Source organism: Crocodylus siamensis, chromosome 6, assembly GCF_052110815.1.
Source record: "Crocodylus siamensis isolate JL-2025a chromosome 6, ASM5211081v1, whole genome shotgun sequence".
Taxonomy (NCBI): domain Eukaryota; kingdom Metazoa; phylum Chordata; order Crocodylia; family Crocodylidae; genus Crocodylus; species Crocodylus siamensis.
This window is the reverse complement of record NC_143400.1, coordinates 16,369,425-16,434,943: the sequence shown is the minus strand read 5'-3', so window position 1 is coordinate 16,434,943 and position 65,519 is coordinate 16,369,425. Positions and strand designations below refer to the sequence as shown.

The window sequence follows — 65,519 nt, the reverse complement described above, 5'->3', positions numbered from 1 at the left end:
GATTGCAGATTGGCTAAAGGGTTACACTCAGAGGGTGGTGGTGGATGGGTCGTATTCGACCTGGGGGGGAAGTGGGCAGCGGAGTCCCCCAGGGCTCAGTCCTGGGTCCCGCGCTGTTCAATTTCTTTATCAGCGATTTGGATGATGGGGCGAAAAGCACCCTGTTTAAATTCACTGATGATACCAAAATTTGGGGTGAGGTGAGCACGCTAGTAGGGAGGGAAAGACTGCAACAAGACCTGGATAGGTTACAGGAGTGGGCTAGCAAAAACAGGATGCGGTTCAACCCGGACAAGTGCAGGGTGCTGCACGTGGGCAGTAGAAACCAGCAGCACACTTACAGAATGGGAAACTCCCTTCTTGAGAGCACGGAGGCAGAAAGGGATCTTGGAGTCATTATTGACTCCAGGATGAACATGGGCGGACAATGCGAGGTCACGGTCGGCAGGGCTAACCGCACCTTGTCGTGCATCCACAGGTGCATCTCAAGTAGGGCCAAGGAGGTGATCCTCCCCCTCTACACGACACTGGTCAGGCCACAGCTGGAGTACTGTGTCCAGTTCTGTGCGCCCCATTTCAGGAGGGATGTGGACAACATTGAGAGGGTCCAGAGGAGGCCACCCGCATGATCCGGGGACAACAAGGCAGACCCTACAATGAGAGACCTGAACCTGTTCAGTCTTCACAAGAGAAGGCTGAGGGGGGACCTGGTGACCATCTATAAACTCACTGGGGGGGACCAGAACGGTTTGGGAGAGACCTTGTTTCCCTTAGCGCCCCCCGGCATAACAAAGAATAACGGCCACAAATTGTTGGAGAGGAGGTTTAAATTAGACATCCGTAAGAACTGCTTCACAGTCAGGGCGGCTAGGATCTGGAACCAACTTCCAAGGGAAGTGGTGCTGGCTCCTACCCTGGGGGTCTTTAAGAAGAGGCTTGATGCCTACCTAGCTGGAGTCATTTGAGCCCAGTTTTTCTCCTGCCCAGGCGGGGGGTCAGACTTGAAGATCTACAAGGTCACTTTTGACCCGACTTCTACGATTCTATGATTCAAAAAAAACCAAAACTTGGATGTAATTCCTCTCATTCTTATTCATAATTTGTGAATAGTAATCAATGGGAGCTCTGTGTCCATCATTCTGCAGGTGATGGAAGACAACCTTCACTCCATACAGTGAAGCATTGCAAGTAAGTAGACGTGGCTTCTCCGGGTCATAATGGACTAGCACGCTATCAGACTATAACAGTTGCTTCACATAATTGAAAGCCTTGTTATGCAGTTTAGTTCTTTTCTATGTGGCATCCGTATCCAATAGACAAGGCAGAGTTTTGGTGAGTGTAGCCTCATCTTTTAGGAAAGAATGGTAGGAATTAAGCAGACCCAGGAACGCTTGCAGTTCCTGCTTATTCTTTGGTGCTGGGACTTTTACATTTGCTGGATGAATTCTGGTGGCATCTACTCAGAACCCCAAGAACTTCACTTTGGTTACACCAAAAGCACATTTCTCTTTTTTGAGTTTCAGGCCAGCATTGGAGATGTGGCATAACACTTTTCTCAGTCAGATAGCTAATGCTGGCACGGACCCTGTTCCAGTGATGACCTCAGCAAAATATGGTATGATTCCCACAAGAGAAGGCTGAGAGGGGATCTTATGGCCATTTACAAATTCATCGGGGGGACAGCAAGATTTAGGAGATGCTCTGTTTACCAGGGCACCCCTTGGAATAACCAAGAACAACAGCCACAGACTGATGGAGAGCAGATTTAGGTTGGACATCAGGAAGAGCTACTTTATGGTAAGGGTTGCTAGAATCTGGAATGGGCTTCCAAGGGAGGTGGTGCTCTCTCCTGTCTTGGGTCTCTTTAGGAGGAGACTGGACAAGATGTCCTAAGGGATTTCAGTGAGGTTTTCAGTGAACAGCTTGATGCCTATAAGGCTAGTATGAGTTGTTGCACTGGATCCAAATGTGTCTCTAATTTGAATAACGCTTCATCATGTTGCCTTCACCCTTCATCCAGAAATAGTTGCATAGTTGTTAGGGTCAGAAGGGACATCAATAGATCATCGGGTCCGACCCTCTGCCCTGGGCAGGAAAGAGTGCTGGGGGCATACTGGCCTTATAGGCATCAAGCTGTTTACCGAAAACCTCGCTGAAATCCCTCAGGACATCTTGCAAAGTCTCCATCATGAGGCTGTGCATTTCTGTTAATTTGATACCCAGTGGCTCAAACCATTCTCTTAACAAGCTTGCTCTTCAACCCTTGGCAGTTATTGGGCAGAGGACCCCTCGGTCCTGCTCATAGCGGACATTGACATAACATGCACCCTTCAAACCTACTGTTTGTTGTAATCCACAAGCCTGGCTGTGCATGGCACAATAGGCTGACAACTCCTAGGCCACAGTGAGTTGTACGTCTCTTCTAAAATTAAGGTAAACTCAGATCCTGAATCAACCTCCATAGCTTAAGGAGCACCTTGGAGAGTAACTGTTGTGAAGGTGCTCTTCTATGGGGTTGGCGTTTCCACATTACTAACAACTGTGGTAATGTAGGCATCAGGGGATAACTCGCATGCTGAAATTTCATTTGAATCAGCAACAGTATTAGTGGTAACTGGAGACACAGGCCCCTTGGGTGCCTTCTTCCCAAATGTCTTGAACTTCGGGCAACACATGCATTCAATGTGATGCTTGCACTGGCAATAGCAGCAGTCAGCATCATAGATGCGGAATATATTGTGTCCGATTTCCCCAAAAACAATAGCAGCTTCTTTGGGAAGAAGAAATTGTATTCCTATGTGTGTGTGGAAATCTCCTTGGAGATTTCTCCCTTAAATGCACTTGGTATGCCTTGAGTGGGTTTTGCTGATGATGCTCAGATATCCCTTGAGTGGAGCGAAGCAGCTTCATATGCCAGGGCTTCTTCTACACAATTCAGACTTATTTCAATGCATTAGGGCTTCCTCTCAAACCCTACACAGAAGACCATCCCTAAGAAGAGACTCCAGACTGGTGCTGAAATTACAGTTCTCAGACAATTGATGCAAGTCTGGTATGTATGCAGCAATATCTGGCACCTGATGTTGGTTTAAATTGGTGAATGGTTTTGGACAGGGTTGGTGCAACCTGGGTTTTTTCATGGTATGACTTGTTTTAGGGTTTGACTAGGAGTAAAAGGAGCAAATAATCTCAAATGTCTTTGAGCCAATGAGGCTGTATAGCACTGCACATTTCTGGTTATCATCAGAAATATTATTAGAATCATAGAAAATTTGGACTGGAAGGGACCTCAGGAGGACATCTAATCCAATGCCCCGCTCAAAGTGGGACCGGCCCCAACTAGATCATCCTGACCAAAGCTTTGTCCAACTGGGTCTTAAAAACCACAAAGGATAAAGACTCCACCACCTCTCTGGGTAACCTGTTCCAGTGTTTTAATACCCTCTTAGTGAGAAAATTCTTCCTAATATCTAACCTAAACTTCCCTTGCTGCAACTGGAGACCATTGCTCCTTTTTCTGTCATCAGCCACCTCTGTGAATAGTCCTGCTGCATCCTCTTTCAAACCCCACTTCAGGTTTGAAAGACGATGGAGGCTGCCATTAAATCTACCCTCAGTCTTCTCTTCTCCAGACTAAAACCTAGTTCTCTCAGCCTCTGGTCATAAGTCATGTTCCCCAGGCCCTGAACCATTTTTGTTGCCTCCTCTGGACTTTCTCCAATTTGTCTACATCCTCCTCTGGACAAAACTGAACACAGGACTCCAGATGTGGCCTCACCAGTGCTAAATAGAGAGGAAGAATCACTTCCCTGGACCTGCTGGCAACACCCCTACCAATGCAGCCCAGGATGCCATTGGCCTTCTTGGCAACAAGTGCACACTGCTGGCTCAAATCCAGCTTATTGTTCAATGTAACCCCAGGTCCTTTTCTGCAAAGCTGCTGCCCAGCCAGTCAGCCCCCACTCTATTGTGGTGCATGGGCTTGTTTCGTTGTAAGTGCAGGACTTTGCACTTGTCCTTGTTGAACCTTATGAGATTCCCTTTGGCCTAATTTTTGAATTTGTCTAGGTGACTCTGAATCCTACCTCTACCCTCCAGCCTATCTACTACTCCCCTAAGCTTAGTGGCACCTGCAAACTTGCTGAGTGTGCTCTCTATGCCATCTTTCAGATCATTGATAAAGATCTTGAACAAAACTGGCCCCAGGACCACCTCCTGGGGCACTCCACTTGATACTATCTGCCAACTGGACATTGAGCCATTGACTACTACCCTTTGAGCCCGATGCTTCAGCCAATTTTCTATCCAACTTACAGTCCACTCATCCAGCCCATACTTTCTTAGTTTGCCTGCAAGAGAATGTTGTGAATGAGAGAGACCATATCAAAAGCTTTGCTAAAATCAAGGTATACCACATCCACTGGTCTCCCTGCATCTACAGAGCCATTCCTCTCATGACAGAAAGCAATTAGGTTGTTCAGGTATGACTTGCTCTTGGTGAATCCATGCTGACTGTTCCTAATCACCTTCTTCTCCTCCAAGTGTTTCACAATGAATTCCTTAAGGATCTGCTCCATGTTTTTTCCACAGACTGAGGTAAATGAAAAAAAACCTTAGCTTCCAGAAAGAAACCTAGCTAATCAGTATAAGAGGCCCAGGGAAATAGACCGGCCACATCAAATTCTTCAGTGTGGCCCAAACTAGCCATGTTAGCAACTGCACTGGCCAACACATAGGAGGAAGAGAGCCCTGGCCTCTTCTAACCTGCAGCACAGGTCTCCACAAGCTTTTTTCTTTTGTTCTTTTGACTGAAGCACTAGAAACATCCTATGCACTGGGATCCCATCCTCGTCACCAACTTTATGTATCTGTGGGGTTGTTATGCAGAGAGATCATGCAGGCAGGAACACAGAAACCATATTTATTATCAACAGTTAACACCTCCATAATGCTGTATGGTAAATTCAGAACCACAATTCAGACTGTTCCAGACCTTGGGGGCTTGGACAGTAAAGAAATTCTTCCTTATGTCCAGCCTGAAACGGTCTTGCAGGAGTTTGTGACCGTTCGACCTCGTCATCCCTTGGGGCGCTCTGGTGAACAGGCGTTCCCCCAGATCCTGGTGGTCACCCCTGATAAACTTATAGGTGGCCATGAGATCACCCCTGAGCCTACGCTTTTCCAGGCTAAAGAGTCCCATGGTTCTCAGCCTGTCATCGTAAGATCTGTTTTCCTGACCTCTGATCATGCGCGTGGCTCTCCTCTGGACTCTCTCAAGCTTCTCCACATCCTTGTTGAATTGTGGAGCCCAAAACTGGACGCAGTACTCCAGCTGCGGCCTCACCAAGGCCGAGTACAAGGGGAGAATGACGTCCCGGGATTTGCTCGAGAAGCATCTATGGATGCATGCCAGCATTTTGGTCGCTTTACTAGCCGCAGCATCGTATTGGAGGCTCATGTTCATCTTGTGGTCAATGATGACCCCCAAGTCTCTTTCTTCTGTAGTGCTAACCAACGTAGCACTGCCGAGCCTATAAGGGTGCTGCAGGTTTTTCCTCCCAAGGTGGAGAACCTTGCATTTATCGGTGTTAAACACCATGAGGTTCTCGTCTGCCCATTTTCTGAGCTTGTCCAGGTCAGCCTGGATCACTCACCTATCTTCTGGCGTGGATGCTTTGCCCCAAAGTTTGGTGTCATTGGCGAACTTGGCCAGTCCACTCCTGACTCCAATGTCCACATCGTTAATGAAGATGTTGAACAGTATGGGTCCCAGGACAGAGCCTTGAGGGACCCCACTGGTCACAGGGCACCACGATGAGTGACTGCCATCAATCACAACCCCCTGGGTCCGACCACGAAGCCAGTTTCCCAGCCAGTGGATCGTGGTGGAGCCAAGGCCACAACTGGGTAGTTTGGCCAAGAGGTGATCATGGGATACCAGATCAAAAGCTTTTTTGAAGTCAAGATATATGACATCAATCTCTACTCCCTTGTCCAGGTGATAGGTCACCTGGTCATAGAAGGAAATGCGATTGGTCAAACAAGACCTACCCGCAACAAACCCGTGCTGGCTGTCCCTTAGGATGTTAGCCTGGGCCAGTCCATCAAGGATGGCCTCCTTAATAAACTTTTCTAAGATCTTCCCCAGGATAGAAGTCAGGCTAATGGGCCTGTAGTTAGCCAGATCCACTCTCCTCCCTTTCTTGAAGATCGGCACCACATTGGCCTTCTTTCAGTCTTTGGGCACTACACCTGAGCGCCAGGAGTTTTCAAAGATCCGTGCCAGGGGCTGGGCTATGATGCTCGCCAGCTCCTTGAGTACCCTGGGGTGCAGGTTGTCAGGGCCAGCTGACTTGAAGGTATCCAGCTTCTCAAGGTGTTCCTTCACAAGGTCAGCATTGATGGAGGGTAGGGGATCCCCCTCACCCAGATTTCCCTGTCCCATAGCAGGCATGGGTGTCCCGTGTGACTGATGAAAGACTGACGCAAAGTACCTATTTAATAGGTTGGCTTTTTCCTGGGCGTCAGTTGTCAGTTGCCCCATCTGGTTTAGCAGGGGTCCAACATTGCCCTTGCTTTTCCTCCGGCTCCCCACATATCTGAAAAAGGACTTTTTGTTGTCCTTGATGCCTGAAGCTAGTTGGAGTTCAGTTGCAGCCTTGGCTTTCCTGGTTTGGTCCCTGCAGGACCGGACCAGCGCGGAGTAATCCTCCTTGGAGGTGAATCCCATCCTCCATCCTTTGTAGGCTTTCCTTTTTAGCCACAGTAAGTCCGCTAGGTCTCTGGAGAGCCAGGGGGGCTGCTGTGCCTTCTTGCTGCCTTTCCTCCGTGTTGGAATAGATTTAGCTTGTGCACTGAGGATCGCTTCCTTGAGAAGCAACCACTCTTCTTGAACTCCCATCTCCCTGGGGTCATGGTCCCTGAGGGCCTGACCGACTAGCCTCTTGAGCTTATCAAAGTCGGCTTTTCTGAAGTCAAGGACTTCTGTGTTGCTGACTGACTTGCCAGCTTTACGGCGGATGGTGAAGGTGATCAGGTCATGGCCGCTGTCACCCAACTTCCCATCAATCACTAGGTCACCGATTAGGTCGTCCCCCGTAGCCAGTACCAGGTCAAGCAGCGCTTTGCCTCTCATTGGCCCATAGACTTCTTGAGTCAGGTAGAGGTCATCCACGCACGAGAGAAAGCTTTGCGCCCGCTCAGATTTAGCTGAGTGATCTTCCCACAAGATGTCCAGGTAATTGAAGTCACCCATGACAACCAAGGTCCTGGAGCAAGCGGCCTCAGTCAGTTCCCGGGCGAACTCCTGGTCAAGCTCGGGACTTTGAGTGGGAGGTCTGTAGTAGACTCCCACCGTTGTGTCCCCTGTGCCGAATTCCCCATGAATTTTTACCCAGAGGGTCTCTAGCTGTCCATGCCGGTCGCCAACATCAGCTTGCAGGGACATGTAGCTTTCCTTCACATAGAGAGCTACACCCCCGCCCCTTTTGTCAACACGATCCCTCCTGTATAGGGTATAGCCCTCTATACCTGTGGTCCAGTCATGGGTGGAGTCCCACCAGGTCTCCGTTATCCCAATGACATCATATTTCTTTGCACTGAGCAGGAGGACGAGCTCATCCTGCTTGTTGCCCAGGCTCCTGGCATTAGTGTACAGGCAGGCAAGTGTGCCCTTGGGGGCTCTCGCCTTGCCCACAGATTGTGCCAGGGCTGGGGCAGGGGTGGGCCCCCTTAAGTGCCCCCTTAAGTGCCTTGGTCCGCTGGCTTTGCAAGGGCCGTTCAGCAGGCCAGCAGGGGCAGTAGTCCCCCCATCCCCCAGCGGGCTTAGTTTAAAGCCCAGTGGAGCAGGTCAGCCAGCCTGCCTGAGAAGAGCCTCCTCGCCAGGGGAGAGAGGTGGAGGCCATCTCTTCCCAGCAGCTCGCTGCCTCTCTCTCCAAAGAGCGGGCTATGGTCATGGAAGCCAAAGCCTTCCCGATAACACCAGCGCCACAGTCTTTGGTTCACTGCGTGGATCCTCCTCTCCCTCCTCAGCCCATAGCCCGAGACTGGGAGGATCGACGAAAACACCACCTGAGCTGTCATAGAGTGTTGATGACATAAGAAGGATAGACTTTGACCTTGGTCTTTACAGTCAGTTTGTTGTTCTTCCACTCATTTGTTCAGCAGTGAACAAATCCATACAGCCCCCATGCAGGGGTTCATTCATCGCACAGCAAACTGGTGGACATCCAACTGTATCCTTCGATGTGTCTTGTGTCAGGGACATTGCACCCTACTCCACTCCCATGGTTACCAGTCCTCAGTAACATTGCTTCCCCTCATCTCCATCGCACAAATGCTGAAGTAAACTTACTAGCCAGACTCCATGATAATACTATGCTGCCAGTGCACAGGGACGTATTCCACCCACTAATAGCTTGGCTCCTCTCAAGGTGCCCAATATGGTCCACCTTTCAAAATCCTCTGATTTTTCCTTACTTACTCATTGGCACAAAGAATGGTCAGCACAAGCACCAATCAATCACCACATCATCCCTGACCCTACAGTCAGTCAACCACGATTTAACTGAACACACTGTTATTAGGCACTACTTAACTGTTTTAAAACGGGACAGGGTCACTGTGCCTCAAACCTATACAAATGGGGCCTTTGCAATGACAACAAATGCCCTTGTAGACAGGTTCAAACCATGTCCCACCTTGTTGACTCGTATCCACTTACAGTGCTACCTGGTGACCTTCAAGCTCTTCACACTGGTAGTGACATCGCTGAAGATGGCTGAAATAATATACTGAAACCACATGTGCTACATAAATTTGCTTAGCATGCTCATGACACCTGATACTTTGCCAATACAGTATTCAGTTCAACCCCAAGTGACAGTAAAATGGAGTCAAGTTACATAAATTAACATACAGTATCCAATACTTTTTCATCTATTGTGATCACTGGTGGAGAACAAATGTTCTGGCCCATAACATTGGTCTTCTTGATGCTGGTAGTAAGACAAAATTCTTAGCAGGCTTGAGCAAAGTGACTGATGAGGCTTTGAAGGTCAGTCTCTGTATGGGCCATAAGGACAGCATCATCAGCTGCTCATGACTCAGAACTTTTCACACTTCAGTATTCACCTTAAGGTGTGTGAGGTTGAATAATTTTCCATCTGAGCACCAGTGGTGGCCCCAAAAGTCTACATCAGGAGAAGAGAGAAGAAAATCCTGAACAGGGCTGGGGCAAGGACACAGCCCTGCTTGTCTCTTCTTTAAATCTCAAAAGCCTTAGACATTGATCCATCATAGCTGACTGTCCCCTGTATTCAATCATGGAAAGAATGGTTTATGCTGAGGAGTTTTGGTGGACAGCCAATCTTTTCCAATAATTTGAAGAGGCCTTTTCTCTGACAAGGTTGAAGGCCTTAGTCAGGTTAATACAGGTGATATAGAGGAATCTTTGTTGTTCCTTGCATTTTTCTTTGATTTGTTAGAATGAAAAGATCATATCTATGGTGTATCTATGAGCTCTGAAGCTGCATTGTGACTCAGGGTAAATGTGGTTAGCAAAAGTCTGAAGTCTTAACACCACTCAAGCTATGATCTTTCCAACAATGCTTGTTAGTGAAATGCCATCGTCACCCTGCCTTAAGAACCAGGAGGAAACTGTTTCTCTTCACACCTGGAGAGCAAGCAAGTAAGATGGATATTGCCTGAAGAATATGCTTTAAACTTTCTCCAAACAAGACTCTTTTTAATTTTTCCACACAAGAGTCCTTTAGTTTCTTAATAAATCAGTTTATTGAGCACTACAAAGTTTCAACTAGTGGTATCCATATAGATATAGTTTTAGCAAGCAAGCAATTCAATACAGGATCTGGAAGATTTTTTTCCCCTCTTTTCAAGGAAGTGATATTTATAGTGCTTTAGTCATATAGCCACTAATTAGATAAGTTTTTATTTTTAATCAAGTTTCTGGTTTTTATAAATGTAACAGGGCCCCGACTGAGACCCTGTTACTAGAGGGACATGGACAGCTGAAGACTATTACAACTCGGGGGGGAGGAGATGGGCCCTGCCCATGGACAACCAATGAGGCCCGGACCTGAAGGATAACAGGGAGAGAAGGCAAAGAAGAAATTGCCTTCGGGCACCACAGAGAAAGAGAGAGAGAGAGGAGCTGCAAGAGAGAGACTCTCCAGAGAGAAGGATCTGGGAAGAGGGATCTTGGAACACAGATGTCACCTTGACTTTCCTTGAGTCCATGGTAAGTGGTGAGTGCAGGGAGAAGCGGAACCACGCCATGGGCTGGAGCCGCAGCTGGCATTAAGAATCAGGGAGGCTACATTGAGCTGAAAGGGCAGCGGGAGGGACAACCCCTGCTCAGACCCCTAAAGAGTCCAGGTGAGTCGAGAGACGCCGAGGACCGAGAGGGCAAGCCTGATTGGGGGAGAGCCATGGAGCCTGCACACCGGCTCTGCCGGAGAAAGACGCAGGTGGCGGCAGTAACAAGCCACTAATAGGATAATTAATGGCAGCAAGCTCCCAGCGGGAGCAGAACCAAGGAAAACTTTTCTTTTTCTTTTCAGTTTCTTCTGTTGATTGAGATAAGCGGGCTAGGACTCGGACAAGACTGGACCCTGAGGAGGCCAGGATCTGGCACCCTGCACCTGAAGAGAAGGGGTCTCAGGGACAGGAGACCCCTAGCACGCGGCTGGCCCCAATCCAGGAAAGACGCAAAAAGAAAACGCTAAATGTGCCGCTAACGAGCCACTAATGAGATAATTAGCGGTGGATACTGGGACTTTTGTGCAGTACTTACCTGTTGTATTAGTAGACTGAGACCAGCCAGGAGACCTGGGGGGATCCCTAAGATCGGTCTATCGGACTGCTTCCTGCTCCAGAGGGGGTTCCTGTAAATAATGGAAAGGAAAGAGCTGAGTAAAAGCACCTGCATTATACCTGACCCAGCGTGGTACTTCTCGCAGGTACTTCCCCAAATAACAACCCCTTCCTCCCTATTTCTGTTAAGATCCAAGTCGTGGCAGGCGAGAATCAAGTCGCTTGAGGGGGGTACTGTGTGCAGACCTGCTGACAATAAACATATTGCTTTATGTCCTCTTCTACCTATACTCTTCTCCCCAGAAGTCTCCTGCTTCAGATAGGGCTGGAATATGTGCTAATGAGCTGTTTTCTTAAACTTTTTGCAGAAAAACAAGTCTCCAACTTGTCCACATCCTTTCTGTAGTGGGGGCCCAAAACTGAACACAGGACTCCAGATATGGCCTCACCAGTGCTGAATAGAGGGGAAGAAACACTGCCCTTGATCTGCTGGCAACACTCCTACCAATGCAGCCCAGGATGCCATTAGCCTTCTTGACAAGAAGAGCACGCTGTTGTGAAATGCAGTCTTCCCAATTGCATTTTTCAGGTCTCCCCTTGCAAAGCTGTTTTGACTCTCTCCTTTTCTGGGAGGGTTTATTATTCCATCAACACTTTAAGCACCTGGCTTTCCTTCTATAGACTTCATTCTAGTCTGGCTGGTCTCTGCTGCTTTGCACACCTGGGTTGCATTTTCTAGCCTGAGATCAGGATCCCTCCAGCAGTGTTTTCCTGAGCAGTATGTCTCTGATTCCATCACTATCTAATTTCTAATCATGGAGTCTGGGTGTTCTCCAGTATTACAGAATTGACTCAGCAATCTGAGACACTTTTCAAATTCCCTAAAGGATTCTACCTTTTTTGAGGCCTTCCCTGGAACTAGGATGTTTCAGAAGCCTCATTCCTTTTTTTAGAGTGCAGTATTTCTAATTCTTTTTGAGCATTGTCTCATAAATCAGCCTTTTTTGATTGGGTCAGTTCCAGACTGTTATATATCATACATCCAGGGCTTCCACACCTGCTATATTCAGAAAATCTTTCTGTCACTTGACTTCTCAGTCTCTCTTCTCACCCTTATATATGGATTGAATTGTTGCTCAAACATCTTCCAGTTCTCTGTCTCATGGCTGGAGAGTTTCAGTTGTGCTGGAGTCTGTAGTTTCTTTTTTTTTCTCCCCCAAAGCTCACTCCATGTAATGCAGTGACCTCTATTCAACTACTTCTGGTACCATGTTGTATTGTGGGTTCAGTTCACTGAGGCAGGAACTGCTTTAACAAAGAGGTTTCTTTATTCCTGCTAACACACAGAGACATCAGACCCTCTGTCCTACTCCACCTAACACTTAAAGCAGGGGTGGGCAAAATATAGCCTGCAGACCAGATCTGACTCACCAGGCCATTCTATCCAACCTGGCTGCCTGTCAAAGATGACAGCAGTCAGGAGCAGTAGGACGCAGGGGGAGCTGGAAGCAGGACCCAGCAGCCCATCCCCAGCCATTTCCCTGCTTTCCTGCCCACACTGCTTCGGCACCATGTGGCTCCTGGCTGCCTCATCAGACCGCAGAAGCATGGGGCCCTGAGGCCAGGAGCAGGAGTGTGTCTGTGTTTGTAGGGTGAGTCCCACATGCACACCCTGCTATATACATGCACCCACACCTCCCCTTGCACTGTTATACACATACACCCTCCCCCCACACGGCCCCCACAAACCCCATCCTACCCACACCCCGTATATCCACATACATGCCCACACACTTATAGCCCCCCACAAACCTATACCCACCTCCCCATGACCCCCAAAACATATAAGAGTAAGACTTCATTTTAAGCTATTGTGCAATCACATTTATGTACAGTACACAAACACGTAAATCAGGACAAGAAATATATTTTTAAAATCAAATTAATGCATGCTGTAGCTGGTTGAAGTGGCGGGCCAGTAGGGGGTGCTCCTACATTGAGCCACCCACCTCACTGCACCCAACCACCTTCCAGGCTCTGAATGCCTCCCTGCAGGTGCCTCACAGCTGGCCAATCCCCTTCCTGGAGTTCACCCACTAGTCTGGGGGTAACACTGCCACCACCCAGGGTCTAAACTGATCCTGGCCTTTTGCGCCCTGGGAAAGGCCTAGTAGTCCTTAAGGGTACTTGACTCACTGCAAGAGCTTGGGGTGCTTCCTTTAGTCTGAATCACAAAGTGGTTTCCCTTAGTCAGCCAAACCAAGGGGACCCCCGCCTCCCCCAAGGCATAATCTAGACCCTCTCCCAATAAGTTTCCCACACTAGATACAAAGGAGAACTTTATTGGTTACAAGGAGTAGGTTTGGAATAGGGTACAGAGTAGAGCAATATCAGAGAAATCCCATAGAGCAAACAGGGTGGCTGGGTAGCCTTTGATCACGCATCTGAGTTACCATAAGCTATATATCTAGTTAGATCTCAGGTAGCTTACTCATGAGTATCATCCACAGGCAGGTGGAGATTCCCTCTGGAGGCAGCAGCTCATTGATCATGAGTTTCAAGAGAGAGAGCAAGTTTCAGATGGCCCAGCGTCTCTATGATTTTTTGTTATGACTACTGCCCTTCCTCCTGGGCAATCCTTCACTTATATAGCCCTTATGACCTCATTTACCTGATCCAATGGAGGCCAACAACTGTTGGCTGCCAGCCAACCAATTTGAAATGCGTCACTGGTTGCCGGGTAGACTGGCAGGGTCTTTATCCCCCTCCCAGTCAGGTTGGCATTGCTTAAAACAATAGGGAGCTTAAGCCCCCACCCAGGTATGTGATGCCAGTCACATAGGCAGAGGGAGCAGGTTTCCCCCCTCCCTCAGGAATGTATTCAGCTCAGGTTAGAATTCAGGTTTACCTGGAGCCCATAGGATGTTTGCCCTCTGCAGTGGCCATGATAACCAAATTGTAACAGAACAGAGTTTGGGGAGAGATAGAGATAGTATTCTACCACAGTTGATTTCTAGAATATAATTTGGTATTTTTGTGGTTCCAAGAAGGCAAAACCCTATGCTGAAAGGAGTACTTCTAGGGGCAAGGGGAGGGACTTCTGATGGCAAAGGTCAGGGCTTAGGGGGCGGGACTTCTGGTCATAAGATGGTGACTGGAGAAGGGTCACCTATGCGGCTCTTGACAGCTTGCCAAAACTCGGTAAGCGGCCTTCCACCCAAAATAAATTGCCTGCAGATCCTCACAGATGCTGCACCCTTAGGACCCTTCACTCTGCCTTGAAATGCTGAAGGTGCATGGCACAGTCATTCCACAGCTGCTAAGCTACCAGTTGAAGAGCAGCTTCCAGGCATCAAGGTTTCTGCTGTAAGGTTTCATGAGCCACAGGAGTGGGTAGACTGGGTCCTGTATGGACCTCATCACTTCTTTCAGCTCTTAGCTAACAGTGCCACAGCCAAACACTCCCCAAAACATCAGGAGAGGAAGGCTTCCTTAAGTCCCTGGCATTATGGAGCTTGCCTGAGCCAGTCATTATAGGTCCACAATGCCTTGCAGCATGATGAAGTGCCCCTTGAAGTGTCTGTGTTCCATACCATGCCTTCCTGGGCACAGGATGGCAACATGCAAGGCATTGATGGTTTTAATCTCATCTGACAACCCCACAGGAACAAAAAACTGTCCATGACCTGCAGGTTCATGGATTTCATAAACATTAAGGGCTGGAAGGGACCTCAAAAAGATCATAGGCAGGAAGTCTGTGGGAATCAAATGATCCCAGCAAGCTAAACATACAAACACCTTTTGAATAAGTAGGTGCTTGCACCACCTGCAGAGGGAGTCTGTTCCAGACCCTGGACTCAGACTGTGAATTTTTTCCTTATGTTCAATCTAAATCTGCCTTCTAGGAGTTTGTGGCCATTGGACCTTGTTATTCCTTGGGGAGCTCCAGTGAACAACTGTTCTCCCAGGTCCTGATGCACTCCCTGTATGTGCATATAGGCTGCCACCAAGTTACCCTGAGCCTTCTTCAAGCTGAAGAGTCCCATGTCCCTCAGCCTCTTCTCATAAGGTTTGCTCTCTTGGCCTTTGATCATATGGGTGGCTGTCCTCTGCAGAAGGATGACAGGAGTTATGAGAAGCTGGCACTGGAGCAGCCAAAGGGAAATGAGAAGTGGCAGCATGTGACTCCTTGAAGAAGGAGACTCCCCAGAATTCAAGAGACGTGGACTGAAGTCAGTGTAAGGGAGCTGTGTCATGATGCCTGGAGCTGGCTTATGTCTTTTTTGTAACAGTAATGTTCTGTCCCTTAAAACTCACCTGCTATGCCTTTAATGGTTAGAGAGGTACCAAACACTTTGAGAGACAAAAAAAACCTGGTTAAAGGGTCAGGAAGTCCGCTTATTTTTGCAGGGCTTCACCATCCCCATCCCCTGCCCAAACCACACCAGATGTTCCAGGCTTGATGTTGTTTGCCTACTAGATGGAGAATCTGATCTTAGTCCTGCGGGCCCCCTAGGTGGGGTCTCCTGCCAAGTTAGCTGCTTGTCCCGTTCTTCCCTGCACAGGTCCCAAGACGGCCGCCTCTTAGTTCTAATCCCACCCTGACCTTTAGGGTCGGGATGGACTCACCTCTCCTGGAGGTGTAATCTCGTCTACGTCTCTTCTTGATTCCAGGGTCTCAGAGCAGTTTGCTTCACTCTTTGGGCCTGGACCCACTGACAGAGTGGCCTCCTCAGTCACTTCACCAACTCTCCTCTGGTAAGTCTGGGGACCAAGGCTTTCTTTGAAGCCTTGGGGTCCGGTCCTCTTCTCCTTGCCCCTCAGTGTCCTCTTTACCTGCATCCCACTCCCCTTTTCTTTGGGCCAACCCCAGACGCTCCTTCAGCACCTCTTTAAATTCCCTTTTGTCCCCACAGTGTCCCCCGTGGCAGTGTCTGATTCACTGTCTTCTGGACACAGCTGGTTTCCTTCTTTTTCGACACACCTCTTCTCTTTTCTGTCTGCCGTGCCATTCTCCTTCACCCAGCCTTGAACGCCAGCAGCTGGGTTTGCCACAGCAGTCTTTGAACTGCCATGGCCCAAGCTGGTTCCTTTGATTAATTGGCCCATAGTGTCTTTCCTTCCATGGCTTAGTGCAGTTGCTTCGGTGTCCTCCGGTAAGTTTTGTTTCTGTTCTCTACTGTGGTAGGGTGTCTGTCTTACCCACCCTGTTACAGTCAGCAACCACTTTCAAGCACTTTGCAGTGGAACAGCTGAGGAAAAAAGTCAAGGAGAGGACATATGCAGGCAGGAAGTAGAGGACTCAGCAGTCCAGAGATGAGGAAACTCAGGACCCCAGTGATGGGGGCTATAGGATAACTATACCAAGAAGGAAAAGAAAAGTGCTGGTGGTTAGTGACTCCCCTTTGTGAGGGACAGAGGCACCCACTTGTTGTCCAATATGGAGTCCCAGAAGGTGTTCTGTCTGCCTGCAGCCTGAATTCAGGACATCGCAGAGACACTACCAAAGCTCATCCATCCTTCAGACCACTACCCTTTCCTGCTTGTCCATGAAGGCACCAACAACAACACTAGGAATGACACTAACAGATCAGAAGTGGCTTTGAGGCTTTTGGCAGGAGAATTGAGGAGCGTGGAGCACAAGTGGTGTTTGCATTTATCCTCCCTGTGAAAGGCAAGGGTCCAGACAGGGGCCATCATATCCTGGAAGTAAAATACATGGCTGAGATGGTGGGGTTGACATGAAGGGTTCAGATTCTTTGACAATGGGCAGATGTTCTGGGGAAGAGGACTGCTAGCAAGCTAGCAAGAGATGGGATCCAGGTGACAAGAACTGGAAAGAGCATCTGGCCAACCAAGTAAGGAGGGCTTTAAGTTAGGTACCATGGGAAATGATTATCAAAACCCTTTAGCAATGGAGCACACAGCTCAGAGGGGAAAGGACTCTCGGAAACAATTTAAATCTGGAAAAAAGGGCCAGAGAGCCACCAGACAGCAGTAGATGGTACACAAGAGAAATGAGTAGGTTGAAGTACAAAAATATGTCTGATATATGTATACAAATGTGAGAAGTACAAAAGGAAAAAACAAAGCGAGCTGGAAGCTGCAGCCTATGATAAGAACTATGACCTGATTGGTATCACACAGAGCTGATGGGACAGCTTCTATGACTGGAAAGTCAATATTGAGGGTTATACTTTGTTTTGGAAGGACAGGGTTGGGAGAAAAGGTCGTGGTATCATCTTTTACGCACACATTTGTTCCTGGTTCAGGAGGAAGAAGACAGCAAAACAGAATGCATTTGGATAAAGATGAAAGGTGAAAGATGCAGCACAAATATAATGGTGGGGTTTTATTAAAAATTAAGAAGAGAAAATGGATGAGACACTCCTCAAGCAGGTGACTCATCTATCCAACACCTATGGGATAATAATGATGGGAGACTTCAATTTTTCTGGACATTGCCTGGCAGTACAAATATCAAATGTTAAGCCAGTTCTTAACTCATGTGGGTGACAACTTTATGTTGCATGCTGGAGAAGAAGGACAAGCTGCAACTAGATCTGGACAGGTTACAGGGGTGGGTGGATGAGAACAGGATGGGATTCAACACTGACAAGTGCAAGGTGCTGCACCTGGGGAGGAAGAACCAGCACCAGACCTACAGGATGGGGAGCTCCCTTCTCATCCGTGCAGAGCCAGAAAAGGATCTTGGAGTCGTTATTGATTCCAAAATGAACATGGACCACTGATGTGGAGACATGGTCAAAAAGGCCAACCGGACCTTGTCATGCGTCCAGGGGGAAATCCCCACTGCCCCCCATTGCTCCACACCATGTAGGGGGCTCTGCATGAGCCCTCCAAAGCCCCAAGTCTGTGGCAGGAGCAGTGAGTCCTGGGGCTTTTCTTGGGTTTTTTTTCTTAAAAGGCTGGAGCTGGCCGAGGTGAGGCACCCATGCAGGGGCTGGGGAAGCAGAGGTGGGGTCAGGGGGCTCATGGCAGAGCCCCTGGGCAGCAAGGATCGCCCCCCTGCCCCGCAGCACCCAGTAGCACTGGGGCTTTTCTTTAAAGTACTAAGCTGGGACAGTGGGGGCAGCCATGGTGGGGCTGGAGGAGTGGGGGGGTCAGGAGGGCTGGCACCCCCACTGTCTCCTTCCCCCTCTCCCAGCCCCTCCTCCCCCACCCCTAGTACTTACTTGGCCTGTGCGAGTAGGCAGCTATTTGATCCGGCTTTGGATCTGACCACTTCGGATGCCAGAGATCTGATCCAGAGCTCCGGACCGGGTTCCCACTTCAATCCAGCCAAAGTGGCTCTGAAGCTTTGGAGCCACCTTGGAGATCCAGCCATAGGGTATAATGGGGAATCAATGAAATATCTATAACTTGGTTGTTTTTTGTCTGATTTGTATAAAACTTGCAGGAATGGTAGCCTACGCTGAGAGCATGAAGTTTGCCAAGTTATTGGTGCAGGGGTTCAGGGGAACTGCACCCCAAATTCTTGAAAGCAAAATTCATGTCATGTGTATGTGTTACACCACAGGGGGGTGAAAACTGCAGGGATGGTAGCCCCTCGTGAGGCCACAAAGCCTAGAAAATTTCAAGGAGATACGTGCAGGGGTTTGGGGAAACTGCACTCAAGCTGCGGACAAGCAAAACTCGTGATGTGGGTGACACTGTGTGCGTTAAAGTGCAGCAAGGCGAAACCTGCAGGGATGGTAGCCCCTGCTGTGGCCATGAAGCCTGTCAGCTGTTGAGGAGATCAGTGCAGGGGGGTTCTGGGGCCCTGCACCTCTAGCTGCTGAGAGGCAAAACTCATGTCATGGGTGCTTGTGTAATTGTGTCCCTCTTCTTTGCTCTCTTCTCTATCCTTTGTCACAGACACCCATGCGCTGAGCATGCTGCCTTTTTATCCTCCTCTGAGGCTCCGTCCCCAGATTGTAAATGGACCAATCAGAGAGAGAGGGGGTTAGTCCTTTCTCTGGTCCAGCTATTTACCTTGTCCCTTGCCTTTCCTGATTGGTGGGGAATGCCCCGCCAATCACTCTGAGCCCTTTCAAGGATGGCACACACTTGTGACAGAGGATGCAGAAAAGCCTGAAGTGTTTAATGCCTTCTTCGCCTCAGTCTTCACAGGCAAGGTAAGCTCCCAGGCTACTGCACCAGGCAGACTACTGTACACCCACCTTTGGGGAGGAGGTGAGCAGCGAACAGTGGTGAAAAAACAGATTAGGGACTACTTAGAAAGCAGTACAGGGACAGATACTGGGACGCCAAATATGCCTGCATGGGAAAGTAGAGGAGGCTCCATTGGCATGTAGGAATAGCCAATGCTCCTCTTAGCACTTTGGTGCACCTCCCAAGAAGGCTGTGAATATCCCTTGTTAGGAGGGGAACTAGGCAGTCCCCTCACCTTTGGTAGCGTCAGATGGACATCTAGTCTGAGACCAGGCCTTTGCACATCAGCTATCATTAGCAGCTCTGGGATTTTTGGGTACTTCAGGAGGCAGGGACATGGGGGGACATGGACCTGGGAGTAGGAAATAGGACCCTGAATCCCTTCTGAGGGGAAGAGACCTGGGACTCACAGAGGCGGGACTCAGGAATCATGACCTACTCATGTGGCTGCTCCATTTTTTTCTTTAGGGACCAGGGTGTGGGAGGTCAAGGAAAGTCACCAGATAATCAGGAAAGTCCAGGAATGGGATTCATGAGGAGCCAGGAGTCAAGGCCAGGGTCATGAAAAGCCAGGTTAAAATCATGGTCTAAAGTGTTAGACCAGTAGGACAAAATGATTGAGATGAACTGAAGCTGTGATACACCCACTGTATAATCATTTCATATTACACTAATGACTGATGTCACGGCCGGGACTTCTTCACCAGCACCAACCTCTCAATGCCATACCCAAGGAAACATGACTACAGACATGGAATAAGGGGCTGAAAAAAAAATATCTGACAGTGAAACAATGGGCAGTCCAGTGGATGAATCCTTACCACCAGGGGCTGATGAACCAGGGCAAAGGTGGTAATGTCTCAACCATCCACGCACCAGAGTCAGACACTCCAAGGAACTAATGAAGAAGTGGTGCTACACCATTGGTTCAATGACTACAGCCTCAGATTATACAACACCTGCTGCAGTGCCACTGCTTGAGGGCACATATACAATGAAAGACCTCACAGAGTACAAAAAATGAGCAAAAGCATGTGGAACAAAACAGTCAAATGTCATCTAGAGACATGAGAAGAAAAAGACAGAAAGCCAGGAGTTGAGACTGGAGTTACTTGCAGGCTGGATGCTTAAGCTGAAGACAGGGTGCACCAAACAGCAGAGCCAGGGTTTGCGAAGTGTCAGGAAACTGTAGAGAAATCAGGAGCAAGCACCAGAGCCTTTGTCCTGGGGCCAGCTTTTAAAGGTTGGAGCGGGTAGAGTCTGTTGCCTGTTGTCTCAGGAGACTACTCAGTTAGGAGCACCTGGACCCAGGGACATGATCTGGGGCTGGATTGCATCATTCAGTTGGGACCAGCTGGGTGCCGAACCAATATCTTAGCCCATTCATGTTTTATGGAGAAGACGAGTGGTGAAAATCAAGCGTCAGGAATTGGCATGGTGTTGAGTAAACAGGATGGTGACAGGTGACCATCCCCGCGCCTGTCTAACAGAGGCCTGACCCTCTGTCTCTGGGCTACCCGCCCACCCATCTCACCTGCCACACCTTGAGTGAACAATAATTATGATGTTACTCAGGTGGGAGTAATGCTGTCGTGATTCCTGAGTCCCGCCTCTGTGAGTCCCAGGTCTCTTCCCCTCAGAAGGGATTCAGGGTCCTATTTCCTACTCCCAGGTGCATGCTGTGCCTGCCTCTATTTAATAACCCAATGCTCCAAACCTCTCCTACATGGTGGGCCATGCCTCACAGATGGTATATAAATGTTGACCTGCACCTCCCCAGCGCTGGGGGTCCAGTCACCCCCCGCCCCTGCACACACCCCTCCCCCCCCCCGGCGCTGGAGTTTTGCATAGTAGTGTGCCTCAATGAGGCCTCCATCTCCCCAAATAGCCTCAGGCCAGTCCACCAGATAAACAATAACATAAATATGAGCCCCTGGGCTATAACATAATTGAAGTCCGATAAGCCACACTCTGGATTCTTAAAGACCCGACACTGCTCCTCGAGCATTGAGTACCGCCCCAGCTCTGGGTATCTTGTAGACTCCTGGAGCCTCATTAGCCACAGCGTTCCTGGGCATTCCTGCTGTTCAGAGGCTCTCTTTTCCTGGCCACTTGCCAGAGACCTTCTCCCTACCAGCCTCTACCCTGGGGTTTATATGTGCCCAGAGGCCTATCCCCTTCCTGTCAGCTGACTGACCCAGGTTTTTGGGTTATTAACCCCTACCCTCCTGGTGCTTGGTGTTCCTGTAGACCTGGCTCTTAAAGGGGCAGCCCTGCCTCTCAGTAACAGGGCTAGGGTTCCCTGTTACAAGGATATGTTCCCATTAGGAGGGGACTGGGCACTTTCAGGGCAAGGATATAGCCCAAACCACTGTCGTCATATCTGGCTTCTTGGCATCGCTGATCAGTGACCTTCCCTCACACAACACACCCATCCCAGGGTGGGAGCAGGTTAAATCCTGTGGGCTGGAGAAGAGGCTGCAGTGTCATTTACTAAAAAATACCAAAGTGATGGGACAGGTTGGAGGCACCTGGGCCTTCTCCTCACTTTGGGATGGGAGTGGGATCTGTTGGGCAAGGGAGAATAGAGTGTGTGTTTGGGAGGGAGCTGGGAGCTAGGATTCCTGGGCTCTTTCCAGTGCTGGGAGGAGAGTGGGGTCTGGGGATTTTGAACTGGGTTGCTTTGCTCTGCTGCCATGGTTCCTGCCTTCCTCCCCTCTCCTCTGCACTGTCTGATGCAGTAACTCTTCCCTGCTGTCATCTCTGTACATAACTCTGTCAACATCTGAATGAAGCCTGACCAGGGATCTCAGCAGTATTGGTCCCCAAGGAAGGCAATTAGCCAAGGTTTTTCTCTATCCAATTAAATCCAAATATAAGAACAAACACAGCAATTTCCATCTCCCCACACATAACCTTTGCCTTCACTTGCCTGGGGACCCCTCCCTGGAGACAGGTCCCCATGGATCACAGATGCTAAAAGACCCTTCTCTGCCCATGGAGCTGCGAGCATCATGAATCTAACCCAAAGGTAAGTGACACCTCTGCTGGGGAGCCTCAGCATCATCGCAACCCACATCAATCTCCAAGAGCCCAAAAGGTCTGGTCTTTATGAAGCTGGATGTTAGAAGGTCTCTGTTCTTCTGCTGGGAATTGGGAGGACATTTTTCCTCTACATCAGATAGGAAGGGGCTGTGTGGAGGGGAAGGTGTGGGAAGTGTTGCCTTGCTCTGTAGCTTGGGCCATGTCCTCTGAGTATCTCTGAACCAGCAGTTTCCTTGGCACTGCAGGGGCAAGGTCTAGGCAGTCTCCTCTGCTTTTATCTGTAGCCTTTTTGAGGGTGTTTCTGGTTCCCTTGTAGCCATGAATTAGAGTTCAAAGTGACCATTCTCAGACTCCCTGGGTCAATGGCAACCTGCATGCTCAAGGGACCAGGTCTTTAGCCCAGGTGACCTGTCCCACCATGGCCATTATTTATGTTTTTTCTTTCATGAGACCACAGGCAGAATACTCCATCTCTCTGTGTCTTGCTTTTGCATAAGCCTTCCAGCCATGGGGTGAACTTCCTAGGATTCATAGATTCATAGATGTAGGGTCGGAAGGGACCTAAGTAGATCATCAAGTCCGCCCCCCTGCCCTGGGCAGGAGAGAAACTAGGCTTATATGACCCCAGCTAGGTAAATGTCAAGCCTCCTCTTAAAGACCCCCAAGGAGAGAGCCAGCACCACTTCCCTTGGAAATTGGTTCCAGATCCTAGCCGCCCTGACAGTGAAGTAATGTCTTCTAATGTCCAGCCTGAACCTACTCTCTAACAACTTATGGCCATTATTCCTTGTTACTCTGGGAGGCGCTCGGGGGAACAGGGTCTCTCCCATTCCCTGCTGGTCCCCCCAGTAGGTTTGTAAATGGCCACCAGGTCCCCCCTCAGCCTTATCTTGTAAAGGCTGAACAGATTCAGGTCCTGTAGCCTCTCCTCATAGGACCTACCCTGCTGCCCCCTGATCATGTGAGTGGCCTCCTCTGGATCCTCTTGATACTGTCCACATCCTTCCTGAAGTGAGGCACCCAAAACTGGATGCAGTACTCCAACTGTGGCCTGACCAACAACATATAGAGGAGTAGGATCACCTCCTTGGCCCTGCTTGTGGTCCATCTGTCGATGCATGACAAGGTGTGGTTGGCCTTACTGACTGCATCCTCACATTGGCAGCTCATGTTCATTTTGGAATCAATAATGACTCCAAGATCCTTCTCTGCCTCTGTGCTGATGAGAAGGGAGTTCCCCAGCCTGTAGGTCTGGTGCTGGTTCTTCCTCCCCAGGTGCAGCACCCTTGTCAGTATTGAATCCCATCCTATTCTCATTTGCCCACCCCTGTAACCTGTCCAGATCCACCTGTATCCTGTCCCTCCCTTCTAGCATGCCCACCTTGAGCCAAATCTTGGTGTCATCAGCAAATTTGAACAGGGTGCTTTTCACCCCCTTGTCCAGGTCACTAATAAAGAGATTAAACAGTTCAGGCCTGAGGACTGAGCCTTGGGGAACCCCACTGCCCGTATCCCTCCAGGTCAAATATGACCCATCCACCACCACACTTTGGGTGCAGCCCCTCAGCCAATTTGCGACACATCTGACTGTCTAAGCACCAATGCCACAGTCGCTTAGCTTTTTAATGAGAATGGGGTGGGAGATGGTGTCAAAGGCCTTCCTAAAGTTCAGAAAGACTACATCCACCGCGACACCTGCGTCCAATGATTTTGTGACCTGATCGTAGAAGACAATCAGGTTGGTCTGACAGGACCTGCCCCTAATGAACCCATGCTGGTTGCCCTTGAACATCATCCCCCCTGCTGGTCCTTCCCAGATGTGCTCCTGGATAATCTTCTCAAAGAGCTTCCTCAGGATCGAAGTAAAATTAACGGGCCAATAGTTGCACAGGCCCTCCCTCCTTTTTTTTTTGAAAATGGGGACCACATTGGCCTTCTTCCAGTCATCTGGCACCTGGCCAGAGCACCACAAGTGCTTGTAAATCTGTGCCAGCGGCCCCTCAATGACCCTTGCCAATTCCCTCAGCGCCCTGGGGTGGAAAGCATCTGGACCTGCTGATTTGAATATGTCCAGCCCCTCCAGAAGTTCCCTAACTCGGTCTTCCCCACCCTAGGCCTGGCAGAGTCTCTCCTGCATCCATCCTGAATCTCAGTGGGGAAGTCCTGGTCCCTGCACAAAAAAATGGAGGCAAAGAAATTGTTTAAAAGGTCTGCCTTTTCCTCTGGTGCAACCACCAGACTGCCAAGCCTAACCCTCAGGGGCCTCACATTACCCGGTGCTTTCCCAATGTAATGGATGGTCCCAGTGTAAACTGGTTTCTTACTGAATGCAAATGCAGGCCTCACACTCTGGGCGAGGGACCTAAAAGTGACCCCATTACCTTGGCCCACACTTCATTCCCAAAGACAGGAAAGTCCCAGGGAGCCAGTTGAGTTGGATTTCTGTTTCTCACTGGGAAAATAGTTCCTAACCTAAGGCAGCTCATCCCCCAGCTGCCTGGCATTTCTGCTGGAAATTGTTTTCCACCCACAATTGAACAATTTCAGCCCAACCCCAGGGTTTCAGTTGGCAGCTGGGATAGAGACCGGCAGAGTTTGGCTGGAGTTGTGGTAGCTTGCGGGTCTATAGAGAAAGGCTCAGGAAAAATTAATTTTTACTCATCAGATTCATGTCCAGGAATATTTTCTGGTGTGAAAAACCAAGAGCAGAGCATCATTTCTTGGGGTACAACAGAGTCTTTTGGCTAAGGGTAGGCATTGTAAAGTGTGGAGGCTGTTCATGAATCCCACACACGCACAGGGGAAGGACCAATGGACCCTTTGAAGTCCCTTCCCACCTTATGATTTAAGGGCAGAGACTGCAGAGGGTCTCCAAATTGTCCAAGGGTTGGGGTGAGCCTTTGCTACAAGGCAATAGCATGAGCCATTTTCCAGCCATGAGCTCCATGGCAGTGAGTGGTTGGCTGAGCTGTGTTGTTGTCACCTGCAGGTTGCCAGGATTTGAGGCTGTGATGTCCAACCAGTTCCTTGCTGGGGTTGGGCGCTGAATCTTGTGCCCTTTCTCAGTGAGGCTGGAGGAAACCTGCCCCAGGTGGATGTGGATTCCTCATTCCCCAACAGCTCCAGATCCCACCTGGATTGTAGAAATCCTAGCTCCAGAAAGGATGGGTGGCCAGGGTGTGGGGAAAGATGGATGGGTGGAATCCTAGAGAGGGAAGGGACCTTGAGCGAAGGAGTGATGAATGTGGGGAATACATGTGGGGATGGATCAGTGGTGGATGAAGAGCAAGGGCATGGGGTTGTATCAAACCACATAATCCCAGGGCTGGAACAGACCTCAAAGGTCATTCAGTCCAACCCTTGCTCAGATGCAGGACACACTGGTCCTGACCCATCCCAGGCACATGTCTCTCCAGCCTCCTCCTGAAACCTCCTGAGGAGGACACTCCACCACACCCCTGGGCAGCTGGTCCTAGTGTTCAACTGCTCTGATAGGGAGACAGTTGCTCCTGGGGTTGGATTTCTATAGGCTTAGCCCTCTTGCTTTGATTTCTACCCTTTGTGTCAAGGAGATCTATGTTTTCCCCTCCTTTGGTGGTGGCCTTTCAAACATTTGAACGCTGCCTTTTTGCCCCTTCCATCAACTCTCCTTCAAGCTAAACCTGACTAGCTCTCCTCTTTTCCTCATGAGACTGCATTCCAGTCCTGTTATCATCTTTCTTGTTAGTCTCTGGACGCTCTCTGCCTTTTCCACATCCTCCTTAAAATGTGCCAAGAACCCACACCATACTCCAGCTGAGGCCTGACCAATGCCAGGTAGAGTGCTACTATCACCTTCAGTGTCTCCCACACAACGCTACTGGTAATTCAACCCAAAATTGCTTTGTTTGGCAACTGTGTCGTATGGTTGATTCAAGTTGGGTTAGTACTTCACTGTGATCATCAGAGCCTTTTTGGCTGGGTGACTATCCAGCCTGTATCTCCCTGTCCATACGTAGCCACCACTTTTTCTTCCACAGGGGCAACACCTTGTCTTTGCTTTGGTTGAATCTCATTTGGTTGTCTACAGCATGGTATATCATCAGTCCCTTCCTGGGAAGTGAAAGAGTGGAACTCAACTGACTGGGGTCCACCCGGGGAACCCAAAAAGTTATCTGTACCTTAAGTGAAACAGTAGTAGAGGTCTCAGGGTCCAAGCATCTCGGGGCATTCACCTTGGGAAAGCTATGAAAACAGGGAACAGTGACCTGATGACCTGATCCTGGACTTTAGAAACTCTGAAGACTGGGAAGGGCCTGGGGGAGTTCTTGGAGTGCAGGAAAGCACAAAGGAACAGGATTTTAAAGAAAAAGCAGTATTTAAAAAATCAAAGTTGTATTTTTTTTTTTTTGCAAGGAGGGGAGGTTCTGCTAGAGATGCAAGGGGAGATGCTGGGTGTTGTTTTTTCTGTGGATGGTCTGAACCTGATTGTGTGTTTAATGACAGTTTCTCTGTTCTGAGGATGGGAAACAAGTGAAGTCTGGGAGATCAGAGAAGGGGTCTGGGACCCAAAATACCTGGAATTTGACTCTATGGTCAGATTGGTACGGACTGTGGGGAGTTTGCCTTCGTGTGTGTGTGTGTGTGTGTGTGTGTGTGTGTGTGTGTGTGTGTGTTGATGGGAGGTGGGGGTACAGTCTCTACCTATGATCTCTCTAATGTATATTAGCAACCTTCTATAAAAGCAGGACATTGGCTGCTGTGGTCCCCCGCGTTACCTGTGATGTTGCCTCAAGCAGGGGGCCAGACTAGATGTGATCTCCTGAGGCCCGTTCCAGCCCAGGATGCCTGTGCTCTATTGCATCTGAATGAGAGGAGTGGGGCCTGCTGGGCTAAGACAGGGGTTCTTGGTAGCCAGGCTGCCTGGGTTCTCTTGCCAGGTGACAGGTTGTGCTTGGGTGCTAACCACATAATCTTTTCCAGGGTGATACCCTGCTCGTGTTGAGAGATGAAGAGGCTCTGACAACTCATGGCAAATGAATGGTGAGTGTAGAAGCTGATCATAAGTATGGCATGAAATTCCCCATGAAACTCTGAGATGCAGTTTTGGCTAGAGAGGAGGAGGAGGAATGGACTTCTGTAAAAAGATCAAGTCTCCCCTCCCCTTCTGCCTCTTACATCCCTCCCTCTTCCCAGATGCCATGACAGGTTTCTCACAGCCTTCTCAGAGCCCTTGCACCAACACACAGCTACGAGGGTGGGTCCCTCGTGCCACCCAGGCTGCTGTGCCAGGTCTCTGGTAATAACCAACCACCCAGATGCCATGTCAGGCCCCATATGGTGATCTCATAGAATTATAGACAATGAGGGTTGAAGGGCCCTCAGGAGGTCACATCTAGTCCAACCCCCTTCTGAAAGCAGGACGAGCCCCAACTACATCATCCCAGCCATGGCATTGCTAGCCAAGTCTCAAACACCTCCAAGGATGGAGATTCTGCAGCCTAAGGATGGAGAGCTTCACAGCTGCCACACTGGGTCCCTTGTACAAATTCAGAGGTCTTCTGTTGAATTCCTTGTGCTATCCCTGGCTGCCATTTTGGGACCCTCCCACTAACCCCTCTGCCATCTTTCTGTCCCCAGCCCATGGTGCTGTCTCCCTGTGGAAACCAGTCAGCTGTGCCCACCACGTTCCTGCTGCTAGGGCTACCAGGCCTCTGGGAGACCCGCCTTGGCCTGTGTGCCCTCTTCCTTCTCCTCTACCTGCTCACCCTGGTGGGCAACCTACTCCTGCTGGCAGTGGTGTGGGTTGATGCCCACCTCCATGTGCCCATGTACCTGCTGCTCTGTGCCCTCGCCACCTCTGAGACTTGCTTGAGCCTGGCTGTGGTCCCCCAGATGCTGGTGGCACTGGCATCCCTCCACGGCACAGCCATTCTCTCCTACCAGGGATGCAAGGTCCAGATGCTGCTGTCGGGTGGCTGGGCTTGTACCAATTGCTTCCTGCTGGCTGCCATGGGCTATGACCGGGCCGTGGCAGTGAGTGACCCCCTGAGGTACACCACCCGCATGGGCCACCATGTCTGCATCTGTCTGGTGGTGGGATGTTGGCTGGGAGGCTTCATAGTAGCAGGTGGCATGTGTGGGGCCATTTTCTGGATGAGCTACTGTCCAGGCCAGAACCCCTTGAACCACTTCTTCTGTGACATCCCTCCCTTGCTGGCGGCAGCCCAGGGGGTCACAGCACCCAGTGAGACTGCTGTGCTTCTCCTCAGCCTGCTGGTTCTGGGTGGCTCCGTGGTGGCCATTGTGGCTTCCTATGGCTCCATCCTGGGGGCCGTGCTGAAGGTACATGGGGGCATGAGCTGGCACCGAGCCTTTGCCACCTGTGGGGCTCACCTCACTGTGGTGGTGCTACATTTTGGCTGTGCCAGCTTCATGTACTTGAGGCCCAAGGACAGCTACACCCTGGAGAGGGATTGTCTGCTGAGCATCACCTATGCAGTGGTCACCCCCTTCCTCAACCCCCTCGTGTACAGCCTCCGCAACCGTGAGGTCCACACTGCCCTCCACAAGTTGCTGGTCCAGAGGCGAGTGGAAGGGTGAGTGTCCCTCCCCCCTCCCCCCAGCTTTAAGGGTGTCAAATTTAGGGTATTCCCCACCCTCCAGGGGTTGGCCAACCCAATGGATAGGACTCTTGAGGACTTCACTCAGCCTTTACTCAGGAAATTCCTGCAAAACTGTTCATAGGGAATTCAGGAGGGAGGTAACATAAATTAAGGGCTCATGTTCTGGACATTGCGGAGACACGGGTCTCAGGAAGGGATGAATAAGAGCTGACGATGATGTTCAGGATTCTGATTGGAGCCCCGAGAACAGAGGCAGGCAGTCTTGGCCTACTGTGCTCTTCCCCTGTTCATTTCCCTAAGAAAAGGATAAAGAAAGGTTTAAAGCTCTGGGCCTTCCCATCCAGTTGGGAGGATGGGGGATGAACCCAGTCCAGGTTGCCAGGTGGGAGAAAGGAGGTTCCCCATGGCAGGGTCTGGGAGTGTTTTCCCTTGAAATACAGGAGGGTCTGGGAGCCGGATGTCTGGTTTCTAGCCCAGATGTCTCCAGGAGGAGAGTTGAGTCTGGTGGCTCAGAGTAGGGGTCTCAGAAGCTGATGGCAGGAGAAACTGATGGGTCCATGTGCTTTTGGGCTGTAACATCCAAAATCTAAGTCTGAGGCTCCTGGCCCTTTCCTAAGATCTCCCTACTTCCTCTGCTCTCCTCTGGTGCCTCTTTCCCCATGGAGGTGAGGGAACTTGAATGTTTAGCAGCTTTTATGTTGGGGGAACTTGAACACTTAGCAGTAAATAATGGCTGCTTCTAATTGGCATAAGGGCTGTGTCTATGTGAGATGCTTTACTGTGCAGTAGACTAATCTACTACACACTAAAGCATCACTATCTGCATGTGCAGGCACTTACTGTGCAGTGAATTAGTCTACTGTTCAGTAAATTAATTGCTCAGTAAAGCCAAATAGCATTAATTGCACATGTAGACGTATGTGCCCGAAGTATCTCTGAAACATGGTGGGATGAGGAAAATCAATGGGATACTGTAACACCAGCGTATACATTATACAGGAATGATGGAGTAGGTCTGGTGGGGGAGTGGCCTACATCAAAGACCACATCAAATCAAACAGGATAGATTTTTAATTGACTAGAGGTACCATGGATAGAGTTTCTGGGTTTCAATAGAAAAATGTAGGTCTGGGGATATACTACTGATCCCCAGCCCAGAAATCGCTGCAAGGAGGCTTCCCCATCAAAGATCAGCCCTGGACAACAGGTAGGCAGAAAGCAGCCACCTGCTTGTAAGGTCAATCGCTCTTTGACTTCCCCCCCACCCGGGCAGATAGAGGACAAGCCACTGGAGCCAGTGTCTCATGGCCCAGAAGTTGTTCACATGAAGGTCCTTGAGCAAAGTGGTCGATGGGTCCAGAATGGATGAATGGATAAAAAAATAAGCAAAGCAAGAATTTTTGAGATAGGCAAGAATGGGTGGAGCATAGGGTTGGGATAGAGGGCTGGACAGAAGATATATATGGGAATGGATGGATGGAAAGTATATGTGGAGATGGAGGGATGGATAGTTTGTGTGAGGGCATAGAGACAGAGGGATGGTTGCAATGACTGTTCTGTGTGCGAGGCTGGAGGGATGGACAGACAATGTTACCCGGATTACAGGTAACCCTGTGGGTTTGCTACTGATAAGAGGCAGAGGGAGGTCCACAGCTTGACCTTTTACTTGCTTGGACTTCAGAACACAAAACCCAGACATTTATCCCAAAGTCTATCTGGCTCCCCATGATGGCACACCATAGATTTTCACCTGTACTGGCTGGGGAGACTCGAGAGGTGCTAGGAGGGTGGCACGCAGATTGGCAGGTCTGCATGAATTTGCTGAGTTCCCCAAATTTCCCTCCAGCCCATATCCCATGTCTAGAGATGGTGGGTGCTAATATTCTAATAAATGGACCTCTAGTTGGTTTTATTAAAATGTCTTTGTTTCACTGAAACTTTAGGAACTGGCCTAAACTAGATCTCTTGTGGATTTGGAAGGTGTCAATGAGTTGGGATTCATATCTTTTGGAAAGTCAAAGGGGTGGAGGAGGATTATCTCCTCTCCTTCCCCGCTGTGGAATGCTGTTCAACATGAGCCTGTTTCCTCTATACCTTAGTTTATGGGCTACTCTGCCAAGACTGTTTGTTTTTACACATTATCTAATCATTTTAACAAAAAGGTGTATCTACCATAGCAAAGCAGCATCTAAGACATTTGGTTCCACCAATCACTACTAGTAGTATTTTAAAATGAAACTATGATGCAGTATATCTGGATTATTTAAGGTATGGTCTTCCCTGTCTCCTTTCAGTCCTTCTGCCTTGTTTGATTGTATCTCATTACTGGTTTAGTTTGACACGTGGATGTTTCCTTTCCTTTGCTGAGCAAGCTAGTTGTCACATTTGCAAAGCTTCACACTACAGTTATTCAGAAACAAGCTCTGGGGCCTTCTGCTTAGCCACACTTCTGCAGCTTAGCCTAGGCCCCTTGAAAATGGCCAAGGCTGGCAACAACAGGCAGATGAGTGGAGAGCAGTGCAAGGGGGTACAGACAGATCAAGAGAGCCCCAGGGCACCTGCTGTGCTCTACTTCCCATCAAGAACCCCTTTCTGGTTTATGGTTGAAATATTGATCCCAAACCCCTCTTCAGCCCCATAATTGCACTGCTGGGAGCCTGCTGGCAGGGTTCATGGTTGCACTGTGTCCCGAAGTCAAAGTCCTTCAGCTGAGGCACGCTCAGACAGAATCCCTCACTTCTCTGAGCAGATGGAAGGCTCCCCCCCACATCAATTTGGGTCCAGATCTGGGCTTCTTCTTTGCACCTATAGTGATCTTGGCCCCTCTGTGCTGCCTGTCCCATGTCCAGGCTGTGCCAGCCCCTTGGGGAAGTAGACCCAAGTACAGAGATCACCTGTGCCGCTTGGGCAGAGGCAGAACAGACAGATGGCACAGGGTGGAGGTGGATGGAACTGCAGGGCAGGGTGCACCCTGCCAGGATCTCCACTCATGGAGCCATGCTGGATGCTTGGATGTGAGTATGAGTCTTATACTGGGGGATAAGTTTAGGGTTGAAGGTGGGGGTGGGGGCTCTTCAGCTGGAGATGGCCAGAAGAGAGCCAGGAGGACCTGGTCAATGGGTTGCTAGGGTTTGCAGTGCAGCCTCATCACTGCACTCACTCCACAGCTTTGAGAACAGCAGACCTTTCAATCTGCACATGGGGAGACATGGGACGTTCAATTCCTTCACGATCCTGAAACCTCAGGAAATGAAAGTGAACACATTGTAATACTCTTGGAAATTAAAGAAAAATCAAATAACATTTTCATCCTGGGTTCCTGAAATATGGAACAGAGCAGAAAGCATTCAACATCCATCCTGAGCTTTTATAAACTTATTTTAATTGTGTAATGCATAAAATGAAAGGCAGGTGGGAAATTCAGGGGAGTTAGAAGCTAAAATATAGCCATGTTTCACACAGACATGATTGCAATTGTCTGCTTCAAATTTCTGGGAAATTTTTAAAAATGCTTTTCTCCACCCCACCAGAATTAAAAGTTCATTAAAATGATCACCTCTTGGCGAAACTGGCTAATAGTGGCCTTGGGTCCACCATGATTCACTGGCTGGGTAACTGGCTCCGTGGTCAGACCCAGAGGGTAGTAATTGATGGAAGTCAATCATCATGGTGTCCTGTGACCAGTGGGGTCCCCCAAGGCTCTGTCCTTGGACCCATATTGTTCAACATCTTCATTAATGATGTCAACATTGGAGTCAGGAGCGGACTGGCCAAGTTCACCGATGACACCAGACTTTGGGGCAAAGCATCCACATCAGAAGATAGGCGTGTGATCCAGGCTGACCTGGACAGGCTCAGAAAATGGGCGGACAAGAACCTGATGGTGTTTAACACTGAAAAATGCAAGGTTCTCATCTTGGGAGGAAAAACCTGCAGCATCCTTATAGGCTCAGCAGTGCTACACTGGCTAGCGCTACAGAAGAAAGAGACTTGGGGGTCATCATCGACCACAACATGAACATGAGCCTGCAATGCGATGCTGCAGCTAGTAAAGCGACCAAAACGCTGGCTTGCATCCATAGATGCTTCTAAAGCAAATCCCAGGACATCATCCTCCCCTTGTACTCGGCCTTGGTGAGGCCGCAGCTGGAGTACTGGGTCCAGTTTTGGGCTCCACGATTCAAAAAGGATGTGGAGAAGCTTGAGAGAGTCCAGAGAAGAGCCACGCATGCGCATGATCAGAGGTCAAGAAAACATACCTTATGACAACAGGCTGAGAGGCATGGGGCTCTTTAGCCTGGAAAAGCGCAGGCTCAGGGGTGATCTGATGGCCACCTATGAGTTTATCAGGGGTGACCACCAGGATCTGGGGGAACGTCTGTTCACCAGAGCACCCCAAGGGATGACGAGGTCGAACGGTCACAAACTCCTGCAAGACCGTTTCAGGCTGGACATAAGGAAGAATTTCTTTACTGTCCGAGCCCCCAAGGTCTGGAACAGTCTGCCAGCGGAGGTGGTTCAAGCACCTACATTGAACACCTTCAAGAGTAAATTGGATGCTTATCTTGCTGGGATCCTATGACCCCAGCTGACTTCCTGCCCTTTGGGCAGGGGGCTGGACTCGATGATCTTCAGAGGTCCCTTCCAGCCCTGATGTCTATGAAATCTATGAAACACTTGTGTTTCAGTGATTGGGTGTGAGAAAAGAAAACCAGTCCTACCCCAGGCAGCGTAGTGGAGAAGGGATGGCGAGATCGCAGACCAGCCAATCCCTCACCCTCAGCCCTTTATCCACAGCCAACCCCTGTTTCCTCTCAGAAAAGCAAAATTCTGACATTTCTGTTTCCCTCCTCATCCCTGGCCAAATCCCTTTAGCAGGTTGGGTTCATTTCACTCAGGCCGTTGGTCCCAGAGCTATGGCCGAGCCCCTGCATCTCACCTGTCCCCTGCTCTAGCCCACCTGCTCCCCCATAAATGGACAAAACCTCAGGTGTCCAGGGACCTTCCTGGCCCCATCTCTACCCTACCAGGCCGGGCTCCCTGCAGGGACATCAGAGATGAGATTCCTCTTTAGCATATTATTGAGCTGCCTGGCTCCTTGGCTCCCCTCTGGGCCTACTTAGCTGCAGCCTGGCCCCAGAACCACCTGGGGACACCTCCTCCCCCTTGGGGCTCATTAGTGATGGCCTCAGACAGTGACGCAAGTTGTTATTGACAATCCTGAGACACACAGCATCTCCTGTGTGGCTTTGCCTTGTGCCTAGAGGTGCAGCTTCTGAGCCATGGGCCAGAGGGCCCCTTGAACCCCTGGAGAGGGACAGAGCAGAGCCACACTCCTCCTGTCTGTACCAGAGCCTCAGGGTGCAGCTGCCCAGAGATGGCTGGATCTGTAGGACATCCAAACAGAGAGGAGGCCAGGGAGCTGGTGTCTCCATGGAGCCAGTCCTGGCCCAGCCTTTGCTCCCAGCTCACATCTGCAGGCTGCAAAGCCTGCCTGGGATTTGCCCACACCAGGATTATGTATTAGCCTGGCTGTTTCCATGGACAGAGCAGGGTTTTGCTGCAAAGTTTGGGATGGGTAGGAATGATCCCAATAAGAACATCAGTATGGCCAGACTGGGTCAGATCAATGGTCATTCTCACCCAGTATCCAGTCCCTGACAACGGCAGGAGTAGGTGCTACAGAGGGAGGGCATCAAATCACATCTCTCTAGACTGATTTATCCCCTATTCAGTGTCCTCCCTGGTGTCCATCATTATTGGGTTAGAGGAAACATCTCCAACATTCTGGATGGTTGAACATCCTCAGCCATCTAACAGTTCAATCACCATTAATAGATCAATCATCCATGAGTTTACCCAGTCCCTTGCAGACCCTGGCTCTGCTCTCAGCCTCCACCACCTCCTGTGGCAACAAGTTCCATAAGTTACCCAGAAAAGCACTTTCTCTTGCTACTTTTAAGCTTGTCACCAACTAATTTCAGCAGATGCCCTCCCGTTCAAATTGTAACAGGGGGGCGGCCTTCTTGGGGCCGGTCCACCATTGGCCTGTCCACCTGCTTCTGAGTTAACCGCCTGTCTCATTTGTCGGCCATGCCTTGTTGTTTCATAATTGGTTCTCATTAGGCAGGAGGCTGCCCATTCTTGCCCTGATGCAAGGGAGCACGCTCTACGGCTCCAATCCTCCCCTACGCCTCAGCTCAAGCCTTGCATTCAGGTGACACAAATACTCCCAGCCTACAGCCAAACCAAGCTTATCCCTCATTGTCAGGCCTCACACACACATGTTCATACCTCTCTCCTCTCACTGGGGCCCCTCACGCTCCACCCCCTGTCACAGGGTCTCTTTCATGAATCGACAACTTATACCGCCTTGCTCCCTCTCAGAGCAGACCTCTTTGTCCATAGTCTTTATCTAGCGCACACCTTGAGTGGCAGACGTACCGTCTTTTGGGCCTCTCCTGCAACACTCACTGGGGTAGTGACCAGCCTATTACCCAACCAGGGCCAAGCTTCCCCTGGCCCTTCCCAGGGCAGCTCTACACAAACTCTCTCATACACACTGGGCTCCCAGCCCTCTGTTTTCCCCCTCACTAGAGCTCCAAATCCACCCCCTCACTGGGGCTCCACATCTCATAGTTTCATAGTTTCTAGGGTCGGAAGGGACCTGAGTAAATCATCTAGTCTGACCCTCTGCCATGGCAGGAAAGAGTACTGGGGTCAAACAACCCCAGCAAGGTGTACATCTCTACCTCTTCACTGGGCCTATGGGGCTTCCCTCCCCAGTGGAGGCTCAGGTGACTGTAGCTGTACCTGGCTTCAACTGCTACTCACAGTGATGTGGGGACTAGGGGTTATTGAGATACCCCAACCTGCCTTCCACTGGGGTGGTAACTGGTTTGGTATTTTCCTGGAGGCTCCTGCACCACTAGGAGCCCCACCAGGCCACCCACTCCTGGCAGGGTGGAGTTTTAGGTCATACCCAGGACCAAGAGCCTCCTGCTCCTACCTGCAAGATGCTCCATTACACAGTTCAGCCAGGCAATGTTTCTGCCATCAGTGAACTGAACTATCTATATAGGCTGCCATGGTTCTAAAATAGCTGCGGCAATCAAGCACCTTCTGGCTGCTTGACTCGGCCCTTAATGTGGCAGGCACCAACAGTGCCCTGCCACACAAATATTCAGAGCTTGAACAACAGTTCTCTGTTCACTTGGGCCTCACCCCTCATGATTTTGTAGTGCTCTTATGTATCATAGAAATCATAGAAAATCAGGGAGAAGTGGGGCTGGAAGGGACCTTCAGAGGTCACATCCAGTCCAACCACCTGCCTTAGGCAGGTTCAGCCCTGTCCATACAATTCCCTACAGATCCACAATCTAAACTCTTTGTAAAGCTACCATCAAACCTGACATAACACAGGCATCACACCTGAACCTGCCACAGGGAAAGCAGGGGGACCATGGCAGTCCATGTCCTGGTTCTTTAGAAGGTTGTTAATCTACACTCAAGAGATCCCAGGTAGAGGTCATGCCTCTGCTATAGAGGAAGGCAAACCACCCCACAACTCCTTCCTCAGTCTGTACCAATATAACCATGGGGTAAAACTACTTCCTGACCCCAAACATGGCATCAGTCTGACCTTAGTGGAGGGGCAAGTCCGTCCAATTAGGACCCTCAGGGTTTGGTCCCAGCAGGAGCATTGGCACAGCCCAGTCCCCATCCCCAGCCTGAGCTGCAGCAAACACCCAATGCCTCTGAGGGGGGCTTCAAAACCCCCTGACTCCTGTAACCCCTTTCAGCCTTCTCCTTTCTAAACAGAAAATCCCCAGCCTTTTTTGTCTCTCCCAGTCTGGCAACAGCTTTGGGACCCAATCATACTGGTTGCGCTTCTCTGTGCCTTGTCTATGGTGAGTACAGGGGCAGTGTTCATCCCTCTGCAGATCTGTAGTCCCACGCAGGTGCTTCTGCTCTCTTTCTGTAGAGCCCCTGGGCACTCTTCCAGGCAGCAGGAGACCAGGGTTCAAACCCATGTCCACTGGAAGTGAGACTCAGGAATGGAGAAGCAGGGGCAGGGAGCCTCTGCCTTCCCCCAAGCTAGGACACTCCCCTGGGAAAACAAAGGACTTGAGTTCTAGATCCCCATTGCCCAGAAGGGCCTTGAACTTGTGTGTGATCAGACCACAGTTCAGGCCTTCCCAAATCCCATTCTTCTTAAAGCTTCCCCACTTACCCACACCCAGGGAGCCCAAAGAGGGAGATCTGTGGGGACCTGGGGAAGAAAGCAGGGCAGCAGGTGGCTCAGGGGAGTAGCTGCTGGTATAGCAGGAGAGGAGCTTCAATTCCAGCTCCTACCCTTTGCTTCCAGTGAAGCAGACACTTCCACTGGTGTTGCCCTCCATCCATGGGCTTCCGGGAGGGAGCTGGGGACGAGGGGCCATACAGGTTGGTGACCCTCTGCTGCTAATGTTCCCAGACTGGCCAGGAGCTGCCAACTTGGAATTTGCAGCCTCAGGACTCAGGGAAGTGGGTGAGGAAGTGCAGAACGGTGATGGCTAGGTCTGAAGGCAGCAAATCTGGGTGGATGAGAGAAGAGTGGTGAGGAAAGGTGTTTGCACTGAACTCAGACTACAGGGCATGGACTGTGAGATTGAGGTCCCTCCAGGAGCAGTCAGAAGAACCATCACATGCTGAACAGGTGATGTGCACTCACAAAGGGCAGCTCCTTCACCCCTCCAAAAGCAGGGAAAAGTGGCAATTGTCCACAGCTCCCCACCAGGAGGAAATGGGAGTTGGGCTTGAAAAATAGAAAACCATCGCAAAATGCATCCTGGCCCATGGTTGGTTGGCTTACATGTTTCTTCTTACATCCAAGCTCATTTAACCAGCCCCTGAGCCACCTCCAGTGCCCAGCACCTCTCCCCAGTACCCCCCTGAAGCTGTCCTGATAGACACAGTCCTGACCTGGAATCTCACTCTCTTGGGCCCCTCTCCCTGGCATCTGGAAAGTGCCATGTCTGGAATCCAGGGATTATAGTGGGTCTCTTAGTGAGATCCCAGGTTCAAACACCATTCATTGATGGCTAAGCTGGGGCATATAAGAAGGGGAGAGGGAGTGTCACTCCATCTACAGCCACAGGGAAACCCACATAGGAACACTGCACCCTGGAAAAGAAATTGTGTGGTGCTGAGGAGTGTAGAAGTGCCATGAAGCAAGGTATGGGCAGCAGCTCCCATTACCTACATTAAAATAGGAGTGGGAGTTGCCTTTGGCAGCATGCAGCCACTCTATTGATCTAATTGCTATCTCCGCAAGATCCCATAACAGCACAAGTGTGAGAAATCATCCTAATTCTGAGCCTGGATGGTGCCGGGTCAGAGATGCAGCTGTTCTGTTGCTCAGTAACTGCTACAGGAGCCAGAAAACAGAAGCATGGCATCATAGCAGCCTGCATTCACCTTCAGTGATATCAATGCCATGGCTACATCCGTCACCCCCAGGAAGGGAGGAACATGGTGGGGTTAAAAGACCTTGATTTGTTCAGACCATGGAAAGGAGGATTCAGGAGCATGGGACTGGGGGAGGAACTGAGGTCAGAGCCCTGGTCTTGGCTCTTGGCTCTGTTAGAGCTGTCGCTGCTCTCCCTAGCCCCTGCTCAGCCCGGCTGCCTCTGGAGCTTCTCCAGCCCTGAGCGGTGAAGAAAGCAGCGGCAGGGAGGGAAATTGTGGGAAAAGTAGTAGAAGAGGGAACAAGCAGGAAGGGGAAAGGGAGGGGGGATTTTCATTTCCTGGCAGTGGTGGGAGCAGATGATGCTGGGAGCAGGGTGTGCAGCCACCCCTGCAATGTGATTTGCTGCTCCTCTACTCCCTTGGGGAGATCCTGGATCTGCCCCTGACTGCGCATCAGCGACTCGGCTGTCTGGGCGCTTCCACACCCCAAAGTTTCTCCCCAGTGCCCCACTGCTTGTCTGGAGGAACAGGCTATGGGTCACTCCTGGGATGAGTCACCGTACCTGCCAGCACCCCCTGCCCTCTCACCAGCTGCCACATGGGAATCTTTGCCAGCTCTGGGGGGCTTCAAAATGATAGGCCCCTTTCTCCACAGGTCGGCACATCTGGAACAGCAGCTGCCCTGAGGTCGCGCTGTACCACAGCAATCAGCAAGGCAACAAAGCAGCAGAAGGATTCCTTACACAGGAGAAAAGGACTGGATGAGGAAAAGTGACCACCAGGTTTGGAGGCAGAGCCCAGACATAACATTGATAAAGATTCTCATTCTCTTGTCTGGCTACAACACAGTCCAGGAGGTCTCTCAATGCTTTTAGAAACCAGCCTTCCAGCTGACTCTACAGCCCCTTGCACACATTACATTTAGCATGTCATTAACTGGTTAATCATGTCTTAAGTTGTAACTGGGCCACATGTTAAAGCAATAAATGGCATCAGAAAACAAGGAATAAGTCACAAAGTTATTCCACCAAAAATCAGTAATAACTTTGTGGCTGGTTCCTCTGATGCCAGTAATTGAACGTTTGTCTTGGTGCTCCCTAGTGGCTGGGAGCCTGGATCAGACCTTGGGACTGTCAGTCAGGGGAGCATGCTACTTGCCGGTAAAGCAGCATGTGATGGGATCTGATGCGTGATCCCACCATCACGCCTCCTGCCATAAACATGTTACACGGCATGAAGCACCACAGAGATCGTCACACAGCAGATCCCATCGTGCTTTCCCTGCACATCTGGAGGGGTCCCACCTGATCTGCAGATGGTGACCAGGAGTCAACTCAAGGCATGAGAAAATCCAACGTCTGCTTTGACTTAAGAGGCACCTCTGAAATGCCTTCCCCACACCGTCTTTTCTGTACTGTTAGCTCTCTGGACAACCAGAGTCCCCCTCTCTGCCTGGGGACTCTGGAGTTCCAAGTATCAGTCATGGGAAAAGTTTATGAAGAATGTAACTAGTTCAAGTTAAAAGTTAGCCATTTCTTTAACTTTTTAACTAGTTAATTACTTAGTTAATTCCCATGACTGCAAAGTATGTAACTTTAGCAGATTCATAAAACACAGTTGAGCCTCCTTGAGCATCTGGACAGTTCATCCAATGCTTTTCTGATAGATTTTTCCACCTCCCTGTTAATGTTCAGTGCCGTTCAGGTTTCCACACCGGGCTGAATGTTTCAAGGCTACATTGGCAGGAGCAGCCAACAGACAGCAGAATGGCAGAAGAAAGGGTAATATGGTTAATGGACCCATTAAAGAGCAATAAAAAGGAGGGAGGGTCATTAACACCTGTGGAATGAAGAGTTTGGAAGGAACCAGGTTGAGTCTAACGAGCCACGAAGTCAGGAGACTCCCTCAGCGCTGCCTGAACGGAAATGCTGGTGCTGCTCCGGGCACTTGGTTTTAAGCTCTGGGTGGAGGAGAAATCACAGCAGGGTGCGAGTGCTCAGTGCAACCCCCCCCCGCCCCGCACCCCCCGGGGTCCATCTTGTCCACAGGTTGCTCCAGGGTTTATCCTGTTATGAAGCAGAGAAGTCTTGGGAAAGGGAATCCCCCTTGCCCCCAGTTCTTGGGGAACTGCCATGTACCCCGCTCAGGGTGGAAACCCCCCCTCCCACCACCCCACTCTCGCAGCAGAGGGTCACCCACCCTGTACAGCCCCTGCTGCCCAGCTCCCTGTCCCAGGGCCCCTTTCCTGCACACCCCAGCCCCTAGCACTCCCCACCCTGCTCCCCGCAATGGCAGTTCAGTGAAGGCTGAGGCACAGAACCAAGGTGTTTTATTCTTTGTGCCACAGAGTGAATCACTGGCGATGACCCCACAGAAATCACCCAGGAGTCTGCCAGGTCCCCACAGCATGAGATGGAGCCAGACCATTGCACCCCTTGTGCAGCTGGGGGGGGCCCAACACAGGCCTGAGAAAGAGGTGGGAGGGCTGCCTCAATGCATAGGAGAAGGGGCTCAGTCTCAGAAACAGGAGGATGGGGAGAGGGTTTCCCAAATAACCCCTCCATTCCAGGACTATTTCAACCCTGGGGGTCTTAGGGAGAGGCTGGGTTGGGGATCTGCCAACAGAGAAGGGGCATCTCAGTCCTGGAGTGTCTCAGGTATGGGAGACCCGCAGTTTGTCCAGTGCCCGGTGCAGGGCCCCTGCCACCTCCTGGCTGCGGAGACTGTAGATGAGGGGATTCAGCATGGGGGTGAGCGCCGTGTACACCACCGTCACCACCCGACCCCGCTTGGCTGAGTAGCTGGATGCCGGGCGAATGTAGACAGCGATGATGGTACCATAGAAAAGGGCCACTGCAGCCAGGTGGGAACCACAGGTGGACATGGCTTTGCGGCGGCCCTGGGCTGAAGGCAACTGAAGCACAGTGGTGAGGATGAAGATGTAGGAGCCCAGGATGAAGAAGAAGGGCCCCATGATGACCAAAGAGCCCTCGGTGAAGGCCACCAGCTCATTGACACGGGTGGAGGAGCAGGACAGGCGCAGCAAAGGCTGGACATCACAGAAGTAGTGTGGGATCTCTCGTGAGGCGCAGAAGGAGAGCCGGGCCAGCAGTCCCACATGGAGCAGGGAGTGGAGGTGGGACACGGCCCACGAACCAGCCACCAGCCCAAGGCAACACCTGGGGCCCATGACACTAGCATAGCGCAGTGGGCGGCACACAGCCACGTAGCGGTCGAAGGCCATGCAGGCCAGGAGGAAGCTGTCCGTGATGCCGAACGCCACAAAGAAGTAGGTCTGGGCCAGGCAGCCCACGTAGGACACAGCCCCATTGCCCCAGAGCAGGTCCAGCAGAGCCCGGGGTACCGTGGTGGAGGAGAAGGCCACGTCCACGATGGAGAGGTGACCCAGGAGGATGTACATGGGGGCGCAGCGCAGGCGGGGGTCAGTGCGGGCCAGCAGGACCATGAGGGAGTTTCCCAGCAGGGTCAGCGTGTATGTGGTGAGGAAGAGGGGGAAGAGGAGGTGACGCAGCTCTGGGTGAGAGGAGAAGCCCAGCAGTATGAAGCTGGGGAGGCTGGAAGCATTCGCCCCTTCCATGGGGCTGCAGGAAAGACAAGGAGCAGAAAACAAAACAGTTCAGAGTCTGGGAACACCTGGCTGAGGAGGGGAGGTTGGAAGAACTGGGATTATTTAGTCTGGGAAGAGATTTAATCACAGCTTTCCAATACCAGAAGGGGGGCCCCAACAGCTGGGTGAGAGATGACTCTCCATAGCAGCAGGGGAGGACGGGACAAGTCGTAATGATCCTAAGTTGCAACAAGCAGCATTGCCTTTGGAGATGAGGGAAACCTCGCTCTCTCTGAGGTGGTTAAGAGTTAGAACAGTGTCACAGCAGCAGGTGTAGAGGCTCCCCCCTCCCACATGTTTAAGGGCAGGTTGGACAAACACTGGACTTGGGTAGTTTGGCCGGGGTGATCCTGCCTAGAGCCCAGATGGGCTCCAGAGGTCCTTTCCCACCCCAGGATTCAACTCTTCAGCTGATCACCATGAAGCACGAGAAAGGGAAATAAGATTGCTCTTCCTAAGCATAGTGGAGGGGGGAGAAAATGTCTGGAGCCAAGGGACAACATAGGAACAAGCAGGGAATTGATACAGAAGAGACATTTTGAACTAGCAGAGCTGGGCTATTCTGTAGTGGCTTCCAAGTTACAGGAGCAGCAGAGGCATACAGCTGTGTGGCCCCAGGGCTGGTTGCATCTGGGCCAGCAGCAGAGGCAGGAGACCCAACTGTGGGGGAGATTTCTGGGAGCAGAAGGCTTTTAAAGTTGGGAGATGGAGGCAGAACAACGTCTGCCTGGTCAGAGTTGAAGATAGACACCCCAGAAGAAAAGAGAGGTGCACAGCCTCAGGTCTCGGGGAAGTGGGTGAGGAAGTGCAGTAGGGGCTGAGGGCACCAAATCTGGATGAGAGAAGATCAGTGATGAAAGGTGGTTGCATTGGACTCAGACTATGGGGCACATGGACTGCGACCGAGGTCCCTCCAGGGGCAGTCAGAGGGACCATCCATGCTGAACAGGTGATGAGCACTCGTGAAGGGCAGCTCCTTCACCCCTCTGGAAGGAGGGAAAGGTGGCAACTGTCCACAGGTCCCCGCCAAGATGAAATGGGAGTTGTGCTTGAAAAATGCAGACAGAGATGCATCACAGCTGGCAGGGACCAAGCTCAGGTGGGGAGGCAGCACTGGGTAACTGATACAGAGTGGGTCACTGCACTACCGAGGAGACAGGGAATCAGGTCGGGGCCACAGGGGCAGGGTGTCACAGGGACAGGACAGACAAAGAGGGTAGAGAAAATGGAAACTGTGGAAAAATCAGGAGAGAGGGTGTGTGTACAGAGACAGACAGTTAGACAGACACACTCACCCACCATCCTGGTGCCTGCAAGGTAGAGGCAGCCCGGCTCTGCAGTCTCTCGTACTTCTCTGGGGTCCGTGCTGTGCTAGAGGATAGAAATGGGCTCAGGGGAAGCTTCCGGGGAGGAGAAGAGATCCCTGGAGCATGGCCAGGTGCCAGCGTCACATCACCCTCTTCCTCCGCCCACCAGCCCTCGGCAGGGAGGTGCTGGCAAGGTGCATGGCAGAGCTGCATGGGGAGGGCTTACCCGGTGCCACTGTGCAGTCCTGTATGGGCAAGGCCACTGAGGAACAGCTGCACCCACATGCCCACATGCAAGCGGCCCTGGGGCCGCACAGCTGGACACCTGTTCCTGGGCACCGTGTCTGGCGTGCATGGATGCCTGTCAACACTGAGTAGGGACACACACTAGTGAGCACAGCATGAACACAGACCCCTTGTGATCATGTAGCAGCCCTAGAGGGCTGTTAGAGGTTGATGACAGAACAGGGAGCAATGGGCTTCAGTTGCAGATAGGGAAGTTGAGGTATTTAAATATTAGAGAGTAGGAGGGTCGTAAAGCACTGGAACAGGCTACCCAGAGAGGCTGTGGACTCTCCTTCCTTGGAGATGTTTAAGACCTGAGTAGACATAGCTTTGGCTGGGATGAGGTAGTCAGGGAGGGTCCTGCTTTGAGCAACCCTACTCTGAAGTCTAATTTGTTTTTGTTTTGATCTTAAACTGAACACTATGGTGCTGGCTCCTAGCTTATTAGTAAAGCCTCCAGGTTCTCTTTAACTGCAGAATAATGTGTTCAAAGTGTGATGATGCACCACCCCACCTGCACCCCGGTCTTCAAAATCCTAGCTCAGCCCATGGAAAAGACATTGGAGCGGTGTTTTAAAAGAGGTGCGTGGTCTGAGCAAAATAAGCCATTCCACTACCAGAAACAGGATGGTCTGCCAGGAAGGGCTGAAGTGTCCCCCGCCTGAGTGGCCCATATTGCAGCCCAGGACTTGCAGGATAGGGACAGCAAAATACTTTAGAGTTAAGAGATTTATTGTGTTCCACTGTTCTGTGTTGGCTGCCTGTGTGCAGCTCTTTACCAGAGGTAGAATAAAGGTTCCTGGAAGACTTCAACATTGGATTAGTGAGGATGAAGCTGAACCAATTAACCTTGCACTTACTGTGGGTTAAGAGCAAACACGTGGACATTCACAACACATTGGTTGCTCTATGGTTAGCCCTGGTCTCCTTTTGCTCAATATTTTCAGATCAGGCACCCACGGGGGTAGAGAGAACACCAGAAAGGACTGCAGGGCTAGACCAAGTCTTGGCTGGGACAATCTAGATGGTACTGGTCCTGCTTTGAGCAGGGGGTTGGAGCAGATTTGACCTCCTGAGGTCCCTTCCAACCCTCATTTTCTAGGATTCGATGAATTTATATTCATGAAGGAATTCATAGGGTCCCAGATTTCATAGACTGCTAGAAAATGAGGGTTGGAAGGGCCCTCAGGAGGTCACATCTAGTCCATCCCCTGCTCAAAGCAGGACCAACTCCAAATATCTCATCCCAGCCAAGGCTTTGTCTCCTTGGTCTTAAAACCCACCAAGGACGAAGACTCCACAACCTCTCTGGGTAACCTTTTCCAGTGCTTTACTACCCTCCTAGTGAGAAAGCTTTTCCTAATGTCTAACTTCAAGCTCCCTGTCTGCAACTGGAGCCCACTGCTCCTTGTTCTGTCATCTGCCACCACTGGGAACTGCCCAGCTCCATCCTCTCTGGAGCCCCCTTTGCAGATACTGGCTGTACTAATCTGTGTGTATAAATCACACCTTTGCTAAGCATGTATGTCCTTTTCTCGCCATTATGTTGTTCCTGAAGCATGTAATATGTGAACCTGAGTTATCACAGGGCATGGGATCTGGGGGAGGTATTTAAACAAGCTGGAAATTAGGAAGTTGGTGGCACTGTGTGTGGTCAGAGCAGCTGGACAGCATGTCTTTGCTTGCTAAGTGACTATTAATTTTGGTCATGCACCTGGCACTTAGCATTGTCAGGAACCCACCCCAAAAGCAGGAATGACTCAGGGGGTTCATAGTATATCATGCAGAGGGATTCGCCCTCTTCATCCAGTCCCCTGCTTCTGGATCTGCTACCATCTGTACGTATGCAGGTTTGCAGTTGTACAACATAGCCTAATCAAAATGATGTGTCTAGACTGAATGATAAGGGGTGATCCTCTCAAGTCAGTACCTCTTTGCTTGTCTGACTATCTATTCTTCTTATTTTATTATGCCATTAATTGTTTTAACGTGTGGCCGAGTTGCAATCTAAGACATAGTTTCATAGACATTAGGGCTGGAAGGGACCTCGGAAGAACATCGAGTCCAGCCCCTGCCTCAGAGGCAGGAAGTCAGCAGGGGCCATAGGATCCCAGCAAAATAAACATTAAAATTTCTCTTGAAGGCATTTAAAGTAGGTGCTTGAATGACCTCTGGCGGCAGTGTATTCCAGACCTTGGGGGCTTGGACAGTAAAGGAATTCTTCCTTATGTCCAGCCTTAAACGGTCTTGGAGGAGTTTATGACCATTCAACCTCGTCATCCCTTGGGGCGCTCTGGTGAACAGGCATTTCTCCAGACCCTGGTGAACACCCCTGATAAACATATAGGCAGCTACCAGATCACCCCTGAGCCTGCACTTTTTCAGGCTGAAGAGTCCCATAGCTCTCAGCCTCTCATCATAGGTCTGCTCTCCTGACCTCTGATTATGTGCATGGCTCTTCTCTGGACATGAATGATTAACCAGTTAATAACACCCCAGCTGACCCCAGCTAACTTTCTGGCCCTGGGGCAGGGGGCTGGACTCAATGATCTTCCAAGGTCGCTTCCAGCCCTAAAGTCTATGAGATCTACAAAATTTATAAAATAAATGTAACTTGGGGCATAGAGTCAGCAGGAAGGCTGGTTTCTAAAAGCATTGAGAGATCTCCTGGAGGGACTGTGTTATAGTCAGACACGAGAGTGAGAATCTTTATTAGTTTTATGTCTGGGCTCTGTCTCCAAACCCGGTGGTCACTTTTCCTCATCCAGCCCTTTCCTCCTGTGTAAGGAATCCTTCTGCTGCTTTGTTGCCTTGCTGATTGCTGTGGTACAGCGCGACCTCATGGCAGCTGCTGTTCCAGATGTGCCGACCTGTGGAGAAAGGGGCCTATCATTCTGAAGCCCCCCAGAGCTGGCAAAGATTCCCCTGTGGTAGCTGTGGTGGCTGGTGTGAAGGCAGGGGGAGCTGAGGCTGGCAGGGACAAGGACTCATCCCAGAAACGGACTGTAACCTGTTCCTCCAGACAAGCAGTGGAGCACTGGGGGGAAACTTCGGGTTGTGGAAGCCCTCAGACAGCCAAGTTGGTGATGTGCAGCCAGGGGCAGGTCCAGGATCTCCCCAAAGGGTGTAGGGTCACCGACCCCCATGGCAGTGGTGGCTGCACCCCCTGCTCTCAATGTCCTCTGCCCCCACCACTGCCAGCAAGTGAAAATCCCACCACCCTTCACCTTCCTGCACAGAGGCCCCTTCCCCTCCTCTTCCATCTTCCCCACAACTCCCCACCCTCCTGCTGCTGCTGCTTTCTCCACCACTCGGGGCTGGGGAAGCTCCGGAGTCAGCCGGGCTGAGCAGGGACTGGGCTCAGCTGAGGAGGGGACAGCGGTGACAGTGAGGCGGGAGAGTTGTTCCTCCCACCCTTCCAGGAGCTGGCTTGGGGAAGGGGAAGTGCCATCCGTCCCTGCTGCCCTTGTCCCTGTCCCCAGCTGAGCCCAGGCACTACACAGCAGCAGGCAGGAACAGCTCTGGAGCCTCCCTGCCCCCAGGCAAGAGGAGGTGTGGGAGAGAAGAGGCAGAGAGGGGGCTGCCTTGGAGCAGAAAGGGGAAGGGAGTGCGGATTTTCACCTGCTTTAGGGACTTTAAGGAGTTCCCAGAGGTTGCCGTGGTACAGAGTCAACCAAAATGGGGGAGCAGCCACCCCACTGCCCCCCATCTGCATGTTCCCAAAGCCATTGTATCCTGGTCATGTATGAACGAGTGTGTGTCCTGCAGACAGGCAGCAGCAGACTGACCAAGATAGGAACCTCCCATGGCTTTCCCCCAAAGAGCTGAGCAGTGATTGCGAGGGCCTGGGTTCTGGGCCTCTCTGATGTCCTTGCCCAGGGCTGGAACCGCAACTCCATGGGTCACACACTAGCCAGCCCCTACTCCTGTGCTGCACTGGAAGCTGGGACAGCCCAGAGATGGAGGTGTGAGAGAAATATGTGGGGTCAGGTGGAAGGGAGGAAGGCTGCGGTGTGTGGCTCAGTCAGGTGAGATCTGTGTTAAGACCTAGAATCATAGGATCATAGAAGATGAGGGTTGGAAGAGACCTCAGGAGGTCACAAATAGTCCAACCCCCTGCTGAAAGCAGGACTGGCCCCAATTCCATCATCCCAGCCGAGGCTTTGTCTACCTGGGTCTTAAAAGCCCCCAAGGATGGAGACTCCACCACCTCTCTGGGGAACCTGTTCCAGTGTTTGACTACCGTCTGAGTGAGAATGGTTTTTCCTAATATCTAACCTCAACTTCCCTGTCCGCAACCGGAGCCCATTGCTGCTTTTTCTGTCATCTGCCTCCAGCAGACACCTAGGGCTGCTGCATGTTCACAAGGGGCCTGTGCACATGCTGTGGTCACTACCATGTGTTCCTAGTCAGTGATAACAAGCATCCATTCACGCCAGACGAGGTGCCCAGGAACATGCGTCCAGCTGTGTGGCCCCAGGGCTGGCTGCATGTGAGCACTGGCTGAGGCCTCTGAGTGTAGTTATTCTTCATGCCCTACACCAGATGTGGCTGTACCATGGCACTAGGTAAGCCTTCCCCATGCAGCTCTGTCATGCACCTTGCCAGCACCTCCCTGCTGAGGGCTGGTGGGTGGTGAAAGGGGGTGACGTAATGTTGGCACCGGGCCATGTTCCAGGGACCTCTCCTCTTCCCCGGGAGCTTCCCCTGAGCCCTTTTCTATCCTCCAGCACAGCGTGGACCTCAGAGAAGTAGGAGAAGCTGCAGAGCTGGGCTCCCTCTACATTGTGGGCACCAGGACAGTGGGTGAGTGCATCTCTGTCTGTCTCTCCTGATTTTTCAAGAGTTTTCCCTTTCCCTACCTTCTTTGTCTGTCCTGTCCCTGTGACACACACAGCCCCTGTGTGCCCCGCATCCTGACTCCCTGTCCCCTCTGCATTTCAGTGTAGTGGCCCACTCCCTACCAGTGACCCACTGCTCCCTCCCCACCTGAGCTGGGTCCCTGCCCGCTGTGGTGCATCTCTGTCTGGAGAGGGGTTGCAGCCCTTGGAGCTGTGTGTTCAGGGTACTGATTGAAAGGGGTAAGGGTAGAGGCAGTGGCACAAATCAGGGTAGGGGTCAGATGGGAAAGAGCACAGACATCACCCCATCTACCTCTAGGAGGTCAGTGGGAACCGAGGAAGGGAGCACATTACTCTGTGGACACCTTCCTGAGTCCACCTGCCTGCCCTAGGTCATCCTGGCTATGATCTTCCCCTCCCAGAGTTGGGATAGATCCCAGGCATCCTGGCTTCCTGCCTGCTCTGATCCACCAGCCCCTGCTCCCTTCCAGAGCTGGGATGGATCCCAGAATGCACCATGTCACCTGGTCTCAGACACCATAGACTTGTCCCCTGTTCCCCCTTGCATGGCGCATGATGGCTTCTGTCCACTGGCCAGAGCTTTGTGTAATGCAGCCAGGGAGGGTCTGAAGCTCTTAAATAGATTCCCGCCCATCCCTCCTGGTCCTTCTCCTTACTGTGGCAAGCTGCTTCTCCGCAGCCTTGTTGAGGGAAACAAATCAGTGCTGTGTTTTTTCCAACAGTGACCTCTAGCAGCGTGACCACGTAGGCGAGCTCCCCAGGGTAATTGTCTCTGATATGTCCTCCCTAAGAGGTCTATATTGAGCAGATTCTTTTTGGTATTGGGTGGTGGAACCGGAGCGTGCTCCATCCACTCCATGCATTGACCTGGTATTGCAGTGCTTCCAGGACCGGTGCAAAAAAACAGAAAAAAAAAAAAGAAAAAAAAAAGACCTCTAGCAGTTGGGCTTTTCCTGACCATCCCCAGCACCCTTTTATGGCCAGCATCCTCTTCATAAAATCGGAGAATCAGAGAAAATGAGGGTGGGAAGGGACCTCAGGAGGTCCCATCTAGTGGGTCACATCCAACCCCCTGCTCAAAGCAGGATCAGACCTCATCATCCCACCCAGTGCTTTTTTGAAACAGACTTTTAAAACCTCCAAGGATAGAGACTCCACAACCTATCTGGGTAGCCTGTTCCAGTGCTTCACCACCATCCTAGGGAGAAAGATTTTCCTACTATCCGACCTAAACCTCCCTTGCTGCTGCTGGAGCCCATTGCTCCTTGTCCTGTCATCTGTCACCACAGAACAATCCAGACTAAATAAGCCCAGTTCCCTCAGCCTCTTCTCACAAATCATATCCCCCAGCCCCCAAACCATTTTTGTTACCATCTGCTGCGTTCTCTCTGATGTGTCCACATCCTTTCTGTAGTGGGGGCCCAAAACTGGACACAGGACTCCACATGTGGCCTCCCCAGAGCTGTACAGAGGGGAAGAATCACTTCCCTGGACTTGCTGGCAACTCTCCTACCAGTGCAGCCCAGGATGCCTTTAGCTTTCTTGGCAACAAGGGCACACTGCTGGCTCAAATTCAGATTATTGTCCACTGTAACCCCCAAGTCCTTCTCTGCAGAGCTGCTGCCCAACCCGTCAGCCTCCAGCCTGTCCATGGGCTTGTTCTGTCTTAAGTGCAGGACTTTGCACTTGCATTTGTTGAACCTCATGAGATTCCTTTTGGCCCAATCCTCCAATCCTCCAATGTGTCGAGGCCTCTCTGAATCCTAGCCCTACCTGCCAGCGTATCTACTACTCCCCACAGCTTGCTGTCATCTTCAAATTTGCTAAGAGTGCACTTCATCTCATATTCCAGATCATGGATGAAGATATTGAATCAAACCCTGAGGCACTCCAACTTGATACTAGGTGCCAACTAGACATCAAGCCATTGACTACTATCCTCTGAGAACAATGCCAGTTTTCTATGTACCTTAAATTCAATTAATCCAACCCAGACTTCCCTAGTTTGCCTGTGGGAATGTTGTGGGAGACGGTAACCAAAGCTTTCCTAAAATTAAACTATATCATGTCCACTGTTCTCCCCGCATCCACAGAGCCAGTCATCTCATCATAGAAGACATTAAGGTTGGTCAGGCGTAGCGTGCTCGTGGTGAATCCATGCTGACTGTTTCTGACTCTTCCCAGGGAATGGGCTTAGATGCTCTCCTCACTAGACCTCCTTCCCCTCCTAAACCTGGGGTAGAACCAGCCCCCTTGCTCCCAGACCCCCTACTTGAACCTACCACTGCCCTGGCAGGGCTGGGAAAGCACTGGGGGGGTGTGGGCTCCCAGCCCTCCTTGCTGTCACCCATCGGACCCACCTCACCTCCCATGAACCATGGAAGAACCCAGGCATCCCGGCTGCCAGCCCCGCTTCCTCTCAGCCACTGGCTGCTGCTCCCCACCCAAAGCTGGGGGAAAACCTAAGTGGGACAGAGCCAAGACCGGGGCTCTGGCCTCAGATCCCCCTCCAGTCCCATGCTCCTGAATCCTCCTTTCCATGCTCTGTAAACATTGAGCTTTTGAGCCACACCTTGTCCCTCCCTTCCAGGGGGTGACGGATGTAGCCATGGCACTGATATCACAGAAGGTGAATTCAAGCTGCTATCTTCTGGCTCCTGTAGCAGTTTATGAGCAGCAGAACAGCCACATCTCTGACCCGGTGCCATCCAGGGTCAGAATGAGGATGATTTCCCACCCTTGTGCTGTTGGGATCTTGTGGAGATAGCAGGTAGATCAGAAGAGTGGCTGTGTGCTGACAAAGGCAACTCCTACTCCTGCTTTAATGTAGCTAATGGGAGCTGCTGCCCATACCCTGCTTCATGGCACTTCCACCCTCCTCCCCACCACACAATTACCTTTCAAGGGTGCAGCTTTTCAATGTGGGTGTCCCTGAGGCTGCAGATGGACCAGCACCCCCTTACCCCTTCTTTTATGCCCAGGCTTAGCAATCAATGGATGGTGTTTGAACCTGGGATCTCATTGAGAGACCCACAATAACCCCTGGGTCCCAGGCAAGGCATTTTCCAGATACCAGGGATAGGGGCCCAAGAGGATTTACTTAGAGATGCCAGGTCCAGCCTGTGTCTATCAGGACACCTTCAGGGGGGTACTGCGAAGAGGTGTTGGTATTGGAGATGGGTCAGGCAGCTGATTATATGTGCTTGGATGTGGGGAGAAGAGACATGTGAGCAACCAACCATGGGCCAGGACACAGACTTTGCTACAGCTTCTCCATGACATCTTGAAAACACCCCCTGTTTCCTCCTGGGGGTGTGGGAGAAGCTGTGGACAGTTGCCACCTTTCCCTGCTTCTGGAGGGGAAAAGGAGCTGCCCTTCTGGAGGGCAAATTAGGTGTTCTGCACGGCTGGTCCCTCTGACTGCCCCTGGAGGGACCACGGTCTCAGCCCTGTACCCCAGTGCAAACCCCTTTCCTCACTGCTGTTCGCTCATTCAGATTCGGTTCCCTCAGACCCTCCTGCACTTCCTCACCCACTTCCCTGAGATCTGAGGCTGCAAATTCCCAGCCGGGAGCTCCTGGCCATTGCAGACGCATTGGAGGATGGTGCTGGAGAAACATCCACACTCAGCAGGAAGGTTCTGCAGCGTGGAGAATGTGCCAGGCCCACAGGCGATGTTCTACATCCTGCATTCCTCTCCTTGACTAAACCTGCACCTCTCTTTTCTTCTGGGGTGTCTGTCTTCAGCTCCGACCAGGCAGGTGTTGTTCTGCCACCTTCTCCCAGCTTTAAGAGCCTTCTGCTCCCAGAAATCTCTCCCCACAGCTGGGTCTCCTGCCTTGACTGCTGTAACTTGGAAGCCACTACACAATAGCCCTGCTCTGCTAGTGAAAAATGTCTCATCTGTATCAATTCCCTGCTTGTTCCTAAGTTGGCCCTGGGCTCCAGACATTTCCTCCCTCTCTGCTAGGCTTCTGGAGAGCACTCTTATTGCCCTTTTTCATCCTTCATGGTGATCAGCTGAAGAGTTGAATCCTGAGGTAGGAAAGGACCTCATGAGCCTGTATAGGAGAAGCCCTGCTCTAGGCAGGTTCACCCCAGCCAAACTACCCCAGTCCAGTGTTTGTCCAACCTGCTCTTAAACATGTGGGAGGGGGGAGCCTCTACACCCACTGCTGGGAGCCTGTTCCGACTCTTAACTGCCTCAGAGGGAGCGAGGTTTCCCTTATGTCCAAAGTCAATTCTGCTTGTTGCAATTTCGGATCATAACTGCTTGCCCCGTCCTCCCCTGCAGCTATGGAGAATCATTGCTCACCACCTCTTGGGACCCCGCTTCTGGTATTGGAAGACTCTGATTAAATCTCTTCTCCAGACTAAATAATCCCAGTTCTTCTAACCTCCCCTCCTCATCCAGGTCTTCCCAGTTTTCTAATCCTTTTTGTTTCCTGCTCTTTGTCTTCTTTGCAGCACCATGCAGCAGGCAAATGCTTCCAGCCTCCCCAGCTTCATACTGCTGGGCTTCTCCTCCCACCCAGAGCTGCGACGCCTCCTCTTCCCCCTCTTCCTCACCATGTACATGATGACACTGCTGGGAAACTCCCTCATGGTCCTGCTGGCCCGCACTGACCCCCGCCTGCGCTGCGCCCCCATGTACATTCTCCTGGGTCACCTCTCCATCGTGGACATGGCCTTCTCCTCCACCACGGTACCCCGGGCTCTGCTGGACCTGCTCTGGGGTAATGGGGCCGTGTCCTACATGGGCTGCCTGGCCCAGACCTACTTCCTTGTGGCGTTCGGCATCACGGACAGCTTCCTCCTGGCCTGCATGGCCTTCGACCGCTACGTGGCTGTGTGCCGCCCACTGCGCTATGCTGCCATCATGGGCCCGTGGCGTTGCCTTGGGCTGGTGGCTGGCTCATGGGCCATGTCCCACCTCCACTCACTGCTCCACGTGGGACTGCTGGCCCGGCTCTCTTTCTGTGCCTCACGAGAGATCCCGCACTACTTCTGTGATATCCAGCCTTTGCTGCGCCTGTCCTGCTCCTCCACCCGTGTCAATGAGCTGGTGGTCTTCACCGAGGGCTCCCTGGTCATTATGGGGCCCTTCTTCATCATCCTGGGCTCCTACATATTCATCCTCACTGCTGTGATCCAGCTGCCCTCGGCCCAGGGCCGTCGCAAGGCCATGTCCACCTGTGGTTCCCACCTGGCTGCAGTGGCTCTGTTCTATGGCACCGTCATCGCTGTCTACATCCGCCCAGCGTCCAGCTACTCAGCTGAGCAGGGTCTGGGAGTGACGGTGCTGTACACAGCGCTAACTCCCATGCTGAATCCGCTCATCTACAGTCTCCGCAACCAGGAGGTGGCAGGGGCCCTACGCCGGGCTCTAGACAAAGTGCATGCTTCAGGCTGGTGAGGGGATGCCTGCCATCCTGGGCTGCAAGGTGGTCCCTTCCCCACACCAGAGATGCTCCCAGACTGAGATGCTCCTCTCTGCCACTCTCCTGTGGGGAGTGCCAGGGGCCAGGGTTTGTACCTTGAGCTGGTGCATGGCCATGCCCATGGAATCTGAGGTCAGTGGGGTAAGGGAGATTCTTTTTTCCCAAGACTTCTCTGCTTCCTAACAGGACAAATCCTGGAGTGACCTGTTGGGAAGACAGACAGGGGTGGATCTGGAGGGGTGCACTGGAGCACTTGCACCTCTCTGTGATTCCTGCCCCACCCAGGGCTTAAAAGCTACTGCCCAGAGCAGTACCAGTGTTTCTGTTCAGGCAGTGCTGAGGGAATCTCTTGACTTCATCGCTTAGTAGAATCACCTGACTCCTTCCAAACTTTTCATTACACAGGTGTTAATGACCTTCCCTCCTTTTTAATGCTCTTTACTGTGTCCATAGCCCCCATCTCACAGCCCGGCAGACTTTTCTAACTCTGACCACACGCATGAACTCTGGTGTGGAAACCTTAACTCAGGGGTGGAAATACCTTTCAGAGAAGTATTTGTTGGCACTGGATTTATGACCCGGACACCTTGTTCTGGGCAGACCCAAACCATCAGGCTGACCGTGATATCTCCGTGATATCTCCATTCAATAATAGGTGAATTTTATTGATACACAGTGATAGTACATAAGAATAATGTAGGCAAGGCAAGCAATATAACATCCCCGGTGTTATATCTACCAGTCTTAGAACTGTCACAGAGGAAGGGTACGTCTGGCTAGTATGCAAACTTCACCCTGAGGTTCTTTCTTGAATGTCAGATGTCAGCAGCCTGGAGGCCGAGGGCTGAGGCCCACCCTTTCCCGGTGGGGTGGATGACACAGGCTGGTGGTGTGCCCTCTGTCCATGGTGGTCCTGGGTTCTCCCTTCTGAAACCCTTTACTGCTCTGAAATCCCTCTTTTTGTATGCTTTTTCTCCTCTGATGACTCTTCATTCCCAGGCACCGTTGATTGGTTTCCCTGTGGTCATCACACTGTCCACATTCTGTCCTGTCTGCATATACCTCAAATCCATCAAATGCACACATCTTATTTTTGTTATTTGCCTGGAAATCCCAACGGATCTGCAGTTGGGCACTTGACCTGACACCAGTGTTGCAGAGTCTCTTATCTCTGCTTGGGTATACTGTTCACGTTATGGAGCAGTGTGGTACATGTCTTCAGTTTCCCAGCCTGTGTGTCTCCTGATGCCAGACACAGTGGGTATTGAAGGAAATGTTTTCACCAACAGGCTTTTAGAAACAAATTAACCCTTGCTGTTCCCCTGGACCATTGTTTTACTGCATATCTACTTTAACAACAAGCCACTTCCCAAAACCAAATCTCTATATATCATTTTATAGCTGTCAGTATTGGATGCACTGTTCAGATGCTCAATGGGTCTCAGTTGTGCTTTATGGCTCTGCCAGAGACAGGTACATTTAATTCTAATGACCACAGGGTTAATGAGAGAAAATCTTTTGATTATATTTGTGCCTGGTATGTTGTGGTATTATATGTAACATATGATACAGCAAACAAATGCTCATGCCAATAAAGTTTTTTTTTCTTCCACCTTAAATTGCATACTACAGCGCTAGACTCCATGCTCAGTATTAAAGTTTTTCCTTTTAACAGGAGAAAAACATGTTGTGTTTTTATGTGATGATGCACCACACCACCTGCACCACCCTTTTCCAAACCCTAGATGCACCCATGAAGATAGATCAGAACCAGCCCCTCTCACCTGTGCTGAAATGCTTCCACCACAACCCTGCTGGAAGGGCCAGAGATGACCCCAGAGAGCCCAGCTGGATAGGTGCCAGCCCAGTCCCCTCTCTTGCACTTCTGGGCAATGTGGATAACAACCTACTATGCTCCTACCCTAACCCAACTCCCACCAGCTCCCAATCCCCCATCTGACCCTTCGCCCCTGGGCTCCCAGCCCTCAAAAGTCTATTACCCTTCTGAATCCTCTACTGAATCAGGACATGATGCCCATCTACACTTCACAGGGGAATAGTTCCACCCTCAGGTCTACTGTGGGGGTCTCTATCTCAGGGGGTCTTTGTATGAAGGCTGGGGGCAGAATCCTGCTGCATTGCGTGCACCCAGGCACCATGGCCTCAGCATGGACTTTTCTTAGCCCTTACTCACAGGTTTGGATTCCCCCCCACATGCGGGGGCAGGGGGAAGAAGGAGCCCTCTATAACTACTGAGCAGGTGTATCACATCCTAAGTGTACATCTGAGAGTTAGCTGAGTTATTGGGACTCACCAGAGAAACAGGAGACCCGGTTCTTGGCTCCTCTGTTGCTCAGAGGGAGATGGAATTGCATCAACTGCTTCCCAGCAAAGGGCCCAAACCACTGAGCCAGAGGTGATGCAGCCCTCTCTGGACCATGAGTTGCTCCCTCTTGCATGTAATAATCATGGGAGGACATGCATGGAGGGCAATGCCAGGGGAAGTGTCTGCCTCACAGAAAGCAAAGGGTCCGAGCTGGAATCGGGGCCCCTTTCCTGCCACACCAGCAGCTACCACCCTGAGTCACACACCTGCTTCCCTGTTCTCTTCCCCAGGTCCCAACAGATCTCCCTCTCTGGGGAACAGATATGGGTGGGTGGGGAAGCTTCAAGAAGAAGGGGGCTTGAGAAGGCCTGAGCTGTGGCCTGGTCAGAGACACAAGTTAAAGCCCTTCTGGGCAAAGTGGACCTAGAACCCAAGTTCTTTGTCTTCCCAGGGGAGTTTCCTAACTAGGGGGAAGGCAAAGGCTCTCCCCTGCCCCTGCTTCTCCATTAATGAGTCTCACTTGCAATGGACATGGGTTTGAAACCTGGTCTCCTACTGCCTGGAAAACAGGGGCTTTGCAGGAAAAGAGAAGTTGTTTAGATGATGGATTTTCCTTGGATGGTTTGGACAGGGCTGATCCTGCCTCAGGCAGGGGGTTGGATTGGATATGATCTCTGAAGGTCCCTTCCAGTCCCACTGCTCTCCAGTTTCCACAAATTCTATGATACATAAAAGCTCTATAAAATCATGAGAGGTGAGGCTCAGGTGAACACGGATCTGTTGTTCACCAAGGCCCTGAATATTAGAACTAGGGAACACCTGCTGAAATTAGTTGGTGACAAGTTTAAAAATAACAAGAGAAAATTCTTTTCTGGGAAACTTATGGAACTCATTGTCACAGGACGTAGTAGAGGTTGAGAGCAGAACTAGGGTCAGCAAGGTACTGGATAAACTCATGGTTGATCAAAATATTAATGGAGATTGAACTGTTAGATGGTTGGGGATGTTCAACTGTCCAGAACATTGGAGATGTTTCCTCTAACCCAATAATGATGGATACCAGGGAAGACACTGACTAGGAGATAGATCAGTCAAGAGAGATGTGATTCGATGCCCTCCCTCTGTAGCAGCTACCCCTGCCACTTTCAGGCACAGGATACTGGGCGAGACTGACCATTGGTCTGACCCAGTCTGGCCCTGCTGATGTTCTTATTGGAATAATTCCCACCTATCCCAATCTCCTCAGCAAAACCCTGATCTGTCCATGGAAACAGCCAGGCTAATATGAAATCCTAGTGTTTGAAAATCCCAGGCAGACTTTGTGGCCTGCAGACATGAGCTGGGAGCAAAGGGTGGCCCAAGGCTGGCTCCATGGGGATGGTAGCTCCCTAGTATCCTCTATGTTGGAATGTCCCACAGATCCAGCAATCTCCAGACAGCTGGACCCTGAGGCTCTGGTACAGACAGGAGGAGTGTGGCTCTGCTCCAAGCCTCTCAGGAGTCCAAGGGCCCCTCCAGCTCATGACTGGGAAGCTGCACTCCCTGGGCACAGGGCAAGGCCACGCAGGGGACATTGTGTAGCTCAGGATTGTCAATAACAACTTGTGTCACTGTCTGAGACCATTGCTAATGAGCCCCAGGGGGAGGAGATGTCCCCAGGTGATGCTGGAGCGGGACTGAAGCTAAGTAGGCCTAGAAGGGAGCCCAGGAGCCAGGCACCTCAATAACATGCTAAGGAAAAATATCTCTCAATGCTTTCTCAGCCCATCCTTCCTGCTGACTCTACAGCCTGTGGCACAAGTTACACTTAGGGAGTGATTAACTGGTTCATCATGTCTTAAGTTTTAACCCAGCCACATGTTAAAGCAATTAATGACATCATAAAATAAGGAATAAGCCATAAAGCTATTCCACAAAAAATCTGTGATAGCTTTGTGGCTGGTTCCTTTGATGCCATTAATTGAACGTATGGCCAGGTTCTCCGTGACAGCCGGAAGCCCAGATCAGGCCATGGGGATGCCAGCCACTGGAGCCTGCTACTTGCTGGTGAAGCAACATGTGATAAGATCTGGTGCATGATCCCACCATCACACTGTGTTAGGCCAGTAGGGGGCGCTTCTGTGCTGAGGCACCCACCTCACTGCACCTGACCAAAACCAAGCTTCAGATGCCTCCCCAGGGGTGCCAACTTCTGGCCAATCCCCTTCCTGGAACACACCTGCAAGCATGGGGTAACTGCTGCCACCACCCAGGGTCTGGTCTTTGTCTGGGCTCTGGGCACCCCTGGGGTACACAGGCCTTGTAGACCTTGAGGGTGCTTAACCCACCATGAGATTCTGGGGAGCTTCCTTTAGCCTGAAGCATTCACAGTAGCCTCCCTTAGTCAGCTGAGCAAAGGGTGGCTAAAAGGCGCACCGAATCCCTCTCAAGCAGATTCAGCAAGGCTTGGTATAATGGACAGCTTTTTTGCTTGGAGAGGGTAGGCACGGGGAGGGGGTACAAGTCAGAGAAGTATCAAAAGAAAATCCCAGAGCAAACAGAAGCGGCTTGGTAGCCTTTTGATATATTTCTAGATTACTTCATTCTACATTACTAGCTAAAATTCAAGTACGTTACTCACAACTATCATCCAGAAGCTGACTGAGCTTCCTCTGGAGGCAGGCACATCCCTTGGACCCAATCATAAACCAGTATCCTCAAACCACAGCTGATGCTGGTTGGTCAGTTCAAAAAACATCAGCACCCTCAGGTGAGAATTTAGGGTTACACAGGACAGAGGATGACCCCCCCCCTCGGGAATTTACAACCCTATCACCTATAAGACCAGGTTCCTCCAGCAGCCAGAGATTGGAACCAGAGTGTGGGGCGGGGCAGGAGCCTTGGGGTTGTAGCCCTACATCAGTGACACAGGAAGGCAGAGAGGTTGATTCATCCACACCATGGGTGACTGGTGCCTCTTGAGTCAGTGGGGAACATGCCCCCCCCCACCCATCAGCTGAACAGGGAACATGGCCTGACAGGGGGTGCACCGGTGCTCTCAGGGTGTGCATGTGCACCCCTGTGCACCCCCTATGTGTCACACACCTCCTGCCATGAACATGTGACACGGCAGAGAATGCCATTGTGAGGCTCACACAGCAGATCCCACCGTGCTTTAACTGCACGTCTGGAGAGGCCCCACTAGCTTTGACAGATGGTGACTAGGAATCATCTCAAGGCACAGGAAAATCCAAAGTCCACTTCAACTCAAGAGGAACCTCCAAAATGCCTTCCCCGCACCTTTGTCTCTGTACTATCTGTTCTCCGGACAACCAGAGTCCTCCTTTCTGCCTGGGGACTCTGGGACTCCCCCAAGTCAATGCCCATCTCCCTCAAACGTCCTTTTTATTGTGAAGCTCACCTGTCTCTGTAGAGGCAGATCCTCATCCACAGTATTGTGGGTGCCCTTCCCAACACTGGTTGCCTCCCTCTGTCTATAGCCCTTTGTGCCAAGAGCCTGGGGAGAATGCAGTCAATTTAATTAGAAATGCAACTGGCCACGACACCTAAAAGCTTCCCCTTCTTCCTGTTCACTAGTTTGTCATGCTGGAGATCTTCATGAGAGGCAAAGAGCTTCTGTCTCAAGACAATTGCCCCTTGTCATCTGGTCTGGCTACATCTTTTTGAGTAAGCAATGTTGAACAATTGCAAAGCTACATACATTCAGACGGTGGCAGATCTAGAAGCAGAGGAGTGGGTGAAGAGGATGAATCCCTCTGCATGATATACTATGAACCCCCAAGTCATTCCTGCTTTTGGGATGGGTTTCTGGCAGAGCTCAGTGCCAGGTAGATGACCAAAATAATAGCCACTTAGCTAGCAAAGACGTGCAGGCGAGCTGCTCTGACCACAGACAGTGCCATCAACTTCCCAATTTCCAGTTTGTTTAAATACCTCCCCCAGATAACTCGGGTGCACACATTACACGCTTCTCGAACAACATGGTGGTGAGAAAAGGACATACATGTTTAGCAAAAGAGTGACAGATACACACGTGCTGGCCTCTCAATGCCAGAGAGCTGCAGAAGGGGGTTCCAGAGAGGACGGAGCTGGACTGCTCCCAGTGGTGACAGATGATGGACAAGCAGCAATGGGCTCCAGTTGCAGACAGGGAAGCAAAGGTTAGATATTAGGAAAAACTTTGTCATTGGGAGAGTGGTAAAGCACTGGAACAGATTAGCCAGAGAGGTTGTGCAATTTCCATCCTTGGCGGGGTTTAAGACCCAGGCAGACAAAGCCTTGGCTGAGATAAGATAGTTGGGGCTGGCACTACTTTGAGTAGGGGGTTGGAGTAGATGTGACCTCCCAGAGACACCACATGCCCCTGGAGGCTGAGGGGCATGGCGAACTCCCGCAGGTGGCAGTAGTGCTGTCGCACACGGGAGCGTGGCGGAGGCAAGTGGGGAGCTGCCTCAAGCAGCCGCAGCGCTGTCGGCAACACGGAGGCATGATGAGCACTGACGAGTGGTTGGCGACCACCGGCTGCAGCGGCGGTGGCCAGCAGCGATTGAAGACTGCCTGCAGACACCACTGGCGGTGTCAGCGGCTAGGAGGAGGGTGGCAAGCAGCAATCACTAGCAGGCACCACCAACTCAGCAGTGCCTTTTCACAGTGGGTGCACTGCCACGCTCAGGGGGTGCACATGCAGCCACATACACCCCCTACACGTAGCGAATGTGACCTCCTGAGGGCCCTTCCAACCCTCATTTTCTAGCAGTCTATGAAATCTGGGACCCTATGAATTCCTTCATGAATATAAATTCATCGAATCCTAGAAAATGAGGGTTGGAAGGGACCTCACGAGATCAAATCTGCTCCAACCCCCTGCTCAAAGCAGGACCAGTACCATCTAGATTGTCCCAGCCAAGACTTGGTCTAGCCCTGCAGTCCTTTCTGGTGTTCTCTCTACCCCCGTGGGTGCCTGATCTGAAAATATTGAGCAAAAGGAGACCAGGGCTAACCATAGAGCAACCAATGTGTTGTGAATGTCCATGTGTTTGCTCTTAACCCACAGTAAGTGCAAGGTTAATTGGTTCAGCTTCATCCTCACTAATCCAATGTTGAAGTCTTCCAGGAACCTTTATTCTACCTCTGGTAAAGAGCTGCACACAGGCAGCCAACACAGAACAGCGGAACACAATAAATCTCTTAACTCTAAAGTATTTTGTCCCTATCCTGCAAGTCCTGGGCTGCAATATGGGCCACTCAGGCGGGGGACACTTCAGCCCTTCCTGGCAGACCATCCTGTTTCTGGTAGTGGAATGGCTTATTTTGCTCAGACCACGCACCTCTTTTAAAACACCGCTCCAATGTCTTTTCCATGGGCTGAGCTAGGATTTTGAAGACCGGGGTGCAGGTGGGGTGGTGCATCATCACACTTTGAACACATTATTCTGCAGTTAAAGAGAACCTGGAGGCTTTACTAATAAGCTAGGAGCCAGCACCATAGTGTTCAGTTTAAGATCAAAACAAAAACAAATTAGACTTCATAGTAGGGTTGCTCAAAGCAGGACCCTCCCTGACTACCTCATCCCAGCCAAAGCTATGTCTACTCAGGTCTTAAACATCTCCAAGGAAGGAGAGTCCACAGCCTCTCTGGGTAGCCTGTTCCAGTGCTTTACGACCCTCCTACTCTCTAATATTTAAATACCTCAACTTCCCTATCTGCAACTGAAGCCCATTGCTCCCTGTTCTGTCATCAACCTCTAACAGCCCTCTAGGGCTGCTACATGATCACAAGGAATCTGTGTACATGCTGTGCTCACTAGTGTGTCCCTAGTCAGCAATGACAGGCATCCATGCATGCCATACAAGTGCCCAGGAACAGGTGTCCAGCTGTGGGCACGGACTGAGGCCTCTGGGTGCAGCTGTTCCTCAGTGGCCTCGCCCAGATAGGACTGCACGGTGGCACCGGGTAAGCCCTCCCCATGCAGCTCTGCCATGCACCTTGCCAGCACCTCCCTGCCAAGGGCTGGTGGGCGGAGGAAGGGGTGACATCACATTGGCGCCAGGCCATGCTCCAGGGAACTCTCCTCCTCCCTGGGAGCTTCCCTGAAGCCTACTTCTTCCCTCCAGCACAGTGCAAATCCCCCAAGTAATAAGAGAGGCTGGAGAGCCAGGTTGCCTCTATCTTGTGAGCACCAGGACAGTGGGTGAGTGCATCTGTCTGTCTTTCTGTCTCCATACACACACCCTCTCTCCTGATTTTTCCAGGGTCCCTTTTTCCTGCCCACTTTGTCTACCCTGTTACTGTCACACACAGCCCCTGTGCTCCCCCACCTGACTCCCTCTCCCCTCTGCATTTCAGTGCAGTGACCCACTCCCTATTAGTGACCCAGTGCTGCCTCCCAACATGAGCTGTGTCCCTGCTGGTTGAGGTGCATCTCCCTCTGGAGAGGGGTTGCAACTCTGGGAGCCGGGGGTTCAAGGTGCTGATCTAAGGGGATAGGGATATGGGTAGGGGTAGGGGTTGTGGTAGGGTTCAGGAGTGAAAAAGCACTGACCTCCTCCCGTCCAGCTCTAGGAGGCCAGTGGGGACTGGGAAAGGGAGCACATTACTCTGTGGACACCTTGCTGAGGCCATCTGCCTGCCCTTGGTCATCCTGGCTCTGATTTTCCCCTCCCAGAGCTGGGATAGAGCCCAGGCATCCTGGCTTCTTCCCTGCTCTGATCCCTAGCAGAGCCAGGTCTTCCTGTTTCCCCTCCTCAGCCAGGTGTCCCCAGATTCTGAACTGTTTTGTTTTCTGCTCCTTGTCTTTCCTGCAGCCCCATGGAAGGGGCAAATGCTTCCAGCCTCCCCGGCTTCATACTGCTGGGCTTCTCCTCTCACCCAGAGCTGCGGCACCTCCTCTTCCCCCTCTTCCTCACCATGTACACGCTGACCCTGCTGGGAAACTCCCTCATGGTCCTGCTGGCCCGCACTGACCCCCGCCTGCGCTGCGCCCCCATGTACATCTTCCTGGGTCACCTCTCCATTGTGGACGTGGCCTTCTCCTCCACCACGGTACCCCGGGCTCTGCTGGACCTGCTCTGGGGCAATGGGGCTGTGTCCTACGTGGGCTGCCTGGCCCAGACCTACTTCTTTGTGGCATTTGGCATCACTGACAGCTTCCTCCTGGCCTGCATGGCCTTCGACCGCTACGTGGCTGTGTGCCGCCCACTGCGCTATGCTAGTGTCATGGGCCCCAGATGTTGCCTTGGGCTGGTGGCTGGTTCGTGGGCCGTGTCCCACCTCCACTCCCTGCTCCATGTGGGACTGCTGGCCCGGCTCTCCTTCTGCGCCTCACGAGAGATCCCACACTACTTCTGTGATGTCCAGCCCTTGCTGCGCCTGTCCTGCTCCTCCACCCGTGTCAATGAGCTGGTGGCCTTCACTGAGAGCTCCGTGATTGTCATGGGGCCATTCGTCTTCATCCTGGGATCCTACATCTTCATCCTCATTGCTGTGCTCCAGCTACCCTCAGATGAGGGCCGTCGCAAGGCCATGTCCACCTGTGGTTCCCACCTGGCTGTGGTGGCCCTTTTCTATGGTACAGTCATTGCTGTCTACATCCGCCCAGCGTCCAGCTACTCGGCTGATCAGGGCCGGGTGGTGACGGTGGTGTATACAGCGCTCACCCCCATGCTTAATCCCCTCATCTACAGTCTCCGCAACCAGGAAGTGGCAGGGGCCCTGCACCGGGCATTAGATAAGCTGCAGGCCCCAGGCAGGTGACGGGGTGTCTCCGTCCTGGGCTGCAAGATGGTCCCATGCCTGCACCAGAGACACCCTGGGGCTGAGATGCCCATCTCTGCCACTCTCCTAAGCTGTGGGACCTGCGTGGGCAGTGCCAGGGGCCAGACTTTCCACCCTGAGCTGGGAGTATTGCAATGCCCAGAAAACTCAAGGAGAGGGGTGGGCTGGGGCAGGGAAATCTCTTTCCGAAGACTTCTCTGCTTCCTAACAGGACAAGGCTGGAGTGACCTGTCAGCAAGACGGACGGGGTGGATCCAGGGGAGTGCACTGGAGCACTCCTACTTGCACCCGCTGTGGTTCCTGCTCCACCTTGAGTGTAAAACAAACTGCCCGGAGCAGCACCAGTGTTTGTGTTCAGGCAGCACTGAGGGAGTCTGTTGACTTAACAGCTCACTAGAATCTACCTGGTTCCTTCCAAACTTTTCACTCGACAGGTGTTAATGACCCTCCCTCCTTTTTAATGCTGTTTTATGGGTCCATTGACCACACTACCCTTTCTTCTGCCATTCTGCTGCCTGTTGGCTGCTCCTGGCAATGTAGCCCCCATCTCACAGCCGGGCAGACTGTTTGGTATGGAAACCATAACTGTGGTGAACATTAACTCCGGGTGGAAATACCTTTCAGAGAAGCAATGGATGCACTGTCCAGATGCTCAGGGAGGTTCGATTGTGCTTTGTGGAGCTATCCGAGAGAGTTACATTTAATTCTAATGAGCATAGGGCTAATGAAATAACATTTTTTATTATATTTGTGCCTAGTATGTTATATTTTTATACGTAACATATGTTACAGCAAACAAATGCTCATGCTAATGAAGTATTTTATTTGCTTCTGTCCTAAACTGCATACTACAGCTCTAAACTCCATGCTTAGTATTAAAGCTTCTAGTTTCTTTTTAACTGGAGAAAAGGTGTTGTGTTTTCATGTGATGATGCACCACACCATCTGCACCCCCTTTTCCAAACCCTAGATCTGCCCATGAAGACAGATCAGTGCCAGCCCCACTCACCAGGGACAGAACCCAGACACCTGGGCTCCCAGCCCCCAAAATTACCTTTCTCCTGAATCCTCAACTAGATCAGGACCCCCTTTCTTGGGATAGCTCTCACAAGGCTTCACGGGTGCCTGCTACAACCAGGCTGACACACATTGATTGGTTTCTCAGAGGAACCTCCTGGAGATTTGGACCATAAGCCAGATCCTGCCTGGATTGGGCCCCATTGCCCCCACCTGAGCCAACCAGCCAGTGCCTGGACTGAGCCCAGATCTGGTGTCCCCTGAAAAGGAAAGGTGTCCCAGATCTGGTGTCCTTGCATTATGGCAGATCAGGACTGTGGCTTGTACTCACACCACATCAGGCCCAGATTGGCTCCAGCACCCAGTGGAATGAAAAGGAGTTGAATCTCTTGGGATCATAGCAAGGCAGGGCAGTTGATCCAGGTCCATCCATCCTGACCCAGAATGCAGACTAGGACACCCATGCCTAGGGGCTAATGCCTAGAGAGGTTCAACTGTGGACATGATGCCCATCTGCACCCCACCTCAGCTCCAGCCTCAGGGCTCCATTTCACGGGTCTTTGTGTGAAGGCTGGGGGCAGAATCCCACTGCAATGCATGCTCCCAGGCAGCATGGGCCCAGCATGGCCCTTTCCTAGCTCTTGCTCATGGGTTTGGATCCCCACCATGTGCAGGAGGGAATCAGGAGCCCCCTGTGGCTACTGAGAGGGTACATCACACTCTAGGTGCGCATCTGAGTGCATGTCCACCCAGATGCCAGGCTACTGCCCA

At 51.2% G+C, this 65,519-nt stretch overlaps 4 protein-coding genes and 1 pseudogene across 4 annotated transcripts; 4 read left to right on the top strand and 1 right to left on the bottom strand.

Moving 5' to 3' along the window:
- The first annotated feature begins 27,675 nt into the window (after nucleotides 1-27,675).
- Nucleotides 27,676-28,635, top strand: LOC149861283 (olfactory receptor 10Z1-like). The gene has a single exon (XM_090053736.1). It carries the CDS (start codon nucleotides 27,676-27,678, stop codon nucleotides 28,633-28,635), a length of 960 nt encoding a protein of 319 aa, XP_089909862.1.
- Nucleotides 28,636-40,761: 12,126 nt separating this feature from the next.
- LOC149861282 (olfactory receptor 1K1-like) lies at nucleotides 40,762-41,706 on the bottom strand. Its single transcript, XM_090053735.1, has one exon. It carries the CDS (start codon nucleotides 41,704-41,706, stop codon nucleotides 40,762-40,764), a length of 945 nt encoding a protein of 314 aa, XP_089909861.1.
- A 7,246-nt stretch (nucleotides 41,707-48,952) lies between these two features.
- Nucleotides 48,953-49,094, top strand: LOC149861281 (U2 spliceosomal RNA; annotated as a pseudogene).
- A 3,567-nt stretch (nucleotides 49,095-52,661) lies between these two features.
- On the top strand, nucleotides 52,662-53,606 carry LOC149861280 (olfactory receptor 1K1-like). The gene has a single exon (XM_090053734.1). The coding sequence runs from the start codon at nucleotides 52,662-52,664 to the stop codon at nucleotides 53,604-53,606; it is 945 nt and encodes a 314-aa protein (XP_089909860.1).
- A 9,159-nt stretch (nucleotides 53,607-62,765) lies between these two features.
- LOC149861279 (olfactory receptor 1f45-like) lies at nucleotides 62,766-63,710 on the top strand. Its single transcript, XM_090053733.1, has one exon. The coding sequence runs from the start codon at nucleotides 62,766-62,768 to the stop codon at nucleotides 63,708-63,710; it is 945 nt and encodes a 314-aa protein (XP_089909859.1).
- The last annotated feature ends 1,809 nt before the right edge of the window (nucleotides 63,711-65,519 follow it).

Coding starts and splice junctions, on each gene's coding strand:
- LOC149861283 (XM_090053736.1), top strand. CDS start 27,676: ATGGTGCTGTCTCCCTGTGGAAACCAGTCAGCTGTGCCCACCACGTTC.
- LOC149861279 (XM_090053733.1), top strand. CDS start 62,766: ATGGAAGGGGCAAATGCTTCCAGCCTCCCCGGCTTCATACTGCTGGGC.
- LOC149861280 (XM_090053734.1), top strand. CDS start 52,662: ATGCAGCAGGCAAATGCTTCCAGCCTCCCCAGCTTCATACTGCTGGGC.
- LOC149861282 (XM_090053735.1), bottom strand. CDS start 41,706: ATGGAAGGGGCGAATGCTTCCAGCCTCCCCAGCTTCATACTGCTGGGC.